At 37.5% G+C, this 72,089-nt stretch overlaps 1 protein-coding gene, 1 non-coding gene and 1 pseudogene across 2 annotated transcripts; 1 reads left to right on the top strand and 2 right to left on the bottom strand.

The window, feature by feature from the left end:
* The first annotated feature begins 10,913 nt into the window (after window positions 1-10,913).
* LOC127093308 (probable L-type lectin-domain containing receptor kinase S.5) lies at window positions 10,914-13,177 on the top strand. The gene has a single exon (XM_051032217.1). The coding sequence runs from the start codon at window positions 10,914-10,916 to the stop codon at window positions 12,927-12,929; it is 2,016 nt and encodes a 671-aa protein (XP_050888174.1). The 3' UTR covers window positions 12,930-13,177.
* A 36,038-nt stretch (window positions 13,178-49,215) lies between these two features.
* On the bottom strand, window positions 49,216-49,322 carry LOC127099246 (small nucleolar RNA R71). The gene has a single exon (XR_007793773.1). It is a non-coding gene; the product is annotated as a small nucleolar RNA R71 (small nucleolar RNA).
* Window positions 49,323-59,530: 10,208 nt separating this feature from the next.
* On the bottom strand, window positions 59,531-69,912 carry LOC127092470 (GPCR-type G protein COLD1-like; annotated as a pseudogene).
* Window positions 69,913-72,089: the final 2,177 nt, after the last annotated feature.

The following is a 72,089-nucleotide window of genomic DNA, read 5'->3' as shown; positions in this document are numbered from 1 at the left end:
CTACAAAGTTTGGTGACAGGTGAATACTATTTAGGATGTTAAATGGATTTTGGTGAATGTATTTTGAAATCAATTTGAATGTTCATTGAAACTACTATGGAATAATAGTTTTGACCAGTTGAATGTTCAAAGATACTACCTTAGTTATGTATTTTCGTCTGGATTAATTGTTTACTTAAATAAGTAGGAAAACCATGGATAAAACATGGATCTGTGCCGATCGAATGACCAAAGAGTACGAGAGTGGGGTTTTGGAATTCGTTAAGTATGCTGTTCAACACGCTGAAAACCCCAGACGAATGCATTGTCCTTGCTTGCGTTGTTGTTATATTGGTAAGGTTGACGCACATGGATTGAAATCGCATTTGCTGAGGCATGGAATTGATCAAAGTTATCAGTGTTGGATATTTCATGGTGAGAAAATTAACGAGAATGTTGAATCGAGTGGAAAAAGTAGTACGACCTATGCTTCATACGACAAAGACACAGAAACATACGATTGTGATCGAGTTGAAGAGATTGTAGAAGCACTGGAAGAAGATCTTCATGATTGTCCTGAAATGTTTGAGAGGATGGTAAGCGATGCTGAGAAACCGTTGTACAAAGGTTGCACTAAATTCTCAAGACTTTCTGCGGTATTAAAGTTGTACAACTTAAAGGCGGGTAATGGATGGTCGGATAAAAGTTTCACAGAGTTGTTGGCCCTTATGAGAGAAATGCTACCGGATGATAATGTTCTTCCTAATCGAACCTATGAGGCAAAAAAAATGTTGTGCTCTATTGGCATGAGCTATGATAAGATACATGCTTGTCCTAACGATTGCATTTTGTTTCGTAACGAATATGCAATGTTAACTGAGTGCCCTAAATGCGGTTTGTCTCGATATAAGAAAAGATTATCTCCCGCAAAAGTCTTATGGTATTTTCCGATAATTCCGAGATTTAGGCGCATGTTTCGTAGTGAAACCGATGCAAGACATCTTACTTGGCATGCAGATGAAAGAATTATTGATGGAATGTATCGGCATCCGGCTGATTCACCACAGTGGTCGAAGATTGATAATGATTATCCTGAGTTTGGATCAGAAGCAAGAAACCTTCGATTGGCATTATCTACTGATGGAATGAACCCACATGGTCTTCAAAGTATCTCACATACCACATGGCCTGTGATTCTTATGATTTATAACCTACCTTCGTCGCTATGTATGAAGCGTAAGTACATGATGTTATCTATGTTAATCTCTGGGCCTAAACAACCAGGGAATGACATAGACGTATACTTGACACCTCTGATCGAAGATTTAAAGATTTTGTGGGAGAACGGTGTGAAGGTTTATGATGGATATAGGAAAGAAAGTTTCAATTTGAGGGCGATGTTGTTTGGCACAATTAATGATTTTCCAGCATACGGGAATCTATCTGGGTATAGCATTAAAGGTCAACGTGCGTGTCCTGTTTGTGAAGACGGAACCGATACGATTCGATTGGAACTTTGCCAGAAGAATGTGTTTCTCGGTCATCGTAGATTCTTACATTCTAAACATCACTACCGTGGGTGGAGAAAAGCATTCAACGGAGACACCGAACATCGTAGAGCTCCACCCGCATTGTCAGGTGAACAAGTTTTTGAAAAGGTGAAAGATGTGCGTACTGAGTTTGGCAAGCCTTTTGCACATAAGATTGTGAAAGGTGGGTGGAAGAAAAGGTCGATATTTTTTGAATTGCCATATTGGAAGTCTTTGTACGTGAGACATTTTCTCGATGTTATGCATATTGAAAAAAACGTATTTGAAAGTGTTATCGGTATATTACTCAATATAAAAGGCAAGTCTAAGGATGGCCTTAAAGCAAGGGAGGACATGTTAAAAATGGGAATGAGAACTGAATTAGCACCCGTGAAGAAAGGAAGACGAACATATCTACCACCTGCTGCTTTTACTTTATCTAGAAAGGAGAAAAAAATTTGTGTAAGTCTCTGAGTGAAGTTAAGGTTCCAGAAGGATACTCATCTGATATCAGAAGACTTGTTTCTATGAAAGACCTCAAGTTGAAGAATTTGAAGACACATGATTGCCATGTTATAATGGAACATTTTCTACCGATAGGTATACGTTCTATTTTGCCAGAAAAAGTAAGAAGTGCCATAACTAAATTGTGTTTTTTCTTTAGGTCAATTTGTAGTAAGGTGATCGATCCCGAGATCTTACTAACACTACAAAAAGAGATTGTAATTACCTTGTGTGAGCTTGAAATGTATTTTCCTCCGTCTTTTTTTGACATAATGGTTCATTTAGTTGTTCATCTTGTGAAAGAGACACAGTTGTGTGGACCAGCTTATATGAGATGGATGTACCCTGCTGAACGGTATATGAAAATATTAAAAGGGTACGTGAAATCCCGAAGTCGACCAGAGGGTTGTATTGTTGAACGATACATTGTTGAAGAAGCTGTTGAGTTTTGTACTGAATATTTGTCTAACGTTCAATCGATTGGACTCCCCAGAGCTCAGATTTTCGACAAAATGGAAGGTAAAAAATTAATTGGGAATAAAATTGTGACAATATCAAGGGATGAACGGGATCAAGTTCATTTGTATGTTCTGCACAATAATAATGAGGTTGAGCCATATGTTGAAATGCACAAGGATGTACTCCGAAGGTTAAATCCGAACAGAAATGAAAATTGGATAGTTATAGAGCACAATCAAAGTTTCATACAATGGTTGAAGGATCATATTTATTTGAAGCGCTCTTCAGATCCTTCTTCGGTAACAGAAAGGTTGAGATGTTTGGCATATGGTCCAAGTTTGCATGTGTTTTCTCATAGCGCATATTCAATTAATGGATACACATTTTATACCAAAGAACAAGATGATAAGAGTACTATGCAAAATAGTGGTGTCACCGTGCTAGCTGAAGCAATGCATATATCAAGTATGAAGGACTTAAACCCCAAATATGCAAATTTGTCATATTTTGGAGTTATTGAGCACATTTGGGTGTTTGATTACGAGAAGTTTCAGATTCCCATCTTTGGTTGCAAGTGGGTGAATAGTAGTGGCATACGAATGGATAAGTCTGGATTTTTGCAAGTTGATCTTACTAGGGTGGGGTACAAAGATGAACCTTTTATTCTAGCATCTCAAGCTAAACAAGTGTTCTATGTGAATGACCCGAAGAGTACAAAATGGTCTATAGTGCTTTTCTCTAACAAAGTGACTGATGATAGCGGTGTCGATCAATGTGATATTGATGTTGAGAATGAGTCACGCATTAGACGGAATGAGTTGAATAGAAATGATGAAGTTGAGGATCTTATACCGGATGAGTCATATATAAGAAACGATCATAATGAGGGAATTTGGATCAATTCATCCGTACGCATTGCTAAGAAACAAGTGATTAATATTCCAACAAAGAAAAGAAAGAGATGTTAGTGACTTAGGTAAATTATCCATGGTTTCTTTATTTTTTGTTTTCATTTGTTTTGATTATAAGTTATATGTGGTAATGCATGATTTCATTATATTTTTGTATTCAATTGCTTTGATTATAAGTTATATCTGATAATGCATGATTTCTTTATTTTTTTTGTTTTCAATTGTTTTGATTATAAGTTATATTTGATATTTGATGGTTTCCTTGGTTTATTACAGGTTAGACATGGCTGATGACCAACATGAGGAAGTTAGTAAAGTATCCGCGGAAGAAGAAATCCGAAGAGGCATCACAGTAATGCGAAGGGTGGTCCAAGGAAGATCTCGAGGCATCATACTAGATGTCTCTTGGAACAACCAGGGACAACTTATAGAACCTAATGGGCATACCTTAACTAGTTTCATCGGTGCACTAGTAAGGAATGAAATTCCCATTACATGTGATGATTGGAGAAATAAAGAGTTGAAAGAGTCCAAAGAAAAAATTTGGAGTGAGATAAAGGTACAATCATTTGGCCCTTAATTATACGGTATCAATTATGTTTTTTCAATTACCGATACTAACTATCAATCTGTATGTTTTTCTTAGCGATGTTTTAACATCGAAGAAGAAAGAAGAGGGTTTTGTATGAAATTGGCCGGAAAGCTTCTTAGAGGATTTCGGACATTTTTATCATCCAAGTTCCTTAAGGATGCGGATGGTAATTTTGTGGATGCGGAGCTTCCTAGAAAATATGAAAGTTTGATATCGGCTGAAGAATGGGAAGCTTTCAAATCCAAGAGACAAGACCCGACTTTTCAAAGAATAAGTGCTACAAATCGGGAAAGAGCATCAAGTCCCGCATATCCGTACCGAAAAGGACGTGTCGGATATGGACGCTTAGAACAATCCATGGTAAGTATTTATAAATTGCGAAAACAAATTTGTTCATCATATATTAGTTTTATCTGATCAAATTGTATGACTTAATGTGTAGCTGCAGAAGGAGGAAAGTTCAGAAACATCTCTTCCTGCACATGTTTTGTGGAAGGAAGCCCGTGTGGGCAAATCTGGAGTTCCTCAAGAAGACGTTTTAAACGTATACCAGAAATGTGTAAGTATAACATTTTTTCATTAATTGAATAACATTTTTATACACAAATATTTGACAAGTATATGGTATTCATCTGATTTTTTAGGAGGAGCTATCTCAGTCTCTATCTCCCGATGATACTAAGAGCATACTTAGTCGGGCATTAGATGTCCCTGAGTATTCTGGTCGGGTGAGGGGTAAGGGATTTGGAGTCACTCCGACCTCCCTCAGTGTTAAAAAAGGAAAGGCTCCTAGTAATCGGGAGCTTCATGCAAGATTGGAAGCCATGCAAGCTGAGCTTGATGCATTGAGGAGAGAAAGAGAGGCTAGCGCCTCAACGGTATACAGAGATGCTTCGGACAAAAACAGTATCAACTGTACCTTTCAACCGAACATTCCAGAGGTAATTACATATAATTGTCTTAAATTGAACTATTTGCTTAAATTATGTATTTGACATATATACACATTAACGATTTCTTGTTATTATTGGTTTTAGGGCATTTCCCATTGTCAGCTGTATTTGTCGTCACCACACTATCGGATGGTTGGCAAGGGAAAAGTGCATAACGTTAGCGGAGTATTACTCCACACTAGAGAGCTCCCTGCTGGATGTTTGAAGGTATCAGTTGATATTGCAGTTGACCCGAATGCATTATTACCATATCCTAGCGATGATTCGGATGCAACAACGGTGCACGAAGCAGTAGGTTCGTTTGTTGCATGGCCGACAAACCTCATATGCGTAGGATATGAGGTATGCTTAAAACTTATGTTAACTTTAATGTGTATATTCAAAGTTTAAAATTTATGCTTAAAATTTTACTTACATATTTTCCTTGATTATGTTAAATAGACTCCCACAAAATCCAAATCAAGAAAAGAGGTAATATACAATTATATGACATATATTCATGGAAGTTGTTACATTCTTAATTTGATCTAACTATTTATATGACATGTAGGTTCAAGAAAATGAGGTTAGCAATGCCTCCGCACAACAAATAAAGGAGGTTAGGAACGCCTCCGCACGGGTAAAAAGTTCTGGTGCTAAGAAGACCGTAGCTAGGAAAAAACCTACCACCAAGTATAGGTCGTGCCTCAGGACATTTATAGAGATGACCGATATACCGACCGGAGGTGTTCGGACTATACATATGGAGGAAGGGATTTTCGGCTTTGATCACGACCAAATGATTGGTAATGAAGACTTCATGCAAGTTTTTGGTCATGAAGAAATCGGCGTCAACGTTGTCAATACATATATTAGGTAAATCCGGTCTACTTTGTCTTATTAATTAAACAACTTATGTTAATGATGTTTACTTTATGTTAATCCGGTTTACTTTATGTTTCAAAAGAGGTGTTAATGATGTTTTTATATTAGGTTTTTGTATGACAAAATGATGCGCCCCAATGATTTGGACGAGTCATTCGGATTCTTAGCACCCGCGAGCATCAACTTAGGTTTAATTTTAAATAGACCGGATACCGTGACGGAGTACGTTCTTCGGATCCTCAATGACAATAAAGATGCGGAGAAGTTGTTTTTTATACCGTTTAATACCGGGTTAGCATTTCATTCTAAATTCATCTATTATAATTATTTTCCAAGTTACCATCTAACATTTGCCTAATCATTACAGTGGACATTGGTTGTTGCTCGCAATCAATCCTATCCGAGAAATTGTGTATTATCTTGACTCGTTAGGAAATGATTGGACAACATACCCGGATATGAAGTTCCTAATTGACACGTAAGTGAGAATGTTCAAAATTTTTCTTAGTTTATGCGAATTGTTCTAATTGCTTCATTTTTATTTTATTAGCATCCTACAAGCTTTTCGGGCCCAACGAGATATCCAAACCTCAAGGAGGGGCGCCAACCGCATTACATGGATTAAAGTGGCGGTATATTTTTAATTACCACATTTTTTATTATATTAGTGATGACACTTGATAAAACTTAGGATTTATAATCCATATTTTTTTTTCATGTAGTGTCCTCAACAACGTAATCAAATAGATTGCGGGTATTTCGTGTTGAGGTTTATGCGGGATACTCTTGCTTTGGGCCGATTAGTGATTCCCACCGATGTATGTATTTCTAACTTATGAGTTATTTTTATATTTACACATATCTCATATAATTAAATAGTTGGAATTAATTCAAAATATGTTATATTATTATGTAGTACTTTGAGGAATTCAAGTGTGCATTTTATACAAAGGATCAAGTGGACGAAATCAAAGAGGAGTGGTGTCAATTCATGATAGAGCTCAAAGTTTTTTCATAAATTTGTGTAATTAATGTGTACATTTGTAGTATATGTAATGACTTGTAAATGTGTACATAAATTTGTATATATTTTGATACATTTAAGGCAAATTAAAATGTGTTTGAATTGGTATATATATATATATATATTTGTTAGCCAAAAATTGGTAGAAAAAAGGCCAAAATGGCATGTATAAAATGTGATAACTGTCTGTCAAAATCTGGTTGAAAACAGGTAGAAATTCTGGTTTATAAACCTGGAAAAAATGTGGTTTAAAACAAAAGCTTCAAAAATTTTCGTATACATTAGACAGCGCTTTTGTAAAAAGCGCTGTCTAAGGGGGGGATTAGAAAGCGCTTCAGGCAAAAGCGCTGTCTAAGGGGGGGGCTTAGACAGCGCTTTCTGAAAAGCGCTGTCTAAGCCCCCCCCCTTTAGACAGCGCTTTTGCCTAAAGCGCTGTCTAAGGTATACCTAAAAAAATTAAAATAGGGGGGGCTTAGACAGCGCTTTTTGTAAAGCGCTGTCTAAGCCCCCCCCTTTAGACAGCGCTTTTGCCAAAAGCGCTGTCTAAGGTATACCTAAAAAAATTAAAATAGGAGGGTCTTAGAAAGCGCTTTTGGCCAAAGCGCTGTCTAAGGGGGGGGGGGGGCTTAGACAACGCTTTTAAGATTTAAACAAGCGCTGTCTAAACCTTTAGCAGCGGAGGCTTAGACAGCGCTTTAAAGCGCTGTCTAAGGCTAAAAAAAGCGCTGTCTAAGGTCTTGTTTGGCGTAGTGAACCCCTGATGAAACCCCGTAGTAAACCCCCTAGAAAACTCTGGCGAAACCCCTTGATAAGATTTTGATTAAGCCCCTTGATAAAACTCCGGTAGAACCCCTTGATCAATTTATGGTAGAACTCTTTTGACACAATTCTTGGATAAAACCCTTTGATATAGTCCTTTAATATAATCACTTGTACTGGTGAGAAAATCTTGATATAATCCCGGTGAAATTCTTTTGACAAAACGCCTGGTGAAACCCCTTGCTAAAAATGCTTTATAGAACCCCGTGATAACCTTGATGGACCCCTATGATGAATTCCCTTGATACAAACCCACTAATAAAATCCCTTGATATGATCCCTGGTGTATTTGATGGAACGTATCTCGCGTGTAGAATAGATTAGTGAGCTGGGGATGTGAGGGGTGAAAACCTTCTCACTAGTTCACAAGGATCATTTATGTTGATCTACTACTGGATAAATTCCTTTGAAGACTTGTTATGAATGAGCTTGTTGGGGAAGTCCTTTATTGAATAGGTGCTTATGGGAGTGTTACTTACTGGGGAAGGCCAATACGTATCCTTGCTTGGGGAAATGTATTGGTATAGTTGGGGACTAGTCCTCTAAGAATGGTCCCAAATCTTATGCTATGTATTATGTATGCATGTTCATGTGTGGGTATATTTTGAATTGATGTATGTTTTATGCACGATGCAGGTTTTTAGGCTGACGCCTCTTTTTATGATATGTGTATACAATGTCTGACTTTGTGGGAGCCAGTGTTTTCGTGACATTTTGACTCCCTGACCCCTTAAGATTTTGATATGTCCATGGAATAGGCTATGGTGCTCTTGATACCCGAGAATATGTGATGTGCTTTTTTTTGGTGAAGGGAAGAAACCTTTGTATTGGTTAGATCGTGAATGTTGGTTTATGGGCCCTGTGTTTTGCTTGAGAGGCGATGTCAGAAGAATATGATCCCTTTGACATTTTCGAAATCAAAGTAAAATATGTTTTCTCTTGAAAACCCTTTTTATTATGCCCAATGTTTCAACGCATTATTAATAAATAATTTATATTTTCTAATCAAGCAGAAAAATTGAAAAGCAAAGAGAGAGATTCGAAAAATAAATTTTATTGATTGAGATTTGGCCCGTAAATGGGCGATACTACATAAATAAGTAATTCCCGCAGGGATCTTTATGGATGGGTAAAAAAAATTAAGCACTAGATCACCTTCTTTGAAATGTAGAGGATGAACATTCTTGTCGAATTCTTTCTTGAGCCTTCGTTGATATAGTTGCCCATGACATAACGCGGCCATGTGTTTCTCTTCTATGAGGTTTAATTGATCGAACCTAGTTTGTACCCATTTTGCCTTGTCTAATTTAATATCCATTAAGACTTTTAAAGAGGGGATCTCGACTTCGATAGGGAGTACGACTTCGGTACCGTATTCTAGACAAAAGGGAGTTGCTCCTGTTGAAGTGCGAACAAAAGTTCTATAGTCGTGTAATGCAAAAGGGAGCATCTCATGCCAATCTTTATAGGTTTTTACCATCTTCTGGGTGATCTTTTTGATATTCTTGTTGTCCGTTTCTACTGCACCGTTCATCTTTGGTCGATAAGGTGACGCATTATGGTGTTCAATTTTGAAACTCTCGCATAAGTCATCCATCACTTTGTTATTTAGATTCAACCCACTATCTGTGATGATTTTCTTAGGAACCCCGTATCGACAAATGATCTCCTTGTTAATGAATCTTGTGATCACTTGTCTTGTCACATTGGTGTAGGAAGAAACTTCTACCCACTTGGTGAAGTAATCGATAGCAACCAGAATGAATCCGTGCCCGTTCGCAACTTTTGGCTCAATCATCCTGATTATGTCTATACCCCACATGGAGAACGACCATGGAGCAGTCTGAACATTTAAGGGAGTAGGCGACACATGTACCTTATCCACGTAAATCTGACACTTGTGGAAATTCTTAACGTATTTAAAACAATCGGTTTCCATAGTCAACCAGTAATATCCCGCCCGAAGAATTTTCTTAGCCATGGAATGCCCATTGGCGTGAGCGTCAAAGGATCCTTCGTGGATTTGGCTGTTGGGACTACCGTTTGACCAACCTTATTTATGGTTGTACCTTCCAAAGCTAATTACAATCTACTACTAGGAAACTAATGAATACATGGTGTCGGTGTTGTCCCATCGTTTCTTCATCAAAGGATATCTATATGGATGGAAGATAGCATAGTTGAGAATGTGGAGGAATACCAAAGCTACTACTACATGGCAGAAGTAAACCATGTTATTAGGAGGACCTTCGACAAGAACCTGACGAACATAGCACCATGTCCACCAAAGGACGAGGGTTTCAGGAGAAGTCTGGGGAGAATAAACCTCTAAAGAGTGGAGAAAATTTTTTCATTAAGCTTTGTTTGGGAGTTTAGACAAGAGGGAAAAAAGGGCTTCGAAAAGTGTTTTTAAAAAAAATATTATACATAAATCTTTAACGTGTTTTGAAAAAAAAAAGATTTTGTATAAAATGATAAAATAATGTTTATCATTAACATATTTTTAATTTTTGAAATACTATAACAACACAAATTATATTTAAACAATTTGTTTAAACTCTCAAAAATCCTCCTTCACTATAATTTTTTAATTCCCCACATTAAAGGGATTTTGATTTTTAAATAAAAGTAAATCCTCCAAAATCCTCACTCCTTAAACCATTCTATTATTTTCACTCAAACTTTCTTTTTTTTCAAAACTCTCCTCTTCCTTTCCCTCCAAACTCCCAAATAAAGCATAAAAATTTCCTCTATTGTTCTCCTATATATTCTTAGCCAGTTCAACAATGTCAAGATTCTCCCGCCAAAAGGTCTCAAATATTTTATGCTTATTGTTGGAGATACTTAAATTTTAGAAGTGTGATAGACATGTTTGTAAACTCAGAAGACCGGCCCTACTTCTTTATGTGCTAACTCTTATGTTTCATAAAATTGAACTTTTGCAACTTGCCTTAGTGGAACATCAAGCTCATCATCACATCCCTCATTAGCTTATGTTAATTAAATTGGTGATCGTAGCAAAAATTAGAAAGAGTCTTGGTTGACATTTATATGAAATGCCTTATCACATGCACATCAAAATATATTCCAAATAAAATTAACACTAATTTAATGACATAGGAAATTTCCAAGAAATAGTCAGAAATATGTAAATACAAGGAATTCAAACATTTTAAACAAATATATAAATCATTCCATTTCATCACTTGTTTATGATATAAATCTTATTGAAACCAGAATTATAGGCTTCAACTGATCTCTTATTTCTGACAAATCACCATGAACTTCATGTCTTTGCTACTCAAATATCAATTATTAACAATCATTTTCACTATCATAACCTTAACAAAAGTTACTTGCTTATATTTCAATTTCCCAACTTTCCAACCAAGTGATGAATCCAAATTGATACTAACCAAAAACTCAAAAATATATTTAGATGCCATTCAAATAACCCCAGATATCCGTGGTGAAATAAAGAATTATTCTGGACGTGCTTTTTACAATAAGCCATACACACTTTGGAACAAGAAAAACAACAAAATAGCTTCTTTCAACACCACTTTTGTTCTCAACATAAGTCCTCAAACATCCCCCGGTGGAGAAGGCATAGCCTTTATCTTAACAGCAGATACAGCTCTCCCTGAAAACAGTCAAGGAGAATGGTTTGGTATTGTAAATGCTTCTACAAATGGAACTTCTCGAGCTGGAATTCTCGCTGTAGAGTTCGATACACGACAAAGTTCAACACAAGACAGTCCTCACAACCATGTTGGAATCAACATAAATAGCATTTCATCGTTGAAAGAAGCATCGCTATCGAACACTAAGGTCAATCTTTCATCTGGTATAAATGTAACAATGAGAATTCAATATTCAAATGATATAATATCTGTTTTTGGTTCTATGAGTGAAAACTCATTAGATTCTATGGAGACACTTTTGGTTTCTCCGCCTCTTAATCTATCTTCCTATCTTAAACAAGAGGTTTACGTCGGTTTTTCTGCTTCAACGAGCAATTACACACAGCTAAATTGTGTGAAAGCGTGGGAATTCAATGGTTTAGATATTGGCAATAATAAAAAAATTCTCGTGTTGATTTGGATCATAGTTCCGGTTGTGATAATCATCGGCGGATTAGTTTTTTTCCTTGTTTATTTTCGAAGGAATAAAAACATGGAGATTTCAGAAGATACATATCCAAGGATAGAGGATCAAATTCAACGCTCATCTATGGCTCCAAAGAAATATGAATTAAAGGAACTAATAAAAGCAACAGCTGCATTCAGCCATCAGAACAAGCTTGGACAAGGTGGATTCGGAACTGTTTATAAGGGTATTCTTGGAAACAACAAAGAGATAGCTGTGAAGAGAGTCTCGAAGAATTCGCATCAAGGAAAGCAAGAACTTATAGCAGAAGTAACAACAATTGGAAGCCTTCACCACAAGAACTTAGTGAAACTCATTGGTTGGTGCTATGAGAAAAAAGAGCATCTTATTGTTTACGAGTTCATGCCAAATGGAAGCTTAGACAAATACCTATTCAACCAATCCAGCGATGAATTTGAATCGTGTTATTCAAAAGTACTAGATTGGAATACAAGAAATAGTGTGATCCGTGGCGTGGCGCAAGCATTGGATTATCTTCACAACAATTGTGAAAAAAGAGTACTTCATAGAGACATTAAAGCAAGCAACATTATGTTGGACTTAGATTATAATGCGAAATTGGGCGATTTTGGATTGGCGCGGACAATTCAAAAGAGAAATGAAACTCATCATTCAACAAAAGAAATTGCGGGAACCCCGGGTTATATGGCACCGGAGACTTTTCTAACGGGTAGAGCGACGGTGGAAACTGATGTGTATGCATTTGGTGTTCTTGTTTTGGAAGTTGTGTGTGGAAAAAGACCAGGAAATATGTATGCAGAAGATGATTATAAGAATAGTATTGTTTATTGGGTTTGGGAACATTATGGAAATGGGAGAATCATTAGAGTTGTTGATAAAAGGATAAGTGGTTGTGAAAAGGATGAGATTGAGAAGGTGAAATTGGAGGAAGAAGTTGAAATTGTGCTTATTCTTGGGTTGGCTTGTTGTCATCCAAACCCAAATGAAAGGCCATCAATACAAGCTGTTTTGATGGTTCTAAATGGAGAAGCTTCTCCTCCAACTGTTCCAATGGAAAGGCCTTCTTTTGTTTGGCCGGCGATGCCTTCGTCATTCAAAGAAGGTGAAGATAGTTCTCTTATCAATGGAACTCTCACTCCATTCACTCAACTAAGTGGCAGATAATACTAACACATAGACACTGGACGCACGACTCATACACATAAACACCCGTTTATAGGTCGATACCATCTCGGTGTGTGTTGAACAAGTGATGGTTTACGGTTTATTATATTATTCAGCTGGTTTTACTTAGACAAAATGTATAATTTTCTCTATCAGTGTATATATTATGTCCTATAGGTTGATGTATATTTGCAAAAGGCTTTTTAGTATGTAAACTTTGGCATATATGAATTAGTATGTTGCTTGAGTAAGTGACCGATCTCTATTTTGTAAAATATATGTTTCTTTTGGATAGTTCTTTGCATGATCTCTTTTATTATGGAACATTTGCCGCAACATGACCCTAATTAATTAATTTGCCGGAATAGGAAAATGACTTGTTCAATTCTTTGAAAAGAACAAGTAAAGGATTGAATGGAACTATAAGAAATCCATTTTATAATTATCATTACATTCTAAGGGTAATATTTTAAAAAATAAATATAATTAAAGGAAAATGTCTATAATATAAAGTCAACGTTACATTAAAAAAAAACTTTTAAGCACAATTATCAAAATTTTGATTGAGTTTAACTCAATTCTATAAAGAAGGTATATATCTATAATTTTTTTTCATAAAATCGGTTTGTAAAAGTGAAGAATATCTCTCACTTACAAATATATTTTAACATTGTATATTAAACATTTGACTATCAACACAACTTTTTATATTTAATTTTAGATTTTTAAATATAACTCGAATGATCTTACGATGAATAACGCTACTTATTATGCTATATTATCGACACATTTATAAATTTAGAAAGGACTAATACAACATAGAGTAAATATCAACATTTTCGTCGTCCAACCGATCTATTTTATTAGAGTATACTTACCTTCTTAAAATTCAAGTTCCTTTTTCTTCTTATCTTAATAATTTTTGTCTATTCTTAGATGTAACTAGTCCTAAGCCAACATAAAGTAGTTATGCATCTCTTATCATACAACACTTTTATGAGGTGTTATTTTGATCCTATAGTGAAAACTATTGTTATAAGTAAATTCTATGAGTGAGAAAAAATACATCTCGATTCCTATTTTGCTCTGAACACATTCTAAAACTATTGTTACAAGTAAACTCTATGAGCGAGAAAAAATACATTTCGATTTCTATTTTGCTCTAAACACATTCTATTCGCAAGTGTTTTTAAAGATTAGTTTGTTCACTTAAATTAATCATTCGTTTGCAAATGATTGGCTAAACTCGTCCTAAATTGGATTCAAAATGTATTCTTTAAAATATCTCAAAACTTTAAAGTACATTTAGGGTTTATATCTGACATTATACTTGACAGAGTTACATGAAGCTTCATAATCTTTTTGACAAATTATTAAGTCAATTTCTCTATGGAATATGTGATATTTATCCGAATGAAATGTGCAGGCTTCATGAGCTTATCCATAATGATGATAATACTTTTTTTTAGCATATTTTACTTTAGCTTTAAGATATTTAACTTTTAATCATTTATATTTTGCAGCTTTTTAATAAGATTTTATGAAGAATTATGGAAAAAATCGTTTCGTTACAAAATCATCTCAACCAGATTTTTTTTTGCAGTGTTTCATTTACAGTGACAAGAATGGAGAAGACTTGGACACAAGTAGGGGGTGTTCATGGGTGTGGGTTAATCCAAATTGAACTTTCTCACTAATTACCTGAACCTGTTCATTTACGGGTATACCCAATCCAACCCGTGACAACCCGAATAGTTTTGGATCAGGTGTTGATTTTGAGTTTCTTAGCCGTTCACCCGTTAACCCAATCCTTTGATGTGGAATTAGTTATTTCTTTATTTTTAATTAATTTTACGTTAAATGAAAAAAAATTGTATACAACTACAAATCACTATTTTCCCTAACTTTTCATTCAACACCATTATTTTATGTAATTTTAAAACTAAGTGTTGCTTATTAAAGTTTATATCATTTTCATTATATTGATATTATGAAAATGACATGTGTTCTTTCTAAAAATATTAAAAGGTTGACTTTCTTGTTATTAGTCAGGGAGAGTCTTAAATGATTGGTTAATGTGTATGTGATTGGTATATGGGAGGGTTTATGGCCACCATTGTTGGCGGTCCAAGGTTGCTGTATCTTTTCTCCTTTCTATGTTATTCATCATGAAGATGCATCCCCTTTATTGTTTGTTCTCAAGGCCTATTTATATGCATGTCTTACTCCCCCCTTGGATATTGAAGGGGCATGATTTTAATGGGTTTAGTAGCCACTAGTGATATGTAACCGTTTATGACCATTAGTGATATGTAGTCGATTATGGTCATTAGTGATATGTAACCGATTATGACCATTAGTGACATATAACCGATTATGGACATTAGTGATATGTAACCGATTATTAATCCTTTTGTAACTGTTTTCGACCCTTGATTGTTTCATAAATGTTACAACAGATATACCTTGGCCTATTTCTTTAGAGCCCGGTCAATTGAATTTGGGATGAGTATGGACCTCGTTATCCGGACATGTAATAATTCTCAATCCTCATAGGATCCCGATGTGTGATACCGACTTTTTCCAAGTTCCCGTAAAATTTGGGATGTACATAAGCCCCAAAAGCACGAGGCATGTAAGATGTGATTCATGTAAGGTGCGAGGCCTATAAGGGCGAATTGTTTTTAATTTATCCCGGATCATGTAAACCTTTCCTTAAATTAGTGGATTCGATGATGGAAAATTTTCTAAGGGATTCATATGGAGTCAGGAAAATGACTTCAGTTTTAATGAAGAAGCCTGAGAGTCCTTGTGTATTCTCAACCTCTGGTCGTTTGCAGAACTCGATAAGTTCTAGACCTAGAGGAGTCGGTAGAGTCCCAGTGGGCCTCAACCAATTAGGCATCGTAGAACTCAATAAGTTCTAGGTATGGAGAAGTCGGAGAGCCCGACTGGGATCTCGACCAGTGGGCATCGTAGAACTCGGTAAGTTCTAGGTATAGAGAAGTCGAAGAGCCCCGGTGGGATCTCAACTAGTGGACTTCATAAAACTCGGTAAGTTCTAGGTATGGAGAAGTTTGAGAGCCCTAGTGGGATCTCGACCAATGAGCGTCGTTGAACTCAGTAAGTTCTAGACATAGAAACGTCAAAGAGCCCCAGTGGAATCTCGACCAGTTGATGTCCCCTTTTATCTAAACCAAGGTTTTATCAGAATTGTGATTGCCATGTGTGTAACAACACCCTATTTTCTGATTAGATGTTTTAGTATAATTTATTTGTTAGAATTATCTATTTTTAATGATTATTTTATTATTGGATGTTTGTGGGGTGTGTATAATTGAATTAAAGGTATATAGGGGTAATAGAAGTGAGTAGAATAATTTAGAGTTGTTTTAGTAATTGAAAATAATGTTTAACTAATTTTATTATATTAATAGTTAAAATATGAGTTTATTTAATTAATTGATTAAATAAATTTAAGAATAATAAAATAATAAGAAAATAAGGAGTTTGTAGAGATTTTGAGGGTATAATGGTAATTATAAGGTTAAGTTGAGGGTACTATAGGGAAATCCTAATGGGAGAAATTGGTTTACTATAAAAAGTGAGAATTGGGAAAAATGGTCAGAATTCATTTACATAGTAACTTGGAGATAAGAGAAGGAAGGCTAGGGCAAGAGGCTAAAGGTGATCAAGAGGAAGAGAGTGAAAGTTTCACTTTAGATTTTCGCAAGGAATTCAGGTAAGGATGGGAAAATAATTTCAATAATAACGGGTGTGATGGAAGGGTAAAACGGATGAACCATTAACCTCCTTAGGATTGGGTCTTCTAAATCTCAATTCGGATTTTTGTGTTGTAATTGTTGTTGTATGATGGACTTGGTGTGAAATTTGTGTACCTTATGTATGCATATATTCTGTTATGATATTGTTGATGATATTATGTCATTGATTGATTTTTGAAGGTTATGACCTTAATTGTGTTAATGACGATTTAGAGATGATGAACATGGTGATATTGTTACAATGTGTTATTGATCCATGAACCCCTGAAATAATAGATGAGTTTAGGTTGTGATAGCAGTAGGAGTTGGAATTAATATGATATATTTTCGTAAACTAAGTTATTGTTTGATCACACTGAATTACACTGTATTTTTGACTCGGATTTCACATGTTTATTAGGACTTTATTATCATTTCGTTTGTATTATGCTCTCTTTTATGTTGTTTTTCAGATATTTACCTCTTTCGGGACCCTTTGAAAAGAAACAAAGCAAAAAGACCTAAAATTAGGGTTTTTCGGCGAATATTGTACACATGGCGTTGCACATGGCGGCCGCTATAGGAGAAGCCATGACTCATCAACCCTCAACCAGGAGGTAACCGCCACGTTCCCATGATCTTTCCAATTTACACACATGGCGGGCGCCATGAAGGGATGGCGGGCGCCCCCTTTGGAAATCATGTTCCCACTAAGGAGAAGTTGGAGGGCACCATGGTCTTTGCAAGCTGCTGAAATCCTCTATAAATAGTTCGTTCCATTTCATTTTCAAATCATCCAACTTAGTTTACAACACTAAGCCTATATTTATCATTTGCAAAAGCGGTAATCCGTCACATCGGGGGGTTAACGCACCTTAGTGAGATTGAGTTGGGTCACTTCGAGTTGTTGTCATCTTTAGCTTCAGAGTCAGAGGTTTATTTTTCTTGTACCAGATTTAAAGTCCTTCGTTTGGAGCAAGTTCTTATTTATCGCTTTTATTTATTTATTTACTTGTCTCTCTTTATTTATTTTCCGTCTCGCTTTATATTATTTACTTTCTGCCTACGCTTTACTTTATTTACTTTCTGCCTACGTGTAGCGGGGTATTCGTTACCATTAGAGATATTGACTAAATCCAAGGTAAATCATACAAGTCGAGTCGCCACCGCACTTCTATTTATCCAAAGGAATGGTTAGAAAGCCAACAAAAACCTAAAAGTTTTAACAAAAACTAGTAAAAGAGAAACAGAGATCTGGGTAAGGGGGTTGGTTATGCAATGGGAAGGTGTTAGGCACCCAAAACATCCTAGGTACTCATAGGGAGCCCTTTTCACACTTGTTGTAAAGGTTGTTGTTTTTGTGAAAAATTTGTTTGTGCAAACATGATTGAAGAGATGAGAAAAGAATATACAAGTTTATTTACATTTTGTGTTTGAATGGATAAACCCATTGCCTACGTACCATCTTAAAAAAGCGTAGGCAGAAAGTGGTAATCCGTCACATCGGGGGGTTAACGCACCTTAGTGAGATTGAGTTGGGTCACTTCGAGTTGTTGTCATCTTTAGCTTCAGAGTCAGAGGTTTATTTTTCTTGTACCAGATTTAAAGTCCTTCGTTTGGAGCAGGTTCTTATTTATCGCTTTTATTTATTTATTTACTTGTCTCTCTTTATTTATTTTCCGTCTCGCTTTATATTATTTACTTTCTGCCTACGCTTTACTTTATTTACTTTCTGCCTACGTGTAGCGGGGTATTCGTTACCATTAGAGATATTGACTAAATCCAAGGTAAATCATACAAGTCGAGTCGCCACCGCACTTCTATTTATCCAAAGGAATGGTTAGAAAGCGAACAAAAACCTAAAAGTTTTAACAAAAACTAGTAAAAGAGAAACAGAGATCTGGGTAAGGGGGTTGGTTATGCAATGGGAAGGTGTTAGGCACCCAAAACATCCTAGGTACTCATAGGGAGCCCTTTTCACACTTGTTGTAAAGGTTGTTGTTTTTGTGAAAAATTTGTTTGTGCAAACATGATTGAAGAGATGAGAAAAGAATATACAAGTTTATTTACATTTTGTGTTTGGATGGATAAACCCATTGCCTACGTACCATCTTAAAAAAGATTAGGATCAAAACCTCGTAGTTCGGGGTAAAAATATCCAAATGAGTTGGTGAATTGATTGATCCAAAAGCCTTAAGGTCTTTTGTTATCAAAGGGAGAAAACTCAACCTAAAACCACAAATCCACCATGTGGGGATAGCTTCAACATGCTAGTGAGGGGTTAACCCTATAATAAGCATGGAAGACTCATTGTCCATCACTAAGGATATAGGTGAGTATTACATCTACCACAAAGATAACTCAAACCTAATAGCTAAAGGTTATGAAAAAGTTTTGATTAGAAAGTGGCCATTGAAACCACAAAAAGACATTTAAATGGGTTATATTTACCAATTAGAAGTATATACAAAATGGTCAAAGTTGACTTAAAGATTCAATTCAAAATAAGTATTATGAAAAACAAGTTTGAAAATCAAAAGCATAAGGCTTAGGTTTCTAATGTTTGAAAACAAGTGTTAAGTATTTGCACAAAAGTTTTGGCTTGGGTTAGAGTGGAGAGAAGAAGAAGAAGGGCTAAAGTCCTAAGCATGCAAGAGGTGAGGGATAAAGAAACAAAACCACAATGGAGTTCCTCTCTTGAGATCATATGGATGATCCAAGTAGCTCCCATCCTTTGGAATAAGAAATCACATAAAGCATAAACTCAAGCAATCATCAATCAAATGAACTCTTGGAAAGACTCCTCAATGCATCTTGGATCTCTCCCTCTTAGAAGCTCATGGTAATGGTTCCCCAAATAAGTTCAAGTTAGAACTCCTAGCACAAGAAAACACACATCAAAAGGTTCTATAATACAATCAAAGAATGGACAAGAGGGAGTTTAGAATATGGTCCTTTCAATGTTCATCTTCAAGCTCAAGCATTCTAAAGGCTTAATGCCTAGTTGCTCTTTGACTTTTTATAGCACTCTAAAGGCCCAATGCCTAGTTGCTCTTTGACTCCAAATTTGCATAGGGAAGGTCCTAAAGTCTAAGTCCATTTGTCCATTTTTGCATTTGGTCCATAACAATCAAAACAAAACACAAGCACAATAGTATATACACAATTATGTGCTCAAGTGAGCAAAAGGCAAATGGCATTAACATAAACATGTGCTCAAGTGAGCAAAGGGAAAAGCAAATGGATAATATGTGCAAGAATAGTAAATTGCATAAAAGTAAAGAGCAAAAAGTAAATGTTAATTATTAATGGTTAGTGTTAGTAGTTAGTGTGCCATAAGGCAAATTTAGCGCTATGTTAAGCAATCATAATTGGACTTATGTAGAAGTCACAACTATCTGAGGCCGGTCAATAATAATGTAGGCAACAACACAAGTTAGAAGTCTTGATTAGTGAACCAAGTTCCAACAACTTGCCATGACAAAAAGAAAAAAAAAGAATTGATCTTGTATTGGTTTAAGCCTTTTGCATGATTTACAAAACAACCTATCCTTAATGCAAAGCCATTCACTTGATCAATTGATCAAGATGAATTAGATTTGAATCAAGGAAGATTAAGTCTCCCTAATCAATGTTAACTTATCAACCTTCAACTCATTTATCAAAGAGAAAGAAGAAGAAGAAGAAGAAGAAGAAGGATATGAAGAATGGATAAGGAAATGGAAAGATAAAAAATGCATAAGATGAAATAAGATGTACCAATCCATAGGTATTGACCAAATGACATTGAAAGTCAAAGTCAAACAAATAAGAAATCAAAAATGGGATGAAGATTGGAGATCAAACAACAAGCAAAATATTTTTGGCATTTTTTTTAAAATTTAAATAAACTTGAATTAAAAATAAAAGAAAGGTCAAACTTCAAAATCACTTCAAATCAACCTTGAGAGGTCCAAGTGATTTATCCCAAGTTCAACAAGGTCAAACTAAGTTTGACAAAAAAATTCAGCATTTTTAAAAGTCAGAAACTATTTTTAATCAATTAAAAATGAATAAAAATAACCTAATTGAACTAAAATCTCAAATAAATCTCAAATCAATTATAAAATTGATGAGAATATTTTTCATAGATTCATCATCATCCAAATAGGTTAGGAAAATATTTTTGTATTTTTTGAATATCAAAAACTATTTAAAATGAATTAAAAATAACCAGAAAAGAAAAAATTCACAAAAAATATCAAATGATGAAATAAAAAATATTAAAAATCAGAATTAGAAACTAGAAATTATTTGGAGAAGAATGCAATTGGTCCCATATTTTTTGGATTTAAAATGAAGAAGATATTGATTTTTGAAAATAATGGAAATAAAAGAAATTAAATCAGAAAATAGAAAATAAGAAAAAACAAGGAGCGTTGGATTGGATCTCATTAATTGACGTGGCTAATCTTGAGGTTCAGAAGCGCGCGCTCATGGTAAGTCCAAGTCAATGAGAAACATCCAACATTAAAATGAGTCATAACAATGGAAGGCCATGATTAGATCTGGAAAATGAATCCAACGATCCAGATTCAAACTGGCAATGGGACGGCCACCGGAGCCACCTTCTTCTCCGGTGAGCTTGTGTTTTCCGGCCAAAATTGCAGGCAACTAAAACTTAACCAAAATACACGATCTATACACCGTTGGAAAGCTAGGATGATGTACATCATCCCTGTATCACTCAATTCCACTCTAGATCTCTATATTGAGAGAAATCGGAGATGGAAATTCTGTGATGTTCATGAGAACTTGATGGATTTCAAAAATTAAATGCACAATAATGATGCCTCCATTGAGAGGACTTCAGCCAACACAAAATCCAAGCAAATAGGTCAATAGATGATGAGTTTCGAAGAAAAAACCAGTTGAAGAACAACCTTGGATTCTGGAGATTTGAGCTTGATTCCTTGCTTCCTTTATCAAAACAGAAGATCAATGAGCTGAAGGATGAAGGTTTAGAAGCTTTAGATCCAAAGATTCAACCAGATGTAGTTGAATTTTAGATCTGAAAAATTTGAAGAAAAGTGAAATAGCTTCTTTGGTGAGAGGTTGGGTTTTTATTTCTGCAGCAATTTAGGTTGATTCCAGGATGAATTTTGAATGGAATAGAGCTTCTATTTATAGAGGAAATGGCAAGGAGAGGGTGATTCAATTCGTGTGCATGAATTTGGACATTCATTGCATGGGCTTGCATGATCATGCACAACGCCCAAAACCAAAGCCAAATGCAATCTGAAATCAGACCAAAGTGAAATAGACGTGTAATCTGAATGGTAATTGCTTGTGCATGGAATATTGAGGTGTTATGCATAATTGAACCAAAAGCTTCTCCTCTTCGAAAATACCATTTGCCAAATCCAAACATGAGCATGTGAGTAATGGTTGGAAAGGTTTTGATGTAAGGAACAATTGTTATGTTGGGCAAAAATCCATTTGAAGTGTGGAAATTGGTGAAATTTGAGTTTAAAGTGCAAGGTGCAAAACATGAAAAGGCAAAGTTTCTAAATTTGGCCAATGTTCAAGCCCTTCTGTTTTGATGATGCAAGCCCCAAATGAAAACACCTCCAACATCAAAGTTGTAGATCTTTTCAAGAAAATAAAAATGGACTTAAATTTTGCATCATTTGGATTTTTGGTGAACGAGTTATGGGCACTTGAAGTTGGATTTGTTTGCCTTTCAATGCATTTGGCCCAAAATGACCTATAATGTCTTGCATTATCACATGTATTTCCTTTAAGAGTTTGAAATTTTGTTCAACATAACATTTTAAGTATACATATTAATCTTTCCAATGCATTTAATCCCACCTCAAAATCATAAAAAATGAATGAGTTATGTCCTTGGGAAGTTGACCCAAAATTAGGGTTTCAGTCAAAATGACCTATAATGTCTTGGAATGGGATATGACCTTCCAAGCTTCAAATCAATTTTTTATGAACATGAAAGTTGTTCATATTGTCCTTAAGAACATTTTTTCTTTTGGAATCATCTCCATTTTACCAACACATAAAAAGATAGGTCTCAGTGCATTTCAAAATAGTCAGATGAATTGGGTGATCAACTTCTCAAGTCCATGAGTCATATCTTGATGAATTGATGATTGAGGACATTCAAATAAGTTCAAATATGCATGAAATGATGAATTAAAGAACTTCCCTTGATTGAATTTGACCATGGGCTGAGGTTGCTTCATGAGTAAGGCATTGTGGTGTACAGATGAATTAGGGTTCCTTTGGGGGACAAACCTCAAACCCTTTGACTTGCTTTGATCAAAATGATGAATTGAGATACTAGAGAGGCATATTTGATGGAGGAGAGCTTTGGGAACCATTACCATGCTTGCTTTCATCTTCTCTTGGCCATATCTCTGCACAAAAGATCTCCTAGATGCTTTGGACCTTGTGATTGCTCAAGCTACAAACAAAAGATGTTAGTGACATATTTTTGTGCTTTTGGTTAATAAACAAAAATGAGAAAAGCAATAATATATAATTCAAGCATGCTTGGTGATCTCAAACCACTCACAAGAGGTCCCACCCAAAGGCAAAGGGAACCAAGATGCTAATGATCCTCGAGGCAATGCAAATGCAATGTTATGATGCCATGAGGGATCTTAGGGACAAAATTGGGGTCTTACAGATGCCCCTATTTAAGGTCATTCTAGCCGGAGAAGTGAAGGTTAAAATCTTCATCTCGACTGGGTAGAATGGGCTTAACTAATAATAGAGAGACGAATTTTGGTCCCTAAGATACCTCATGATGCAGATGTATGCATGCAAATGGCAAAACTCTGTGGGGATATGTGTCAACAAAGAAAGAAAAAGATCAGGAACAATTGAAAATCCACTGGAGTAACACACTCATAAATGGAACAGAGACTCTACCGGGGGGTAAAAGGATAGAAATGCGTGAGCAGGTCACGACTTAAAACTTGCCGAGAGACACGGAGAGAATCCATGAAATAAATCAATGGAAGGACTCGAGTTGACTCGAAGATGCATGTATTGGGGAATATACCAATACAGCAAAATTATCCGCAACGGATACTTCGGATAAAAAATCCGGACTCAGGTGGAGGTGTCCACTAAGGACCCAGCTGAGGAAAATAAATGAGGTACTACCGGTTACCGGGTAATAAGCTCAAAAAGAGATCATGTGATTCCACCGGTATAAGGGTGAGGGAAAAACATGCTCCGGGAGAATGAATATCTAAGACCGGTATAAGTGTGAGAGATATCAATCAACCAAATCATCTGAGGAAGACCTAAAAAGGTATATCTCCACTCAGGAAAATCTGACTCCACAGGGGACAAAAGTCATAATAGGGAGCAGAAGGAGGGAACACCAGGGATGTCGGTTACTGGGCATATAATAGGTGACCAACCAAAACGTGAATTGGGGAATATTCCCAAAACACTCATCATCCAAAAGAGGGAAAAAAGCAAACTCGATTATGAGATGGACATTCGATTCCCAAAACAGGGATACAAATCTTACTCGACTGGGGAAGAACAAAAGGCTTCGACCAAAGAGTGCATGAGATATATTATCTATTACCGTCAGAACGTAGATAATATACTCGCATTGGAAGATTATCCACAACCGGTTACTGGGTTAATAAAGGATAAATCGACCGACAAAGAAAGGCATCGGGATACCGAAACTAGGTATATAATGATGACCATTCAAGGGGAGCAACAAACATTACCGGCAACCGGTATATGAAAGATGACTTGCTGGGGATAAACTGCCTAGTCAGAGCAATTATCCCAGAAAATGAGGGAATATCAACACCAAGTATTGGATAATGATAACCGTCAAGGAGGGGATTACATCTACCGGATACTGGGTAGAAAACCACGGAAGAGTAACCGTCATCAATTAGGATGAACAAAAGGTTAACTCTGCAAAGGGGAGAAAATAGGGTTTACAACTACCGGTATAAGGGTAGAAAACCACAGACTCCGTCGAGGATAAGATGAATGATTACTAATTACTGAGAAATTATTCATTTATACCACAGGGAAGCAATAGGAAACAGATCACAAGAAGCCAATTTAGGATCAAACTAAAGAGGCCAACTGAATCAAGATTCGTCCTAGTGAGGATATAACTCAATAGGGAATCCCATCCCAGAATATGTGTTGGGAGGAAGCAAAAACAACCGTCGTCCACGAGGATATAACTCGGTGCAGAATATGGAAAGAAAGATAAACACTTTCTGCTTAAGGGGCTGACTCTACATGGGGAGATCAGACACCGACATTTGCTTGGGAAATGTATTACCAACTAGCAGGGGATAACAAACAAAGATATATGGCAAAGAATGTAATCATGAATATCTGAATGTTTGAAAATTATATGCACACATGCGTGGTTTATGTATGATGAATGCTGACAAACAGACATTTTTTAACACAAACAACTCCATAGAAAAAGTACACGAACATCCGGTACTACATCTCAAGAGAGAAAGCCAGGTTCACCGGAGAGTATCCAATATGATGAGGGCAAGAGAAACCAGGAAGCAAAGATCCCTGCGGGGGATGAACATCAGTCATTCCAGCTGGGGACAGGAGTTATTGCACAGATAAAAATCTGCCGCATAAGCAACTCCACTGGGGAATCTATCCAAGGGATAAAGGGATTTTGGGGATCAAACACCAAGTACCGTGCTCACTAAGGAGATCACATCTGCTGAGGAGGAAAGGTCGCTACTCTGCTGAAGGGAAGAGTGGTGGATATCTCACCAAGCACTCCACCCAGTAGGAAAACCACAAAAGGCTCCGGAGGAAGAAAATACAGCAAGCCAGGAATATGAACAAATGTCTTACCCTGTTAGGGATCATACCATCCTTGGGAGAGCGCTGAGGATCTCCTAAGTATCCTTTCGTCATTGTGAATGTTCACTTTGTTTAAAAACAAGTTATGAAAAATTTGATTATTCAAAACAATGATATTTTCTCAATTAAAGCATGTAAAATGTTTGTTGAATAGAAACAAATAAGAGTGCAAATAATTGGATAAAAGGCTCAAATTTATTTGATGGAATGGTAGTCTGCAAATGGCAAGACTCCATAGATCTTTACAGGTTTAAAATTGGTGATATATATTGGAAAAGGGCTACATTGAACATAATGACCATTTCTCCGCCAATTCTGAATCTGATGCATTTGAAGCTTCGGTTGATGATGAATGAGCAAGAATCTCTGACGGATGACAGTTGTAGAACAAAGACTTGTCAGGATGCAGTTACTTGCCAAATCCCTAATTTTTGTCTAGATTGCCCCAAGATGAGGTACTCAATCTAGCGGGATACATATATTCATTTTTATGTCTCTAACTTTTTCCTGGACCGCCCTTTCGGGTTTTCAATCCACCGAGACGCTCATTTTTGCCTAAGCCGCCCTTTCGGGTTTTCAACTTAGAGAGCTATTCTGTTTTTATTTTAGGCGAAGTATTTCTTGACTGCATCTGAATTCACAGGACGAGTGAAATCCTCCCCATCCATAGTTGTCAGTATCAAAGCACCGCCTGAAAAGGCTCTCTTAACAACATATGGGCCTTCATAGTTTGGAGTCCACTTGCCCCTGGAATCGGGCGCGAAAGATAAGACTTTCTTGAGTACGAGGTCACCTTCTCGGAACACACGAGGCTTGACCTTCTTATCAAAAGCTTTCTTCATTCTTTGCTGATACAATTGACCATGGCACATGGCAGTCAATCTTTTCTCTCCTATCAAGTTCAATTGGTCATAACGACTCTGAACCCATTTAGCGTCAGTCAACTTGGCTTCCATCAATACTCTCATTGATGGGATCTCCACCTCTACTGCGAGTACAACCTCCATGCCATAAAGAAGAGAGAAAGGGGTTGCCCCTGTTGAAGTGCGGATAGATGTACGATATCCGTGTAAGGCAAATGGCAACATCTCATGCCAATCCTTATACATGACAACCATATTTTGGATAATTTTCTTAATATTCTTATTAGCAGCTTCAACAGTCCCATTCATCTTGGGTCTATAGGGAGAAGAATTATGGTGTGCAATCTTGAACTCACTACACAGCTCTTTCATCATCTTGTTGTTCAAGTTAGATCCATTATCAGTAATGGTCTTATCTGGCACGCCATAACGGCATATGAGTTGATTCTTAATAAACTTCACGACTACCTACCTGGTCACATTTGCATATGATGCCGCTTCAACCCACTTGGTAAAGTAATCAATCGCTACGAGAATAAATTTGTGTCCATTAGACGCTTTCGGTTCTATCATGTCAATCATGTCAATTCCCCACATAGAGAAAGGCCATGGTGATGAGATCACATTCAGAAGTGTCGGAGGAATATGAATTTTATCCGCATAGATCTAACACTTATGACATTTCTTCACATATTTGCAGCAGTCAGACTCCATTGTCAGCCAATAGTAGCCTGCTCTCAACATCTTTCTAGCCATGGCATGTCCATTGGAATGAGTACCAAATGAAACCTCATGGACCTCAGTCATCAACAGGTCTGCTTCGTGTCTATCCACGCATCTGAGTAGGACCAAGTCAAAGTTTCTCTTGTAAAGCACATCACCATTGAGGTAGAAACTGCCTGATAATCTCCTCAGAGTCTTCCTATCTTTCACAGATGCCCCAGGAGGATAAACCTGGTTCTGAAGGAAGCACTTGATGTCATAATACCATGGCTTATCATCTTTCGCTTCTTCTACTGCAAATACATGAGCTGGTTTGTCCAAGCGCATCACGGTGATGTTGGGGACTTCATTCCAAAGTTTAACCACAATCATCGAAGCAAGTGTAGCAAGAGCGTCTGCCATCCGATTCTCATCTCGAGGAATATGATGGTAGTCAACCTCAGTAAAGAACGTTGAAATCCTCCTCGCATAATTCCTATATGGAATGAGACCAGACTGATTCGTTTCCCATTCACCCTTAATTTGATTAACAACGAGGGCCGAATCACCATATACATCAAGATGCTTGATCCTTAGATCAATACATTCCTCCAATCCCATAATACAGGCCTCATACTCAGCCATATTATTCGTGCATTTGAAAGTTAGCCTTGCTGTAAAAGGAAAATGTGTGCCCTGAGGAGTAATAATCACTGCCCCAATACCATTTCCATATTGATTTACAACGCCATCAAATACCATACTCCATCTGGGACCAGGCTCTGGCCTTTCATCGAGTGTAGGCTCATCACAATCTTTCATTTTCAAATACAGGATCTCCTCATCTGGGAAGTCATTTTGAACTGGCTGATAATCCTCAATCGGCTGATGTGCCAAGTGGTCAGCCAAGATACTACCTTTAATAGCCTTTGAGCTCGATACTCAATATCATACTCAGATAACAACATTTGCCAACGGGCAATCCTCCCTGTTAAAGCAGGCTTCTCGAAGATATACTTGATTGGATCCATTCTGGATATCAACCAAGTCGTATGATTCAACATGTACTGGCGTAAGCGCTTAGCAACCCAAGCCAAAGCACAACAGGTCTTCTCAAGCATTGAATATCGAGACTCACAATCGGTGAACTTCTTGCTCAAGTAGTAAATAGCATATTCTTTCTTTCCTGATTCGTCTTGCTGACCAAGGACACAACCCATTGAGTCTTCAAGAACAGTCAGATACATAATCAATGGTCTTCCTTCCACGGGTGGAGACAGGATCGGAGGCTCCGACAGATACTCTTTAATACTGTCGAAAGCTTTCTGGCAATCCTCGGTCCAATCATGGGACTGATCTTTCCGGAGGAGCTTGAATATTGGCGCACATGTGGCAGTCATGTGAGATATGAATCTGGAAATATAATTCAAGCGGCCAAGAAAACCTCAGACTTGCTTCTCAGTTTTGGGCGCAGGCATTTCTTGTATTTCTTTGACCTTTGCAGGATCAACCTCAATACCTCTCTCGCTAACAATAAAGCCTAATAACTTGCCGGAACGGGCTCCAAATGTACACTTGTTGGGATTCAGACGGAGCTTATACTTCCTCAAATGCTGAAAAAGCTTCGACAAGCGCTCTACATGTTCAACTTCCGTTCTTGACTTGGCAATCATATCATCAACATATACCTCGATTTCCTTGTGCATCATATCATGAAACAAGGTGGTCATAGCTCGTTGATACGTGGCTCTGGCGTTCTTCAAACCGAAGGGCATCACTCGATAACAGAATGTTCCCCAAGGTGTGATGAATGTTGTTTTCTCCATATCCTCGGGTGCCATCTTAATCTGATTATATTCGGAAAATCCGTCCATAAATGAGAAGACATTGAATTTAGCTGTATTGTCTACCAACATATCAATATGTGATAGAGGAAAATCATCTTTTGGACTAGCTTTATTCAAGTCCCTATAGTCCACACACATCCGGACTTTTCCATCTTTCTTAGGCACGGGCACAATATTGGCCACCCATTGAAGATATGTAGAAGTCACCAGAAACCCTGCATCAATTTGCTTCTGAACCTCCTCTTTGATTTTCACTGCCATATCAGGATGAGTTCTTCTGAGCTTCTGCTTCACAGGCACGCACTCAGGTTTCAAAGGTAGGAAATGTTGCACAATATCTGTATCTAGACCCGGCATGTCTTCATATGACCAGGCAAAGACGTCGACATATTCTCGTAGCAATTCAATCAACCCTTTCTTAACAGATTCTTCCAGGAGTGCCCTAATCTTTACTTCTTGCACACAATCCTCAGACCCCAAGTTGACTGTTTCCAGGTTCTCAAGATGCGGCTGAATGATTTTCTCTTCATGCTCAAGTAGACGGGTAATCTCGTCAGGAATCTCTTCAACATCATCTTCTTCCGCCTCAAATACAGGGAATTCAAAGTTGGGAGATGGTGTTGGGTCATTATGTTCAATGGGTTTGATCAACCTGCATAATGATTTTGGATATGAAAAGCTTTAGAATTCAAACAAGGCAAATCATTATGCATATGAAAAGATTGGTTTTATTCTATTTTTAGGTTTTATGTGATCACCAATTTCATGCAAAAAGCGAAAAGGGAAAATAATTGGAAAACAAACATTTAACATGAATCTATTGAATGAAAATATCATTGTATTTATGCGCCAACAATGTCATCACTCCTCCTTTTGGCATGGGAGGAGGGTTTTTAAACACAATGAACATTACTTTGACTTATGGATAACTGTTGGAATATCCACAGCGACCCAATTATTGCAGATTCCCCCAGGGATGACGAAGTTGCCATAATCCTCTTCGTCCTCTTCCAAGATGGCAGCAGCCTCCTCGCCTTGACTGGTGTGGATGAACCCTCCACTCTTGAACAGCCCTTGCGTATTGGAAACCCCAGATGAATAACCTATGCCAGCCCGGGACTTGTTGTCTTCTAGCTCAATCATTTTCCCTAATCCAGCAGTTGCACCACGCTCAATGGCCAACTTTGCATCTTTGTAGGAAGCAAATGAAGGAGTTCTCTTCTCAATAGTTTCAGTAATAGATAAAGCTTGGAAAGGAGTTCCAACTTCATCCTCAGCATCTATATATGAGAAAGAAGACAAATGGCTAACCAGGAGAGCCTTTTCTCCCCCTACCACCACCAGCTTCTTATTCTTCACGAATTTCAGTTTCTGGTGTAGAGTGGATGTCACGGCGCCCGCCTCGTGAATCCATGGTCTGCCTAAGAGACAGCTATACGATGGGTGAATGTCCATAACCTGGAAGGTAATCTGGAAATCACTTGGTCCGATTTTGATTGGGAGATCAACTTCCCCAATCACAGTTTTGCGAGACCCATCGAAAGCCTTCACAACTACTCCACTCTGCCTCATGGGAGGCCCTTGATATGACAGTTTCGAAAGAGTGGTTTTTGGCAATACGTTTAATGATGACCCAGTGTCTACCAGCACATTGGACATGGCGTCGTCTTTACAACCCATAGATATATGTAATGCCAAGTTGTGGTCTCTTCCCTCCTCGGGGAGATCAGAGTCACAAAAACTCAAGTTGTTACAAGCAGTGATGTTTGCAACAATGCTATCGAATTGTTCTATCGTGACATCATGATCCACATATGCCACATCCAAAACCTTCTGCAGAGCCTCTCGGTGTGGTTTTGAATTCAAAAGCAAGGATACCACAGATATCTTGGATGGCGTTTGTAGAAGCTGGTCTACAACATTGTACTCGCTTCTCTTGATGAGCTTCAGCATCTCATCGCGGTCTTCTTTCATATTGCCGCTTGGGCCAACAGAGGCAGGAGTGTTCAATATAGAGGAGGGCTTAACAACAAGTCCCGGATTCGGAGTGCTCATAGCATTCCCAATCGGGCATTCAACAGAATCATCATTAGCTTGGGGCTTTGGCGGTGCTGAAAATACACGACCGCTACGTGTCAGACCGCTAACATCAGTAATGTTAACAACAGATGAAGATGGCAAGGAAACCTCTTTCCCATTTTCTACTGCGACAACTTTGTAGCGATAGGGGACCGCTTTCTCAGAAGAGTATGGTACTGGTCCGGCTGGCTTGATGATTAACGCGGGAGAAACCTTCTGCTTGCTACCATCATATTTGATGATAACAGGCTCGGAGATCCGAAATACTGGAGAAATTACGTTGACCTCATCAGCATCTTCGTCAACATTTCTGTTTTGAAGGATCTCCATAACTCCTTCATCCAGCATTTCTTGAACATCTTTGCACACCTGGCGACAACCTCTTTGATTGACAGAACAGACTCAACATTTATCATGGTCATGCTCATAATGACTATACTCACATAGCAAACGATGCATCTCGACCAGAGATTGTCGAATATGACTGACATATTTGACTTCGTACTTGCCAGGGCAGCCCTAGACAATGTTGACAGACTTCCCATGCTCGGGCAATGGGTTCTTCTTCACGTTAGGACCTACGTCCTCGAAACACAGAATGCCACACCTCACAAGGTCTTGAACCTTGGTCTTCAAAGGGTAACAATTCTCCACGTCGTGGCCGGGAGCACCTGAATGGTAAACACAGTGTAATTCGGGCTTATACCACCATTGGGGGTTAGCAGGTATAGCCGGTGGGTCTCGCGGAGTAATCAATTTTCTCTCTATCAAAGAGGGATATAACTCTGCATACGTCATCGGAATAGGATCGAAGGTGACCCTTTTTCTCTCGTAACTCGTGCTGGTTTGATTACTGTTTCGAGGCTGGTAGGCCTGCTGTTGCGGACGGTGTTGTTGATGTTGATATTGCGGATGTGGTTGCTGATTATTGTTATGTTGCTGGTACTGTTGATTATCTCTGAAGACAGGTGCTATATGAGCCACCTGGTGCTGGTTACCGGCGGGACGCACGGTCTTTCTCCTCACAGGGGGTTTTCTTGGTTTCACATGGGAAGTCACAGCATGTGCCTCTCCATCTTTCTTCTTCACAAACGACCCATAACGTTTGGCAGAAGAGCCTTCTTCTCTGGTCATACGTCCTTCTCTAATCCCTTCTTCTAGACGCATCCCCATATTCACCGTCTCGGTGAAGTCAGAAGGAGCGCTAGCAATCATCTGCTCATAATAAAAAGAACTTAAGGTCTTCAAAAAGATCTTAGTCATCTCTTTCTCTTCTAGCGGAGGCACGATTTGTGCTGCTAACTCTCGCCACCTCTGGGCGTATTCTTTAAAGGTTTCCTTGTCCTTCTGGGACATGGCTCTCAATTGATCCCTATCGGGAGCCATATCCACATTGTACTTGTATTGCTTGACGAAGGCCTCGCCAATATCGTTGAAGGATTGGATGTTCACACTGTCTAAACCCATATACCAACGCAAAGCAACACCGGACAAACTTTCCTGAAAGTAGTGGATGAGCAATTGGTCATTGTCGGACTGAGTTGACATTTTCCTGGCATACATGACCAGGTGGCTGAGAGGGCAAGTATTCCCCTTGTATTTTTCAAAGTCAGGGACCTTGAATTTCACGGGGATCTTCACATTAGGAACCAAGCAGAGTTCGGCAGCAGACTTGCCGAAAAGATCCTTTCCTCTGAGAGTTTTCAATTCCTTGCGAAGCTCAAGAAATTGATCATTCATAGCATCCATCTTCTCATAGACATCTGGGCCCTCAGACGGCTCAGAATGGTAGATGGTATCGTCTACTCTGGGTATAGTATGTGTAGCACCTCAAATTTGCACCTATCATTGTACATACATTTTCATATTAGGTCATAGCATATCATGGTCCATTGCATAGCATTTGCATTGTTCACAGTTGCCTCAAGAGCAAGCAATCAAGAATTAGGTCAAACTAATCTCCTGATCAGTCAACCAAGCAAGCAAAGGAATTTCTCATTAAATCAAGGCCTTAGGGTTTGTCCAACAAGTTCACATGGCTTGGAGGTCTATTTGGAGTATTTTGGTCAAGGGTTGAGGGCTCAGAGGTCAGCAGTTCATACACAGATAGTCAAAAACCCTAAAAAAGTCAACTGTCAGTCAAAGCAGTGGATGGTGGCCATTCTTGTGGAATTTGGGCACCATGATCAATAATCAAGAGTCCATACAACTTGGAACATCATTTGAAGTCAAGTTCTCAAGGAATTAGGGTTTGGGAGTCACCAGTCAATGCACAATCAGACAGAAATCCTAAAAGTCAACTGTTGGTCAACTGTCCATTTAATCAGTGATTGGATGATTGGAAGTGGTTTGTGAGAGTTCATTCATGTCCAAATAGTCATCATACATCATGCCAAACACCATCATGGAAGAATTTGAAGCCAGATCAAAATTTCCCAAAATAGAAACTGGGCCTGAAACTGAAACCTGCCATAAATGGAAAGTTTTGATCCTCAAACTTACATCATGATACAAGCCTCAAATGAATTTTTGCCCAACATGAAAGTTGAAGATCTTGTTCTCCCGTTTCCAAAAAGTCCTAGAACTCTCAATTCCCATGTGTGGTTGGCAAGTTATGATCGAATCGATTTCAGAAAATCTTGAACTTCAAAGGGCCATATCTCTCAAACCGTTTGGCCAATTTTGGTGGGGTTTTTTCCTACAAGTCACATTTGATCCCCTCTTTCCAAAAATATAAATTTCATGAGCCCAAACTTCACCAATCAAAATGGCATATTTTGACCTCTTTCATTTAAATGCAAGTTTGACCATGAGTTGACTTTTTGATATAAACTTTTTTTCAACATTTGGCCAATTGGGAAAGCTCAGAAATGTCATTTTAAGTGTGTTTGCAAAGTCAAAATGTGCAGTACGTAAGGCCATTGCTTGGTTGCTTGAATTGTAAGAAAGGTACAATTTCACCCATGCTCTCCATGCCTACATTTGAACCATGCCTTGGTACCTTCAAACAGAAATTGGCAAGTCATTTTTCTGTCATTTGAAGCCTCATCTGCAGCCTAAAATTAACAGCAAGACAAGAAGCCATTCCTTGCTTGCTTAAATTTTGGAAAGGACAAATGCTACCATACTTCCAACCATAACTTGTACTGTCCATGGCAGATTTTTATCCACCATTTTGCTGTCAAGGACAATAGCATTAACAGTAGCAGCATACCACAATCACCTTCACTTTTTCTCCAACCATGCTCTTATCTTGCTTGGCACACTTTTCTGTCAAAACCTGGCCAAACCACAAAGGAGAGAGGACAACAAAATTTCAAAACCAACACATTTTCTGTCAAAAATAAACAAGAGCAGCATTCACACACAGAATTTCACTCTCTCTCAAAATCATCATTACTTGCATTTCACAAGGGCTGTCAAAAAACAGAAAAAACCAGAAGAACTTCTAAACAGCAGCCTTGTCCATCATTACAAAACTTGTCCAACCTAACCAAAACAACACACTACAGAACTTCACTCATTTTTCATTAAGACATCATCTTGGCATTTTTACACAAAAGCTGTCAAAAAGAACAGGCAGTACAAGACAGCATGGGTTATGTTGGTTTTCCTGTCATGTGAAATACGACTAGGGGCAAAAACCAGTAGAAATGGAAGGACGCGAAACAAAACCACATCTGGGCCTTTTGCAAGTTCAGTCCAAAAAAAAAACACAAAAGATCAAGCTTGGCCTTGCCAAAATTAACTTCACAACCATGGACCTCACTTGCATTTACCAAAAGAAACCTGTCAAAACAGAAAAGAACCAAACTTGAGCCTTGCATTTGTGTGTCCAAACCCTGCAGCAACCTAGCAACCTTCATTTGCCACACTGTCAAATCCTGCAGCATCAAAAAGCCAACATCCAACAGCAAGAAAAACTTGGTTGTGCTCTCATTCACAAAACACTTCACTTTTGGCCATTTTCAAATTTCTGTCCAAAACACCAATGAACCTAGCCTAGCCTTGCATTGATGCTTCACCATCCATTCCTCATTTTGTAAACCAGAATTGCAGCCATACCATACAGAGAAAAACACTGCACACATCAGTTCATTCTCTCAAAAAACACATTTTGCATTTTTCCAAACCAGTCAAGAAATTCTCATAGGACCAAACCTTGCCTTTGCCTTACCACCAAAAAAGCAACTTCCAATAGCCATTGCCTTTAAACCAACCTTTTATTCATCTTCAAAAGACAATCTCTTCTTGCACTCCTTCAAGACCTATTCAAAAAAACACCAAATGACATAACCTAAGCCTTGCCAAAACCAAAAGGAGATGTCCAATAGCATGGCATAGCTTGAGAACAGCATATTAGACACTTTATTTTCCTGCATCAAAACCAGGAGAAAGAACCACACTGCAGCAAAAAGCAAAGGGCCTAACTAATCCTCAAACCTGCACCACACCCATAGATGGCTTGGCATTTTCCAATTCTTTCTGTCAAAACCCCCGAGGCACCAAACCTGGTTTTGGCTTAACACCATGTCCTCCTCACTTTTTGGTATGGCATTAGCAGCAGTGTCTAAAACTGCATAACAGTACTCTCCCAACCTTGACCCTGCTCTTTTGCATTTGACCTTCCCTGTCCAAAACACAGTGGCTTCAAACATGACAGCCACACAGCAAACCATTGACCACTTATCCTAAAACTACCTCACCCTGCTTGGCATCTCACTCACTCTGTCCAAACTCTGCAGCAAGAAAACCCTTGCTCTCCCACCACAAAACAGCCACAAACCATACACCCTTGGCCATTCTTCCAAAACCTGTAAAAACTGAACAAAGTAACAAACCCTGCCTTGCTTTGATAACAGTATTTCTTCATTCTTGCTGTCAAAACCAAAACCTTGCCTTGCCAACCATAGCAGTTTGGTCCATCTCAACATTTCATTCAAAAAGCCACCAAATAGCCAAAACATGACAGCTTTTGTTCTAAGCACTTGTTGATCAAAAGAGCATTGCAAACACATCTCAAATATCACATAGCAAGTGTCCAAAGCCTCAAAACCTGCAGAAAACATCAAGAACTCAAAATCACTTTTCAACTTGTCACATTGTATCAAATTTGCATTTTCAAAGCCACTTTCACTTTCAGGCCATTCCAAGCTTAGCAAATTAGTTTGTCATGATCCATAGGGTATATTGAAGCTGTCTCAAACCTCCATTGCTCACTGTTTGAAAATCAAAAACATCACCTTTCTCAAAATCAAGCAAAAACCAGTTCAGTGGCCATCTTCATTTCCAGCTTGATTCAAGTTCAAGTTAAATGTCAAACAGCTTGCCTTGGACCCTTTGAAGCTATTTGGATACCTGTCAAGCATTGGAAGCATCTCCAGCATCACATTCAACATTGCCCTGTTCAGTTTGGTAAATTTTCGAGCTCCATTATTTTCCAAATTAATACATGTTTAGTATAGGTCTTTCAATGCTGAGTATCATGTTGCTTTCCTTTTTGAAAATGATTATCTATCCATGAAGATATATGGTTTTGAAGTTTGATGTTAGAATAGGTTTCTGCTCGATTCTTGACTTTTGTGTGGTTTTAATGAAAATCAATGGTAGATTCTTGTTTGCCATGGCTTGCTGATCATTTCCATGTATTCAATTTCGATTTTTGGATGAGATTGTGAAATCACGATTTTTGGATATGAACCCTAATCCCAATTTGCCCAGAATTGCCCCCATTTTCGTGTGCATGGCCATTTCTCCCTCCAGCCAATCAAAACATTCCATTTACTGCCCAAAACGACTGTGTTTTGTTAAGTGGATTCAAATATTACAAAAATGCCATTCTTGCTTCATTTATTTCACATTTTTATTACCAATCTTCCAAAATTCATAACTTGCTCATTTTTGATCCAAATTCAATGGGATTTTTTTGTGTTGTGTTCATCATGATCTCTACTTTTTTATCATTATTTTTCCAGAATTTTTGGATGAGTGGTTTTTAAATGGTGCTAGGGTTTGTGACATGTGACCAAATTTTGTACACTTTGCCAAATCAATTGTGAAATGATGAGAATGTATCCAATGGTTCCCAAATTTTTTGTGCTTAAACTAGACACATTCATGGTGATTTTGGTATAAAGTTTGTGAATTTATCATTTGTGGTTTGTGAGATATGATTTTTTGATTTAGGGTGTGACAATTTGTGTCACACCATTGATGTCCAACTTCATGATTTTCATTACCATGTTTCTTGACCTCCAAATGGATTGAAATTTTGCATGAGCCTACTTTTGTATGTCTAGTTGACTTGTGAATTTTCTTGGATTTAATTGAACTATTTTCCTTTTGTTTGAGATTTTTCTTCCCTGCCTAGTCAAATGTTGACTTTGTGTGACACATGTTCCCATTTCATTTGTGAAATTCTCATACTTTACTAGATGGACATGAAATTTTGCATGAGATAACTAGACATCCTCATCTTTGCCATGGTTTTGATCCCATTCATTTATCATACACCATCTCTGACTTATGATTTTTCTAAGTTGATGCATGTTTGGTTGACTTCTTTGAGCATGTTCAAAATGGCCTTGACTTTCTGATTTTCATTGACTGCCTTCCACTTGTCCAAATGGGATGAAATTTGACATGCTTACCATGCTATGTGTTAGGTTTGATCATGATTTATTTGGTGATTTTTGAAAATGTCTTAGTTTGCTTTTGATGCAAGTCTTGCTGTTGACTTCTATGAGCTTCTGCTTGCCATGTTTTGACCTGAATGGTTCATGAAATGATGATGATGATTGATATGAGTGTGAACCAAATTGGTTTTGTTTCCTAATTGTTTGAACATGATTTTGGATGCTTAACCCTTGCTGTTTTGACTTTCTCATTCATCTTTGACCCTAGGCTTGTCCTAGTGGTCCTGTTACTCACCCTTGAGCTTGTGTTTTTCAGGTTGACCATCAAATGGCCATTAAGACCAATTCTCTTTGATTGAGCTCAATCAAATATCATTGACTAACTTGTGTGTTTTGTAGGTGGCTTGGCTCACATGCCCTAAGCCTTGTGCCTTGCACATCCATGTGCCTCTAATGGACTGTTGTTTGTCTGTTTCTGTTTGTTTTGTTTGAAGTTGCATACTAACATCTGCTTGACTGTTTCAGGTGCTTTAGTTGCTTAGTTCCTTGTGAACTTTTTGCTTTGCTTGTATAAGCAATTTGCATTGAGGTATGTCTCTTTTACTTCATGTAGTCTGGAAGACCTGGCCTGTTACTTGGCCAGGCAACTGTCTGAAGTCCTCCTTAAGAGGCAATGTTTGTGATTGTTTACTTTTGTCCTTGCATAGAGTCAAAGCCCTCCTAAGTGAAGAGGCAATTGGTGGAAGGTAGGGACATGCAGTCTATCCCCCACTATTCAGTGTGTCATCTGCTTTGCTCACACCACTGTGTTGATGCATTGCAGATACAAACCCAAGATCTTGTGCAATTGCACAGTTGAGTCAGTTTTAAATGTGTAGAAGGGTTCCCACTTTCTGAACCCACACGTTCTTGTCTTGAGCTCTCCCAGGCCAGGGATAAGAGCTGTGAAGTCTCATCTTCACTTCATCCTTTCATCTGCTTCACCTTAGCCCCTCAATGGCAAGGTTAAGAGCAACATTCACCCAGTTCCAGAGGTTTGTTTGTCGAGGTTGATATGACCCCTTGACTAAAATCTAACCCTTGTTTGAGCCACTTGTTTGTGTATAGCGTGTGCTATCTGCGCTTGTAGGATTGTTTGACTTGCTTCCTGTGCAAGTTAAGTGTGTGTGGCTTGCTCCCTGTGTGAGCCATACTTAGGATAGGTTGACCCTTGTGCCGTTTAGCTAGAAACCTTAACTTAGGGATGGTCTTGCATGATAACATCTAGGCTCGAGTCGTAGTCTCCCTAGTTGTGTCTCCCTCTGTTATCTGGTTAGGCTAGTCCTTTATCCCTGCGTAGGGGAACTACATCGCCCTGATCTTCACACCAGATGAAGTATGTAGGCAGGAGATTGAGCTGATCTCTCCGGGCGCCCTTCTTTCTTTTTTGGGTGTGTTGTCTGACAGTTGCTAGGCTCGAGTGCCTGACTCCTTAGCAATTTGTTGTCTGTCTGTTTGAGTGTGTGTTTGACAGTTATAGGCTCGAGTCCCCGACTCCCTATTAACTTGTTGTGTTGTTGTGTGCTCGGAAGCTGATGTAAGTCCATCGAGTGGCAGTTAGGTTCCAGTGTGCGTGTGTTTGGTTCGGATGCTGATGTAAGTCCAGTGATTGGCATTCAGGCTCCATGTTTGCCTTCCTGAGTGCGTTTTGGTTCGGATGCTGACATAAGTCCAGAGATTGGCAGTCGGGCTCCACGTTTGCCTGTGTCTGCTTGTTTGTTTGTGTGCGTGTCAGCCGAGCTACGAATGCTCTGATTCTTCTTCGTCCAAGAAGATACGTATGCATAGGATGCGATACCCTAGCGAGCATGTGTCGTTTCCCTAGTCCGAACTACTTCGACTCTGATGTCTATGCCTGATAGACTAAGTAGGCCCAGGATACGATATCCTGCCGAGTCAGTTTCAGTCAGTCTCTTGCGTTTCTTTCAGCCAGTGTGTGTGAGTATTTGAGCAGTGTTTAGCAACCAATATTCCTTCCTTTTGTGCGTGGATCCCGTAGAGTACTACGGATGCGTAGGGGTGCTAATACCTTCCCTTCGCATAACCGACTCCCGAACCCATTCTCTTTGGTCGCGAGACCATGTTCTTTCCTAGGTTTACTCTGAGCGTTTCCTTTCCCTCTTTTGGGATAAATAACGCACGGTGGCGGCTCTGTTGTTCTTGTTTCCCCGCCGGTTTTTCGCGTGATGCGACAGTATGCACGACAGGAGGAGGAAGAGCAAGGACTGGGCTAGATGTTGGCATAGAAGCAAAGGTGGGAGCAGGACCCTCGGCCATGAAATTGAAAGGCATCCCCCACGGGAATCCGGTTGGCATGGCCGTTGGAGCAAAGTGTGCACTGGCTGCAGGCACAGTCAAGGAGACAATCTCAGAGATGACTGTCCTCTGGGGAGGAGTTGAAGGTGTCGGAGAAGACTGGCTCTAGGCAGCCATAAATGATTCCATCAAGGCACTTAATCTAGCCACTTCCTCTTTCAGCTCGCGGTTCTCTTGTTCCAGATGATCCATCAGTCTTGAAATGTTGGCTCTGGTGTAATACCGGTGAGTCATCTTATCTTCAAAATAAATGAAGAACACAGAGTTAGACCACAAGACAAGAAGCCGGGAACAAAACCTGCTTATGCACATGATGCATGCAATGTTCGTGCATATGATTTGTTTTTTACTTCAAAGGAACTTTAGGGTTCTATTTGCAAATTTTGGAAATATTAAACACTCTGATATGGAAACATAATATCTGGGAAATATTTTATACCAAAGAAGTACAGCACTGGTAACCAAACATAATACAAGAGAGAAGGGAAATAAACATCTTATGGATCCCTAGAAACAATCATCTAAAGTTCGGGACACAGGAAGATAGGATGCACGAAGTCTCTTCACCTCCCTATCGTAGGCTGCCTCCATATCCGCCTTATCTTTGGCGAGTCGGCCGTACTTCCTCTTCCAAAATTTGGAAGACTGAGGAAGTATAGAAGTCCATGCATCATTAGGATCATCAATAACCTGATGTTCGAGAAACTCTATCAAAGCATCCTTCTCCTTGATCTGCTGAAGTAACTCCTCTCTTTCACGGATCCAAGCACGTGATCGGTCTTCATCTCTCAACTCCTCTACTCCTTGGTCAGGGAGGGTTGAAGGCCCAGCCATAACCAAAGGTGTAGGTCTTGGATACTCGTAAGGCATGAGATACTCAAACGCTCTCTTCCTAACCCAAGCAGTGTAAGGCTCTAAAGCAACACAATTCTTTGGACCCAACTCTTTCCTTCCTTTCCTATGGATCTTGCGCCAAGCGCGGACCATTCTGTCCTTCAAGCCTTGGGGATCTTTACCCTCCTGAAAGAACACACCTTCTAACAGAATGTTATTGGGTTTATCCTTTAGGGGGAACCCAAGTTGACGACGTGCCAAAACAGGGTTGTGGTTAATCCCACCACATGTACCAAGAAGAGGTACATTGGATAATTCACCACAAGAGTCGATAATCTGCACACCATCATACACACGGTTGTACCAAGAGATATCATCATTAGTCAGACACATGAGTCTCGTTGACCACCGTAGACATCCCTTGTTCTCCTTGAAGGCGATCGTCTGTGGTAAGTGAGAAATAAACCACTTATACAATAGAGGCAAACAGCATACAATGGCACCACCACCCTTTGCATTCCTCATATGCAAAGAGAAATAGGTGTCACCCAACAGAGTCGGAACGGGATTAAGAGTAAAGAAAATCCTAATAGCGTTCACATCCACAAACTTGTCGATGTTGGGGAACAATACCAAGCCATAGATGAGAAGTACAAATAGGGCCTCAAAGGCATCCTCACTCATGGCCTCCCCATACATAGTAGCTTGAGCAATGAGGAACTCAGAAGGGAGACCTTGAATTCCACCTTTGGTAGTCATATGAGCACTAACCAGAGATTCATCTATGTGCAACATGTCAGCTATCTCTTGAGAAGTAGGAATACTCTCCAAGCCACTGAACGACAACTGGTCTAGAATAGGTATACCCACAAGGTAGGCATACTCCTCAAGTGTAGGCAAAAGCTGAAAGTCTGGAAATGTGAAGCAATGGTACAAGGGATCATAAAACTGCACCAATACACTCATCAACCCTTCATCCACCTGAGTAGTCAGAAGAGGAAGAAGCTTCCCAAAACGAGTTTGAAACCTAAGGGATCTAGTACATAGGATGTCAGATTCCTTAACTCTTTCAAATCTGGTTGTCTGAAACTGTACTTCTTTGTATTCCTTCTTTGTCTTTCCATGTCTGAAAATTTTGCAAATAAACCCCTTAAGTTCCTTGAAAATTTTCCTCATTATTGATGATATGGATGCAAATGGGTGCATGAATGCATGAATGCAACAATCACACTCAAGGATCAAGCAAAGCACACCAAACAAAGGTCATGGGATGGATCATATCATCCTTAATATCAATCATCCATTTTGGTGGATTATGGTTTACACCTTGTCAACACCCAAGTTCCATTGATATTAAGGATACATGAACGGATCAACCATGAATCAAGGGTTTGTTGCGAGTCACGAGCATGGAGTTTCAATTAAGAACCACCCAAAGGGAGTGTTCTAGGGTTTAAACCTGCCAAACATGTTCTACAAGAGGTTCCCATACTCATCATCCCATCTTTCGGATATTATCGGAGAAACGACTACTCGTGTTCCAAAAATATTCTCAAGAGAGACTCTTATGAGTGTAGTATCGCGTAACAATCGTATCAAATCTTACATTTGAACGACTTTCGCACTATATCCTAAGAATAGGCCAAGATGGGCTTGGTAAACTAAGGTCCTTGGCTTCTAAGGTCTATATTGGAAAGAGTAATGTCTAACCACAACTTACTTGTGTGACATTATTGATCCCAACATGACCTCCACCACGTGAATGGACTTGCAAGTCAACTTGCTAAGGAATAACTCCACACAAGTCAACAAGACTACGCCATTCTCCTATCCTAAGTGCACTCGAGTCCGGGTATAGAATATGTCACAAAATATGTCACAAAACAATACAATACAATACAACAAGTATGAAAAGTAGGCAAAACCCACTAGGCAAAGATTCCCCATTAGAGTCGCCACTTTTCTGTAGCGGGGTATTCGTTACCATTAGAGATATTGACTAAATCCAAGGTAAATCATACAAGTCGAGTCGCCACCGCACTTCTATTTATCCAAAGGAATGGTTAGAAAGCGAACAAAAACCTAAAAGTTTTAACAAAAACTAGTAAAAGAGAAACGGGGATCTGGGTAAGGGGGTTGGTTATGCAATGGGAATGTGTTAGGCACCCAAAACATCCTAGGTACTCCTAGGGAGCCCTTTTCACACTTGTTGTAAATGTTGTTGTTTTTGTGAAAAATTTGTTTGTGCAAACATGATTGAAGAGATGAGAAAGAATATACAAGTTTATTTATATTTTGTGTTTGGATGGATAAACCCATTGCCTACGTACCATCTTAAAAACGATTAGGATCTAAACCTCGTAGTTCGGGGTAAAAATCTCAAAATGAGTTGGTGAATTGATTGATCCAAAAGCCTTAAGGTATTTTGTTATCAAAGGGAGAAAACTCAACCTAAAACCACAAATCCATCATGTGAGGATAGCTTCAACATGCTAGTGAGGGGTTAACCCTATAATAAGCATGGAAGACTCATTGTCCATCACTAAGGATATAAGTGAGTATTACATCTACCATAAAGATAACTCAAACCTAATAGCTAAAGGTTATGAAAAAGTTTTGATTAGAAAGTGGCCATTGAAACCACAAAAAGACATTTAAATGGGTTATATTTACCAATTACAAGTATATAAAAAATGGTCAAAGTTGACTTAAAGATTCAATTCAAAATAAGTATTATGAAAAACAAGTTTGAAAATCAAAAGCATAAGGCTTAGGTTTCTAATGTTTGAAAACAAGTGTTAAGTATTTGCACAAAAGTTTGGCTTGGGTTAGAGTGGAGAGAAGAAGAAGAAAGGCTAAAGTCCTTAGCATGCAAGAGGTGAGGGATAAAGAAACAAAACCACAATGGAGTTCCTCTCTTGAGATCATATGGATGATCCAAGTAGCTCCCATCCTTTGGAATAAGCAATCACATAAAGCATAAACTCAAGCAATCATCAATCAAATGAACTCTTGGAAAGACTCATCAATGCATCTTGGATTTCTCCCTCTTAGAAGCTCATGTTAATGGTTCCCCAAATAAGTTCAAGTTAGAACTCCTAGCACAAGAAAACACACATCAAAAGGTTCTATAATACAATGAAATAATGGACAAGAGGGAGTTTAGAATATGGTCCTTTCAATGTTCATCTTCAAGCTTAAGCATTCTAAAGGCTTAATGCCTAGTTGCTCTTTGACTTTTTATAGCACTCTAAAGGCCCAATGCCTAGTTGCTCTTTGACTCCAAATTTGCATAGGGAAGGTCCTAAAGTCTAAGTCCATTTGTCCATTTTTGCATTTGGTCCATAACAATCAAAACAAAACACAAGCACAATAGTATATACACAATTATGTGCTCAAGTGAGCAAAAGGCAAATGGCATTAACATAAACATGTGCTCAAGTGAGCAAAGGGAAAGCAAATGGATAATATGTGCAAGAATAGTAAATTGCATAAAAGTAAAGAGCAAAAAGTAAATGTTAATTATTAATGGTTAGTGTTAGTAGTTAGTGTGCCATAAGGAAAATTTAGCGCTATGTTAAGCAATCGTAATTGGACTTATGTAGAAGTCACAACTATCTGAGGCTAGTCAATAATAACGTAGGCAACAACACAAGTTAGAAGTCTTGATTAGTGAACCAAGTTCCAACAACTTGCCATGCCAAAAAGAAAAAAAAGAGAATTGATCTTGTATTGGTTTAAGCCTTTTGTATGATTTAGAAAACAACCTATCCTTAATGCAAAGCCATTCACTTGATCAATTGATCAAGATGAATTAGATTTGAATCAAGGAAGATTAAGTCTCCCTAATCAATGCTAACTTATCAACCTTCAACTCATTGATCAAAGAGAAAGAAGAAGAAGAAGGAGATGAAGAATGGATAAGGAAATGGAAAGATAAAAAATGCATAAGATGAAATAAGATATACCAATCCATATGTATTGACCAAATGACATTGAAAGTCAAAGTCAAACAAATAAGAAATCAGAAATGGGATGAAGATTGGAGATCAAACAACAAGCAAAATATTTTTGGCATTTTTTTTAATATTAAAATAAACTTGAATTAAAAATAAAAGAAAGGTCAAACTTCAAAATCACTTCAAATCAACCTTGAGAGGTCCAAGTGATTTATCCCAAGTTCAACAAGGTCAAACTAAGTTTGACAAAAAATTTCAGCATTTTTAAAAGTCAGAAACTGTTTTTAATCAATTAAAAATGAATAAAAATAACCTAATTGAACTAAAATCTCAAATAAATCTCAAATCAATTATAAAATTGATGAGAATATTCTTCATAGATTCATCATCATCCAAATAGGTTAGGAAAATATTTTTGTATTTTTTTAATATCAAAAACTATTTAAAATGAATTAAAAACAACCAGAAAGGAGAAAATTCACAAAAAATATCAAATGATGAAATAAAAAATATTAAAAATCAGAATTAGAAACTAGAAATTATTTGGAGAAGAATGCAATTGGTCCCATATTTTTTGGATTTAAAATGAAGAAGATATTGATTTTTGAAAATAATGGAATTAAAAGAAATTAAATCAGAAAATAGAAAATAAGAAAAAACAAGGAGCGTTGGATTGGATCTCATTAATTGACGTGGCCAATCCTGAGGTTCAAAAGCGCGTGCTCATGGTAAGTCCAAGTCAATGAGAAACATCCAACATTAAAATGAGTCATAACAATGGAAGGCCACGATTAGATCTGGAAAATGAATCCAACGATCCAGATTCAAACTGGCAATGGGACGGCCACCGGAGCCACCTTCTTCTCCGGTGAGCTTGTGTTTTCCGGCCAAAATTGCAGGCAACCAAAACTTAACCAAAATACACGATCTATAAACCGTTGGAAAGCTGGGATGATGTACATCATCCCTGTATCACTCAATTCCACTCTAGATCTCTATATTGAGAGAAATCAGAGATGGAAATTCTGTGATGTTCATGAGAACTTGATGGATTTCAAAAATTAAATGCACAGTAATGATGCCTCCATTGAGAGGACTTCAGCCAACACAAAATCCAAGCAAATAGGTCAATAGATGATGAGTTTCGAAGAAAAAACCAGTTGAAGAACAACCTTGGATTCTGGAGATTTGAGCTTGATTCCTTGCTTCCTTTATCAAAACAGAAGATCAATGAGTTGAAGGATGAAGGTTTAGAAGCTTTAGATCCAAAGATTCAACCAGATGTAGTTGAATTTTGGATCTGAAAAATTTGAAGAAAAGTGAAATAGCTTCTTTGGTTAGAGGTTGGGTTTTGATTTCTGCAGCAATTCAGGTTGATTCCAGGATGAATTTTGAATAGAATAGAGCTTCTATTTATAGAGGAAATGGCAAGGAGAGGGTGATTCAATCCGTGTGCATGAATTTGGACATTCATTGCATGGGCTTGCATGATCATGCACAAGGTCCAAAACCAAAGCCAAATGCAATCTGAAATCATACCAAAGTGAAATGGACGTGTAATCTGAATGGTAATTGCTTGTGCATGGAATATTGAGGTGTTATGCATAATTGAACCAAAAGCTTCTCCTCTTCGAAAATACCATTTGCCAAATCCAAACATGAGCATGTGAGTAATGGTTGGAAAGGTTTTGATGTAAGGAACAATTGTTATGTTGGGAAAAAATCCATTTGAAGTGTGGAAATTGGTGAAATTGGAGTTTAAAGTGCAAGGTTCAAAACATGAAAAGGCAAAGTTTCTAAATTTGGCCAATGTTCAAGCCCTTCTGTTTTGATGATGCAAGCCGCAAATGAAACAACCTCCAACATAAAAGTTATAGATATTTTCAAGAAAATCAAAATGGACTGAAATTTTGCATGATTTGGATTTTTGGTGAAAGCGTTATGGGCACTTGAAGTTGGACTTTTTTGCCTTTCAATGCATTTGGCCCAAAATGACCTATAATGTCTTGCATTATCACATGTATTTACTTTGAGATTTTGAAATTTTGTTCAACATAACATTTGAAGTAGACATCTTAAGATTTCCAATTCATTTGATCCCACCTCAAAATCATAAAAAATGAATGAGCTATGTCCTTGGGAAGTTGACCCAAAATTAGGGTTTCAGTCAAAATGACCTATAATGTCTTGGAATGGGAGATGACCTTCCAAGCTTCAAATTAATTTTTGATGGACATGAAAGTTGTTCATATTGTCCTTAAGAACATTGTTTCTTTTGGAATCATCTCCATTTGACTAACACATAAAAAGTTAGGTCTCAGTGCATTTCAAAATAGTCAGATGAATTGACTGATTAACTTCTCAAGTCCATGACTCATATCTTGATGAATTGATGATTGAGAACATTCAAATAAGTTCAAATATGCATGAAATGATGAATTAAACAACTTCCCTTGATTGTATTTGACCATGGGCTGAGGTTGCTTCATGAGTAAGGCATTGTGGTGTACAGATGAATTAGGGTTCCTTTGGGGGACAAACCTCAAACCCTTTGACTTGCTTTGATCAAAATGATGAATTGAGATACTAGAGAGGCATATTTGATGGAGGAGAGCTTTGGGAACCATTACCATGCTTGCTTTCATCTTCTCTTGGCCATATCTCTACACAAAAGATCTCCTAGATGCTTTGGACCTTGTGATTGCTCAAGCTACAAACAAAAGATGTTAGTGACATATTTTTGTGCTTTTGATTAATAAACAAAAATGAGAAAAGAAATAATATATAATTCAAGCATGCTTGGTGATCTCAAACCACTCACAAGAGGTCCCACCCAAAGGCAAAGGGAACCAAGATGCTAATGATCCTCGAGGCAATGCAAATGCAATGTTATGATGCCATGAGGGATCTTAGGGACAAAATTGGGGTCTTACACTACGCTTTACTTTATTTACTTTCCGTCTACGCTTTACTTTATTTACTTTCTGTCTCGCTTTATTTTATTTACTTTCTGTCTACGCTTTATTTTATTTATTTTACGCGCTTTACTCGTTCTTTACGCCTCACATTCTAAAACAAACTTTTCATCATGATCAATACCGTTGTGTTTGTTTGTGTTACCATGTCTGGCTAAATCTTTTAAAGGTTAGAATGTAAGGATCGTGGTTAAAGAGATGTCTCACATATTGAATATGTAGAAGTACTTTAAAGGCTATTTTGATTTTTAACTTGAGTTTTCTGAATTAGACTTGGTTAGTTTTAACTATTCAAGGAGTGCGAAAGCACCCTGGCTTAGTTAACTAGGAATTTTTATCACTTTAAGGAAGAACTATTTTTGAAACTGTTTTCGGACGCATTGATAGATTTAAAATCAGGAAACTCCTTGGGTAAAACTTTCCAAATCAAAATCACTTTTCAACTAAGTTTACGAGTCTTATTTCTTAAAAATAAGTTTACTACTTTAGCGTTCTGCGCACCTTTTATAAGTGACAATAAAAGGCCTTAATTTAAGGGTAAACTCGGTTCTGAATACGCGAAAGTGACAGTTCCTGTTAAATGGATTCTTTTCAAGAGTATAAAATATTGCCTCATAAGTAGTTCTATTTAGACAATCGAAACATCACTTAACTGATGTGATATACATTCAAACATGTCTTTGTCTGCACTACATTTATTATTCACCGTTATTTTGCAACCCCAATATCTCTTTTGTACCGCCTTAGATAAACACCGTAACGATAGTAATCGATAGATTGACGATTTGGTCTCTGTGGGATCCATATTCTTTTATATTACTTTGACGCGATTCGTGCACTTGCGAATTCACACGATCAAGTTTTTGGCGTCGTTGCCGGGGACCAACTTCGTCAAATTTCGTACCCTATTGTTACACCGTCTAGACTAAGGCATTATTATTCGGTAAATGCGAAGAACCTGTAGTACCGGAAATTTAGTAGATCCTTTAGCGGAACCCGAATGTTACACTCGTACACGCCTCTTACTCATCCGAATTAAGAAAGTTATGACCGAGAATCGCGACCGGAGACATCTTAAGGAATTTGTCCAACCCTCTGACGAGGAACCTAGTTCGAGTATAGTAAACCCCCTTATTCATGCTAACAATTTCGTGGGTCTCGCTACTGAGAACCCAAATCAACATTAAAAAGTTTTTATCCAACTGGCCGACACTTTTAAATCTAATGGCGCTTCACCCAATGCGGTCCGTTTGAGATTATTTCCTTTCTCCCTCAGGGATAGAGTGTGTTCATGGTTAGATTCACTTCCAGCTAACTCAATAACTACTTGGGAAGACCTTAGGAGAGTATTCCTTTCTAGATATTTTCCTCTAGTAAGATTGTTGTTCTTCGAAACCAAATAATTAGATTTACTCAAAACCAAGGAGAATCGCTTTTTGAAGCTTGGGAGAGATATAAAGAGCTACTAAGAGTCTGTCCATACCATGGCCTAGAACAATGGTTGATCGCTCATACCTTCTATAATGGACTCCACTATAACACCAAGATGAGCATCGACGCTGCCGCAGGTGGCACGCTGATGAACAAACCTTATCCTGAAGCTTGTGACCTAATCGAGGATATGGCCCAAAACAATTACCAATGGGGAACTGAACGAGCATCAATAGAGAAAAAGGAGACCAAAGGTGGAATACATGAGATAAGCTCTCTAGACATGATGCAGGCGAAAATGGACGCTTTAGTCCTTAGGATCGAACATATGTCTACAAACACCAACACCGCAGTAGTAGTCCACACAGAGTGCGAACTTTGTGGATCTAAAGGACACGAATCGGCGGAGTGTAACCTTTTGAACGACCTGAACACCGACCAAGTGAATTACGCCCAAGGTAACCCATTTTCAAACACTTACAACCCTGGATGGAAGAATCATCTGAATTTTTCCTATAAAAACTAGAACCCTATCTAAAATCATGCACCTCAGAGACCGCAAGGTTATCAAGCCCAAAAACCAAATCAACCTATGCAAGATGTACCCCAGAAGTCTAACCTTGAGAAGATCATGGAGAGCTTTATATTAGGGCAGACTCAGCAAAATAAAGAATTCCTAAACCAGAACATTCACGTAAGCAAACTTATAACGCAATTAGGAACCAAGGTTGATCAGATAATCACTCACAACAAGATGCTTGAAGCCCAGATCTCACAGGTAGCACAAAACCAAGCCCCACAAACTACACCTGGAGGCCAATTCTTTGGACAACCTCAACCAAACCCTCGAGGGTAAGCTAACGCTATCTTGTTACGAAATGGGACCGCTTACGAAGGGCCTCATAACCCAGCGATGAGCGAGTCCAAAACTTCTAAAGAAAATATACCTACCAACCAAGAAGAGGAACCAGTAGAACCCGAGAAACAAACCAACTAAGAAGGAGAAGCCAAGGATAAAACTTACAAACCACCACCCTCATACAAACCACTAATCCCATATCCGCAAAGACTTAAACAAACCAAAATCAACAACCAATACCAAAAATTTATAAAAGTAATATAGAAGCTTCATGTAGAGATTCCTTTCACCGAAGTTATCACCCAAATTCCGTCTTACGCCAAATTTCTCAAAGACATCTTAACTAACAAGCGTAGGCTTGACGATCTAAAACCCTTGGAATGCAACTTTATTTCCGAGGATAAACTTGCTAAGAAGGAGAAAGACCCTGGAAGTTTTTCTATACCTTGCATTTTAGGGAGTCATGTGATCGACAAAGCTTTCCTAGACTTAGGCGCTAGTGTGAGTTTAATTCCCTTAGTTGTATGTAAAAGGTTAAACTTAGGAGAATTGCAACCAACTAAGATGTCCCTCCAATTAGCCGATAGTTCTGTTAAGTATCCTGTAGGAATTTTAAAAGACATCCCAGTTAGGATCGGTCAACTTTATATCCCAGCAGACTTTGTAGTCATGGATATCAAAGAAGATGAAGATATCCCTATCCTTTTAGGTAGACCATTCTTATCAACAACTGGAGCTATAATAGATGTTAAAAGAGGAAAATTAACCTTCGAAGTAAGGGACGAAAAGATCGAGTTCATTCTTTCAAAATTCCTGATGGCACCAGTTCTAGGAGACGCGTGTTATGCGATTGATATCATAGATGAGTGCATAAGAGAATTTGATCAAGGAGAACCTAAGATTGAACCATTTTCAAACCCGAATGAAAAGGATGGCGAGCTAGAGGAAATGGAACCTCACGAATGTTTGGGACTTACTCCAGACCTTTCACCAAATTCTCAAAAACCAGCCCAAGAACTTAAGGAACTACCCAAGAACCTAAGATATGAGTTTTTGGATAAAGAAATGAACCGTCCAGTAATAGTTAGTGCCACCTTAAACCAAGACGAGACAAATTGCCTCTTGAATGTTTTAAGAAGATATCCCTCTGCCTTAGGGTACAACATCTCTGATTTAAAAGGTATTAGCCCATCCGTGCACATGATCTTGCTAGAGGAAGATTCAAAACCTTCCAGGGAACATCAAAGACGAATCAACCCTATAATGAGTGAGGTGATGAAGAAGGAAGTCTTTAAACTGCTAGAGGCTGGTATAATCTATCAGATTTCTGATAGTAAATGGGTAAGTCCTGTACATGTGGTACCCAAAAAGGGAGGCATCACAGTCGTGCAGAACGAGAAGGGCGAGCATGTAGCTAAACGCATAGAAGGCGGATGGCGTATGTGCGTAGATTATAGGAAGCTAAATAAGGCAACTAGGAAAGACCATTTCCCCCTTCCATTCATAGATCAAATGCTTGAGCGTCTTGCCAGACACTCTTACTTTTGTTATCTAGATGGATATTCTGGATTTTTCCAAATACCCATACACCCCGAGGATCAAGAGAAAACAACCTTTACCTGTCCTTACGAAACGTTTGCTTACAGACGAGTGCCGTTTGGACTCTATAATGCGCCAGCTACTTTCCAACATTGTATGATGTCAATCTTCGCAGATTATCTCAACGGAATTATGGAAGTATTTATGGACGATTTCTCGGTGTGTGGGTTAGACTTTGAAGATTGCCTCTTTAACCTTGAGAAAATCCTAGAGAGATGCGTAGAAGTTAACCTTGTGTTAAACTGGGAGAAGTGTCACTTTATGGTTAAAGAAGGCATAGTGTTAGGACATATAATATCTGAAAGAGGCATTGAGGTCGATAAAGCAAAGATAGAAGTTGTAGAAAACCTTAACCCTCCTAAGACAGTTAGAGAAGTCCGTAGTTTCCTTGGACACACCGGTTTCTACCAACGCTTCATAAAAGACTTCTCTAAAATAACAAAACCCCTGACCGGCCTTTTGATGAAAGACATTGAATTCATTTTTGATGAAAAATGTATGGAAGCCTTTAACCGTTTAAAACAAGCATTAATTCAGCACCCATTCTACAAACCCCGGATTGGACTAAACCCTTCAGAATAATGTGTGATGCTAGCGATTTTGCTATAGGAGTTATTTTAGGGAAAAGAAAAGATAAGAAACTACACGTAATATATTACGCTAGTAGAACCCTAGATGCCACTCAATTAAATTATACACAACAGAGAAGGAACTCCTAGATGTAGTTTTCGCAATCGATAAATTTAGGTCTTATTTTGTAGGATCTAAGATTATAGTCTATACAGACCATGCAGCTATCCGTTACCTTCTAAGAAAAAAGGATGCAAAACCTAGATTACTCAGGTGGATCCTTTTGCTACAAGAATTCGACTTAGATATTAGAGATAAAAAAGGAACAGAAAACGTAGTTGTTGACCATCTTTCCAGACTAGAGCATTTGAAGCCAAGTCATTTACCTATAAATGATGACTTCACCTATGATAGATTGATAGCTAAGTTAGATACCGTTCCCCTTGAACCTTATAGAGACAACCTTGGGACAGTTTCAGAAATTAGCAGAGTACCATGGTACGCTGATTTTGTAAACTATCTAGCCGTTGATATCATACCACCTGACCTCAACTATCAACAGAAGAAGAAGTTCTTTAAAGATATAAGACACTTCTATTAAGACGAACCACTCCTTTTCAAAAGAGGAACGAATAACATCTTTCGACGTTGCGTCCCAGAAGAAGAAGTCAGAAATATCATAGAGGATTGTCACTCTTCACCCTTTGGTGGACATTCAAGCACATCCAAGACATACGCTAAGATCCTTCAAGCTAGTCTTTATTGGCCAACATTGTGGAGAGATGTCCATACTTATATTGTCCAATGTGACCGGTGCCAGCACGCTGGAAGCATCTCAAGACGTGACGAAATGCCTTTGAGGAACATCCAAGAAGTAGAACTATTTGACGTTTGGCGTATTGATTTCATGGGACCTTTTCCATCTTCGTTGGGAAACAAGTACATTTTGGTAGACGTTGACTATGTGTCCAAGTGGATAGAAGCTATAGCCGCACCCACCAACGATACAAGAGTAGTCATCAAGATGTTCAAGAATAATATCTTTCCCAAATTTGGAGTTCCACGACTTGTCATAAGTGATGGTGGATCACATTTTATATCCAGGATATTTGATAAACTCTTAAGGAAATATGGAGTAAAACACAGAGTAGCAACACCATATCATCCCCGGACTAATGGTCAAGTGGAAGTATCTAACATAGAGATTAAGCAGATCTTGGAGAAAACTGTATCGATATCCAGGAAAGATTGGTCTAAAAAGCTAACAGAAGCACGGTGGGCTTACAGAACTGCTTACAAAACCCCTATTGGAACTACACCATACCAGTTGGTCTACGGGAAGTCATGCCACTTACCTTTTGAACTCAAGCACAAGGCATATTGGGCCATCAAGACCCTGAATTTGGATTACCTAGCATCTGGAAAGAAGCGAATCCTTGATATTCACAAATTGGAGGAACTCTGCCAGAACGCTTACGAGAATTTCGTTATATACAAAGAAAGAACCAAAGCTTGACATGACAAAAGGATTGTGAAAAAGGAATTTAATATAGGCGACTATGTTCTCCTCTTCAATTCGAGATTACGACTTTTCCAGGTAAGCTGCGTTCGAGATGGACAGGCCCCTTTGAGGTTTCCAGAATCTTAAAATTATGAGCAGTTGAAATCTGGAACAATTCCTGTAATCCGTTTGTGGTAAATGGACAAAGACTAAAGCAGTACCAAGGAGGTGACATCCCCACAGAATGTCATGACCAAACTCTGATCGACCCTCCAGTTCCTACCTCTAATATATAAAGTTCGAATCGTCAAGCTAACGACGTTAAACAAGCGCTGCATGGGAGGCAACCCATGATTTCTTTTCCTTTACTTTTACTATTTCAATTTATATTTTTAGTTGTTTTATATGTATATCTATATGGAGACTAACAATAATAATATTTGCGATTTCAGGTGTCCTCTGTTTCTAACCTAACTTTTCAGGATGGAGAATATCGACACTATGCCAGTAATCTTTAGTGACCCAGTTCAAGAGCAGCGCTACGCCAGGCTTTCCCAACGCCCAATGCTGCCCACCAGATATCCCGACTCGAGCTGTATGGAGGCATTAGGCATTGAGCCTAGTGTCAGGCATTTGTGCAATCAATTGCAATGGGATGAATATACTGATGTTATGCATGTGACTTATAGGAATCTGACTTTGGAGTTCCTGAGCTCGCTGACCTACGAGCCTTATGTTGGTCACGCCAGTGATGGTGGATACATTAATTTTAGGTTGTTTGGGGGAAGAATACACCTTCAACCACAAGCGTTTCGGTGACTTACTTGGATTTCAGACTGCATATGATGCTTCATCTAAGCTCTACATGAGCTATTTTCTGAGCCGAGACGTCGATAAGTTTTAGAGTGACATTACGTGTGGAGGTAGTCCTGACCCTTCCACCCAAATCTCCAACAAAATTCACAACCCTGCTTTCAGATACTTTCAGATGATCATTGCCCACACCTTCTTGGGGAAGAGTGACCTTGACACGCATGTGAGTGCTGAAGAGATCTTCTTTATGTACTGTAGCACTCAGTTACACCCAGTAGATTGTAGAACTTTCCTAATCGAGAGTATATATCTTAATGCTCGCTCCGCTGTGAGCCCTATACACGTTGGAAGCACAATGACTCATATAGCCTCAGCCCTGGGACTTGATAGAAGACTATCTCACCTGACGTCTTACTGCAGCTACACCTTGATGGATATTGACTTCTGTTTGGACCGTGGCCTCATGAGGAGATCTTCTTTCCAACCGGATCAATACAGGCTCTTAATCGAGGGTGAGACTATTCACTACTTCACTTTATCGGACCCTCGGGTAACTTGTGTTATTGATCAGGCCAACTGGGCCTACGCCATAAAAGGGCAAGGAGAGACAGTAGACGAGCCAAAAATCGCACCTATCAGAATCAAAGTACGAACCAACAATCCAAATCTCCAGAGTCCGAGCATGCAGTCTGAACTGGTTAAGCTTCACATGGAGATAGCCCAGCTTCGCCAGGAGCTTGCTGACGTTGCTTTGCAGGTCGAAGTATCAGTTTCCTCACATGACACGAAAACTGATATACTGAATGATGAGATCGCCGACCTCCGACGCCAGATCACAAAGCTTCGAGGATACGAAGTCGAGGAGACTCCACTATACCCTGAGCATTGATGTCATCACGAACCGAGAAATACCGTTTGAATTTCCATATTTTCCCGTTATTTATTATTCATGCTTATGTTTTGTTTCCTTTGACATTATGCTTGCTTTATCTTTCCTAAGATCTTTGGACTCGTGAATTATTATTAACTCTCCATATATATATATATATATATTATTATGTTTTTATGTCCATTTTATTTTATTTTGTTTTATTTTACTTTACTATTTTATTTTGTTTTATTTTATTTTATTTTGTTTTGTTTTATTTTGTTTTATTTTGTTTTATCAAGCTTAAATAAAAAAAAGCATTCATAGAAACCTATGTGCACCCCCCCCCCCCCCCCCCCCCCTTCTTACAAAAATGATGACAAAAGAGTTGAGACCCAAGTAGCAATGACCAAATCCGACCCAACCAAAACCGAAGACATGGCGGGCGCCATGAAGTCTGCAACTTTAACGGGATAGAACCCATATTTTCACCATTTTCACCTTCTTCAACCTCTCCAAACCCATTTTCTCCTTCTCTCAACTCCACCAAAGTTCACGAAAAATCACAACTTTCTCATTTTGACTCCAAGCCATTACCATTTCCAAACTTCACTTCTCCATTTCTCCACCAAAAACCCACTTAAACTCCATTTTTCATTTCCTTTCTATAAATACCCATTTTTCTCTACAATCACCATTAATGGTCGGAATGGAGTTCAACAACATCATTCTTCGTGGAGGAAAACCCGGTGAGCGACAAAGCAAGATTTTGCAAAAATTGCAATCTTGGGAGATCCTCGCTACCAGGTATGTCGACGAAGATTGTTTGTACACTTTAGGAACATACCATAGTGTTTTCCACATGCTTGATACCTTAGGATTACACGATATTTTTGCTAGTAAAGCACCCATCTATGATAGGCTGACTAGGGAATTTTTGAGTTCCCTAATTTACACTATTTACCCTGGCACTGCTAGCACGGTAGGTATCGTCTGTTTTAGAATGTTTAATATGGAATACGAATACACTATCGATGCTTTAGCGGGTTTGCTAGGAATGCCTTACGGTGAGGGTGTTATCTGTGAGACGCCCTTAGATGCTGAATGGGCACTCAAAGCATTTACTTTTTGGAATAGATTATCTAATGTGGTTGTGACTTCATTTGAAAGAATTTTAGCTTCTAATATTCATAACCCGGCCATACGTATTTTTCGATACCTTTTGGCATGTACTATATTTGGTCGGGAGAACTCTAACAAAGTAAATGCCCGAGAGTTGCTATTTTTACAGGATTGTCTCACTAATCGCAGGATCAATCATATTCCTTTTATGTTGGCCCATATGTATGCCATTCTTAAAAAGGGAGGAACCATTTCTTTTGGTGGTTTGATTACCTCCATTGCTAGAGCGTTAAATCTCAAAGCTGAGTTAGCCACCTTGGAACCACTCCCTCGCCGCACCATTAACTTAAAGTTTTTGAAAGATATGAAATTATGCAAGGTGCGGCGAGCAGGTGGTTTTCACCTCATGATACATGGTGCAGTTGTACCCAGTGTTGTTTTACCTTGCTCTCAACGTACAGATGTGCGACATGCAAGGAACTGGATGTATGATCTTGATGATCCACCCTTTACCGGTCCTTTGCCACCTAACGTTCCTATGGACGATGAGCAAGGGAGCGACAATGAGTATGACCGACGCGACCAGTCACCTGCTCATGATATTCCTACTGCATCACCTGCACACACTGCACCTTCTTCCTCTAACCATTTTGCAGGTACCACTCCTGGTTTTTACATCACCGAGGAGATGTGGCGCGAGCACCTGGCTCGTGAGGAAAGGCGTGACACCCTCCTGAATACCATAAACCAACAACTGACAGATAATATGAGTTGTATGGTAGCTTCCCAGCAGCGTGGTGAGCAAGCACATCGGACTATCACTGAGTCTTTACTTGCGATCACTAATGAGCAGCATCGCTAGTGACAGGCTAATGAGCGTCACTTCGCTCTTATCGAGGCCATCCAAGGATCTCTCTTAGGTCGCTCTCAGCAGCTGCAGGAAGGACTTAGTACTCGTAGGAGACGTCGTCGACCCAGGCATCCTGATCAGGGTGGTGACGGTGACGGTACCGGTGATCACCCATAGTCCTCTCACTCTCTCTTCCAGGTTACTCCTATCCTATCTCATATCGAAACATTGAGGACAATATTAGGTTTAAGTGTGGGAGGACATTTTTATCGCTTTTTATCGCTTTCCTTTATTTTTATCACTTTTTATCACTTTCCTTTATTTTTAGTATGTTTTGTTTGTTTTAGTTGTTTGTTTTTCCTTTCAATAAAATAACGTGCGTCTGACGAGTCATCTGTGTAGTGTATCTGTATTTCTCCCATTTCTTTAACCTTACCAAAACAAATTTTGAGCAAAGAAAATAGTGCATCTTGAATATTCAGGCTTTAAGACAGGTTTATGACGGGATGTAAAAGACTTGGGAAAACTTTTTCTAAAAATCGGTATTGTCTTAACACCGTAGGTTTCATGATTATAAGAGTCGATCCTGATACCCCATATATTGTGGCCTCAATTTTTGTTCCAAATAAGTCCTTAAGTAGTTTATCCTTGCAGTCAGCTCCGACTTAAGCATGCTCTACGTAGGGGACCGATGAAAATAAGTGAATGATCACAAAAATTCCTGCTCTGCTCTCAAGTCATATGAAAATCCGGGTTAGGTGACTCTCACACGGTCATTTAACCTAGCAAAATAAAGACATATGCGAAACATGCAGAAGAAAAATAAATATATATATATATATATATATATATATATATATATATATATATATATATAAGCCTATTTGTTGGTTGGTTCAGAGGTATCCGGTGCTGAACTTGGTAGGGTGGATTACGATCCAATCCCCTACAACTGCAAATTGGGTTAAATAAAGGGGTTACACCAACTTATGTACCAGAGCTCCATGCTTAGAAAAATAAAAAATAATAAGCCTATTTGTTGGTTGGTTCAGAGGTATCTGGTGCTGAACTTGGTAGGGTGGATTACGATCCAATCCCCCACAACTGCAAATTGGATTAAATAAAGGGGTTACACCAACTTATGTACCAGAGCCCCATGCTTAAGATCATAATCACTAACCGGTAACTTTACTATGAGTTTGTACGGATAACAGGCTTAATGTGATTGCACCTGAATGAAAAGGACTTTAAGAAAACGAAAAGAAGGCCTAGGTATGGTGGGGTAATGTGGATTGATTTGTATAGGAACGAAGCCTATGACCGCAATTGCGGGAAGTGTCACTACAATATCCTTAGTTCGATTCGTTAGTACCTATCAATACATTCCTTGAATGAACTCATAAGTTTTTTGTTGCCTTGAATTAACTATAGATTGATATTGTTTTTCTTGCATAAACTATAAAGAGTTTTGCTTGAGGAGAAGCAAAGGTTTAAGCGTGGGAGAATTTGATCACACTGAATTACACCGTGTTTTTGACTCGGATTTCACATATTTATTAGGACTTTATTATCATTTTATTTGTATTATGCTCTCTTTTATGTTATTTTCATATATTTACCACTTTCGGGACCCTTTGAGAAGAAACGAAGCAAAAAGACCTAAAATTAGGGTTTTTCGGCGAATATTGTACACATGGTTGCCGCTATAGGAGAAGGCATGACTCATCAGCCCTCAACCAGGAGGTAACCGCCACATTCCCATGATCTTTCCCATTTACACACATGGCAGGCGCCATGAAGGGATGGCGGGCGCCATGAGGGGATGGCGGGCGCCACCTTTGGAAATCACGTTCCCACTAAGGAGAAGTTGGAGGGCACCATGGTCTTTGCAAGCTGCTGAAATCATCTATAAATAGTTCATTTCATTTCATTTTCAAATCATCCAACTTAGTTTACAACAATAAGCCTATATTTATCATTTGTAAAAGCGGTAATCCGTCACATCGGGGGGTTATCGCACCTTAGTGAGATTGAGTTGGGTCACTTCGAGTTGCTGTCGTCTTTAGCTTTAGAGTCGGAGGTTTAGTTTTCTTGTACCAGATTTAAAGCCCTCAATTTGGAGCAGGTTCTTATTTATCGCTTTTATTTATATATTTACTTGTCTCGCTTTATTTATTTTCTGTCTCGCTTTATTTTATTTACTTTCTGCCTACGCATTACTTTATTTACTTTCTGCCTACGCTTTACTTTATTTACTTTCCTTCTATGCTTTACTTTATTTACTTTCCGTCTCGCTTTATTTTATTTACTTTCCGTCTCGCTTTATTTTATTTACTTTCTGTCTACGCTTTATTTTATTTATTTTACGCGCTTTACTCGTTCTTTACGCCTCACATTCTAAAACAAACTTTTCATCATGATCAATACCGTTGTGTTTGTTTGTGTTACCATGTCTGGCTAAATCTTTTAAAGGTTAGAATGTAAGGATTGTGGTTAAAGAGATGTCTCACATATTGAATCTGTAGAAGTACTTTAAAGGTGGTTTTGATTTTTAACTTGAGTTTTCTGAAACAAACTTGGTTAGTTTTAACTATTCAAGGAGTGTGAAAGCACCCTAGCGTAGTTAACTAGGAATTTTTATTGCTTTAAGGAAAAACAATTTTTGAAACTGTTTTCGGACGCGTTGATAGATTTAAAATCAGGAAACTCCTTGGGTAAAACTTTCCAAATCAAAATCACTTTTCAACTAAGTTTACGAGTCTTATTTCTTAAAAATAAGTTTACTACTTTAGTGTTCTGCGCACCTTTTATAAGTGACAATAAAAGGCCTTAATTTAAGGGTAAACTCGGTTCTGAATACGCGAAAGCGACAGTTCCTGTTAAATGGATTCTTTTCAAGAGTAGAAAATATTGCCTCATAAGTAGTTCTATTTAGACAATCGAAACATCACTTAAATGACGTGATATACATTCAAACTTATCTTTATCTGCACTGCATTTATTATTTACCGTTATTTTGCAACCCCAATATCTCTTTTGTACCGCCTTAGATAAACACCGTAACGATAGTAATCGATAGATTGACGATTTGGTCTCTATGGGATCAATATTCTTTTATATTACTTTGACGCGATTCATGTACTTGCGAATTCACAGGATCATTGTTACATAAGGTAGTGTTTTGGATGATTAAAAATTGAGTTTTTGACAAAAAATAGCAGTATGCGTCGACCTATGAAGGTCATGCGTCGACCTATGAAGGTCATGCGTCGACCTGTAACGGTCATGAGTCGACACATACATTCAGCACATCAAACAAAATGCTACATGCTTTAAAAATGAGGTTCATGCACCGACCTGTACATGTTATGCATCGACTCATACGAGTCATGCATCTACACCTAATGGGAGAATGTTCATTTTGCATTGTTCGACGATTTTGGCCATAACGTTTGATCTGTATGTCAAAATGATGTGTCATTTGAAGCGTTAGAAATCCATCACTCAGATCTTTAATGTGGTTGTGATTGGTGAAATGTTTGGATATTATTCAAATGCCTATTGTGTTGATAAATATGTTGGTTTATATGTTTGGTAGATGAACCATTGCAGTTATTGTGATAATGTTGATGTGATTATAAGACGAATTGTTATACTTATAATGAATACATGTTGAGTTGAGATATGTAGTTTAGATGTGAAACTCCTGTTGCTATTGTAGATGAAATTATTTTGTTGATGTGTTACCGTTTGTGTTGTTGGGTTGTTGTGATGATGCATGCATTCCTTCATGCATCATGAGTTGTCGTTATTGTGAAAGATGCGATTACACGTTTCGATGTTGGTGAACGGTAAGAATCCACGCGCTGATATCTCAACCAACATTCCGATGAATATCAATTAAATATATTCAGATAATAAGGTTGCATTTATTCCAATATAAAAAAATTATAGGAATATACTAATCATCCTTGTCGCGGGGTCAACTAAACTGGCCTATTTGAAAATAACAGTCTGCAATGACTTGATTATTTTATACACGTAATAAATGGAACATGCATAACCTAGTAGATTTTGCATATGCACAAACTTCTTTTTCTCGTCGAAACTCATAGATCTCTAAGAACAATTTCCTTAAAAGCTCTTCGAAAACCAGCACCTCTGCTTTCGCGATTTTGATATCTTGCTTTTTTTTATCCTTTTGAACAGATCAAACAAATGTACCAACTATAAGTTTGATAAATGACCTAGAAGTTAACTTATCCCCATATCCTTAGTTGATTTCCATCTCCGGTTGACCAAGAATATTTTTTTTAAGAATTCACGCACTGATATCACAACCAACATTCCGATGAATAACAATGAAATATTCTAACATAATAAGGTTGCATTTATTCCAATATCAAAAACTTATAGGAATATACTAATCATCCTTGTCACGGGGTTAACTGAACTGGCTTGTTTTAAAATAACACTTTGTAATGACTTGATTATTTTATACACACAATAAACGGAACACGCATAACTTAGTTGATTTTGCATATGTGGTAACTTCTTTTGCTTGAAAAAGCTCATAAATATCCAAGAACAATTATTCTAAAACCAATACCTCTACTTCCATGACTTTGATATCTTTCTCTTTTTTATCCTTTTACACATATCGAACAAATGTATCGACAATATGTTTGATAAATGACCTGGCAATTAACTTATCCTCAGATCCTTGGTTGTTTTCCATCTCCGATTGACCAAGAATAATTTTCTTTTTCTTTGATATAGCAGTCACAATTGATTGCATTAATTGTCTTTCCAAGGCCTTAATCTCAGTTTCATCAATCTCTCTGATGAAAAGTGATAACTAACTTTACGACAAGTTTACAACACCAAAACCCAATAGAACAGACATGACAATAACACGAATGACTCCAATTCTACTAATGAGTTAAGGAATAGTAAATAAGCCTTTATCAAGAGATGATATTGGAAAGTGAATTCCCATTCTCCAAAAAGCATAAAGAAAGCAAACAAAAGCATAAGAGCTCCAAGAGCATCCCTTTCAGTCTGAAACCACTATTTTAAGCATCAAGTAACAATGATAATAAACCAGAAGAAACACCAATAATAGAATCAAACAGATTCCAATTCAACTAACTAAACACAAATCCAAAGTCTCCAACTTAGAAACTTAGAATGCAAGCTAACAACCCTTAACACCATCACTGACTATTTCATTTCCAAAGCTAACCAAAATTCAAACACCTCACAGTTGAGATTAATAGAACTTTAACATATTATTCACATCTAACAAACTTTTACTTGAAAGTTTAATAGAAAGTTAACTTCCCTAACTACAAACAAACCCTTCTCAACTCTACCCGAATCAGTTACGCATTCACCCTATATAATCCTCACTCAATCTTCAATTCATAAACCACAAGCATTTTAATCATACACAATCACTTTACACAATTCACCATTCATCATCATCCTCAATCATTGAAAAAGACACTGTAATTATTCGGCAACAATTTCCTCACTATTAGAATCCATCACAATCACACATAATCAAAAAATAATCATTGCTCACGGAACTCTGAATATATCTCTCATCCTATCACTCTCACTCTGAATCTAATCCCAATCCCTCTGCATTTTTCCCTCACTCTCAATTGAATCCTTCTCTCTGCATCTCTCACAGTCACGCAACCTAGACGACACTGAGCAACATTAACACAAGGCAAAAGCAAGGAAAAAACACCTATAGACTAAGAGTTCCTGGAGAAGAAGAAGAGAATTTTCGCGAAGAAGAGTTCTAAGTTTGAATTACCTACCTTTGAGGAGTACTCTCTGGTTTTCTGGCATCGCCTTCATCTCCTTTATAGAAACTACCTCTGAGATGAATATGAGTCTCGCAAGTAATTCGATACTCTTTCCTCCTGCTTGAAATTCGCCATTGTGATGTAGAGTTAGGTTGAAGGAGTCAAACCCCTGGGGTTTGAACTAAGTTCCTTTCCTTAGCGCCTTGTATTCATGGATTTAGTTTTTAGGGTTTGTTATGATTTGCCTCGATTCAGAGTAATTAGGAAGAATCAAAGGAAAAGGATTTTTGGTTATGGAAGAGGGGACTGAGATGAGCGTGTTGTTGTGTTGTTTGGAGGTTTTGGACCTCCGTCGCCGCCAGAGGCGATTCCGGAGCGGTGAAGTTTGTTTGCTCAAGCTGAAGTTTTGTTCACATGTTTGAATGAGAAGCACACAATGGGAATAAGTTGAACACGGACCCCTCTCTCTCTTATGTTGGATTCGCTTTGGCTCAGTGGCCATTCAGGCCCAACCAACTACTTATTTCACCTCACTCCATGTGTTACACTCCCTTTCGTTGACATGAGAGGCTTTGGGCCTGCTAATTCTAGCCCATACCAAATCATTCCTACACCCCTTCCCGTTTTCTTCGTATCTTGGCTTTTTTCCATTTTTTTGTTTTCTTTTTCTAATATTGTTGTTAACATCTTTTTAGATATTTTCTTTTAAATCATTCTAATTTCTTTTTTTTTCATGAAAATACCTTAGAAAATAATACACTTAGATTTTGTATTTTTTACCATGTAAAATCCATTTTGAAAAATAATAATACACCATTAGTTTAGATAATTAATCTTTAATTTTTAGGATCATTTTCAATTAACATTTTAGGATAGTTTCCAATTAGATACACATTATATATTTGGTTAACTTTTAATTGTTTAGTTAAACTTTAGGTTAGTATTAGAAAAAAATCATGATTAACATGTTAATCTCTTTTTAGGATTCTAGATCTAACAACAATCTTTGTGCTTTATCCATACTCTGATATTATTCCTGATTGACTAGTTGATCAAAGTTACCTTTGATCAAATGGTCCATTCACTTATCTGAGCCTCTGCCTAGTCAAGTGATCAGAAGCATCTTGATCACTTGTTATGACTAATCCTTGGTACTGAAACTGCATTGGATCTCAACTTAAGTCAAACTCAAGCTCTAGACATCATACAAGATTGTGAAGATTGTGAATATTAAGCATAACAAAAAGATTCTCATATCAACACTTGTCAGTTACGATGTGAAACGCACGCCACGAGTCTTAAGCAACGGAGAAGGATGAGAGGGATTATTCATATCCTTGTTCTGAGTACCTTTGAGTATGGGGCATATGCCCCAGTTATTCAAAGTATTTGCCTCCGTTCGTAAACTGTAGTGCAATTCAAATCAAATAATTGACAAGTCTTCTTCTCCATAGACAACATCGCAACACTTCAACAACCTTCATCAATGATACATTTCCTATTTGGACCAAACAATCGATTCTTTGTACTTCCATACAATATTTGGATTAATCACCTCATAGTTAAACACCCATCTCTGAACCAAGAACCTCATTTCTTGCATGTTTTCCTTGTCAGACCTCTCGTGCTTAGGCATACCCCTTTCTCATGCATGTTTGCCTTGTCAGACCTCTCGTGCTTAGGAAGACTCCTTTTCATTCATGTTTGCCTTGTCAGACCTCTCATGGTTAGGAAAATTCTTTTCCATTCATGTTTGTCTTGTCAAACCTCTCGTGCTTAAGCAAACCCCTTCTCATTCATGTTTGCCTTGTCAGACCTCTCGTGCCTAGGAAAACCCCTTTTCATTCATGTTTGCCTTGTCATACCTCTCGTGCTTAGGCAAACCATTTATCATTCATGTTTGCCTTGTCATACCTTGTGCTTAGGCAAACATCCCTTTTCTGTAGGTCTTAATCCCTATATCTAGGCAAAATCCTACAACCTTGCATTGACCACACCATCTATTGGTTAACGCCACATACTTTTTGGTTCAGACACACCACTCTTTATGGATCCAAACAACATAACCTTTGGTTCAAACAATACTATCACCACACACAAACAACTTCTTTCTCATTTCACAACACTTTTGTCGTTCAAACAACTCTTTTACACTTTAAGCAAGTTTCTTTCTTTTGTTATATTCAATCAACTCTTTCTTTTTTCTATCATCACACAAACCTTTTTCAAGCAAACTCTTCTTTTCATAAAAGAACTTTTATAATTCGTTCCTTAGCAGTTAGACTAAAAGCTTAGAGCATTAGAGCTAGGATCAAATTAGCTCACGTCTACACACATCTAGGATACCATTATAATTATTCCCTAAAAACAACCAATATATCTGTATTTTCTACCATGAACTACAAAGCTCTGATTTTCTCATTACACTATGAGAATATGTAGGCACGAGGGTTTGAACCCTTTCCGAGCACACTAATTAATAAACTTATTTTCCCCTTTTATCATTCACAAGTAACCTTTAGATAATAACATCCATCAGCGCAAAGAACAATTAAAATGGTTCTCATTGAGTACAACGGATGTGAGGGGTACTAATACAATCCCCTTACATAACCAACTTCCTTACTTGTTTCTCTTTCCCTTGGGTTTTATCGATATTTTCCCTTTCTTTCGGGAATAAATAAAGTTTGGTGGAGACTTTATTGTATCTTCGAGCATGCGATGCACTCAGGTATTTTTCGCGGCGCGACACTAGGGTCCATAGTGGTTTTAGTTTGAAGGGTGGTATAAACTACTATCACTATGAGAATAACTTATGACACTTCACATAATAGTATATGTAGTATTCGCATAGCGGTTCAATCCGGTATAAATATTACTCATAATATCCGTATGTATATTAAGACTTGATAACTCTTTATCCATGATCCATGAGATGTGATCATCAGTCTATCCACATAACAATCTTAGTGCTTTAATGTTATCCCACTTTACAATAAAGCTCGACTACGAATACTTTAAGAATAATGTCCTTATGTTTAATGGGATCTCATGATTAAGTCACATTTAACATTTCATTAAACGGACTAGCTATTATAAGGACTTTATTATTTTGGAAAAACAAACATAATAAAGAATTTTTTTTAATCATTAATAAATAATTTGATACAAGTACCAATTCTAATAGAACTATTGGCCTTTAGGAATTACACCAACAATATTTCTGGTGAGAGGCCTGGAATAAAGCAGCTAAGGAAGAAGGATTGAGGTAAACCGACGATGCAGTTAGCAAAGTTCAAAGTCGTTGAGGTATTAGTTGAGGGAGCCACACTGAGAGAGTTTGAACAGAGATTGGCTTGGGTCATCGTAATAACTAGGGGAGAATCGTGTTTCCAATGTTTGTAATAGCTCAAACCATGTGCAGACGAGTCTGTTATGAACTGTCCATTGATACCAGCTCAAGGTGAATCCTTCCATGTAAAAGAAGCGACGGTGAGTCGTTCCTCTTCTGGTGTTCTGTGGTATTCGAAAAATTGATTAATTTTAAAAATCCATCCCATGTGTCATTGAAACAGGGGACCTCGAGTTTCAGGTGAGGTCGTGTAGGTGGTGGTGTGGGTAGGGATATAAATGGATATCCATGGGGACAGATAGTATGATATCAGTGCCCGTCCCGTTGGATAAGTATGATATTTGTATCCGCCTCATATCAGTGTGGGTATTTGCTAAGCGGATAATCCGCAAGTTTGAAGGTATCCGCAAATATTTATAGATATCCATGGATAATATTTTTCTCTAAATTTGTTTTTGAAACAAAATAATTTTATCTTTTTTGAAAGACATAAAGTTTTTATCACATAACATCCATACAATTTTTTCTCAATTTAACCACAAAGTTTCATACATTATTTCTTTTTCTTCACCAAAACATGATAACATCCAAACATAATATCAATACAATTCATTTTTAACAAAAACAAATGAAAAATATTATCATTGTGGTTATGGTGGAAGATTGGACGGCGGGGGAGTAGGAAGGAAGACACTGATTAGATAGAAGAAGAATGAAATTGGTTAGTTGGACGGTGGAATTGTTAAAGTAAGGTCTAGAATATAGAAGAAACTTAAATATGAGGCTAAATAGGATTTGTATGGAATGAGAAAGATTTTCTTTAAAGAAAATTTAAAAAAAAATTAGAAGATGAAAAGACAAAGTATAATAAATTAATTATATATTTAAATAATTTTTATAATTTGTTAACCGATATGGATATCCGCGGGCACGAGTATCATCTAACCCGCATCCATATCCATTAAAAAATAGATATTTAAATATTTATTTATTTTATTTATTGATATCTATTAAACTACGTGTCTCATATCTGTGACGGATTTTATCTTTATTCTATGGATACCCGTGGGTATATTTTTTTTTTTCCATCTCTAGATGTGGGTGGTAAGTATGGCAAGTTGGTTAATGATGAAGTCTGACTTTTTCTATTAAATCGTGAGTCTTTATGCATTTGTGGGTCGATTTGCCACGGTTAACAAGTGTGTGGGAGGATCAATGAGAGCACCAAATTGTTAGACATGTGATTTCCTTGAGTTGTAGGACAAAGGACCTCCTCCTTACAAGGACATTGAGAAAAGGAAATTTTACTTGCTTTATTCAACATTTGGATAGCCTATTTATAACAATTCCTTTCAATCATGAGTGCTCAATCAATCCAAGGGTCATCCTAGATTACAGGGATTGCAAATATTCTAACAAAAGATCCTAATAGAATTTTAACAAATGGATAGATTTCGCTGAACTGTTGTATTTCTAAAATCTTAAGAATTTGTTGATCTTATTTTCCAGTTGTACTTCTGCTAAACATATTCACTGAGATTCTCTCTTCTTATTAGGCGGATCCAGCACCTCTACTTCGGACTTCTCACTGCTTGTAAGTACTATTGTGTTGTTGGTGTTCAGAGTAATTAGAGTGTTAATAGTATATATATTAGTAGATTATTCTCAGCACTTATACATCTTAGATTTTGTATACTTATACTAATAGCTCATATTTTTCAGCTACTTAATTATTTAAAACTCATACAAACCTATACAAATTACTAACATACGATTACTTATGCATATAACATTAATAAATAAATTTACGTTACATGTATAATAAATTAATTAATAAAAAAACTAATCGATAATACATCTAAAATTGATAACAAGTAGAATAAATAAACAAAAATATTTAAGAAAATGATAGAAAGAAGTATGAAACATTGAAAAAGAAAATAATCTGTAAAAAATTATAGAATAAAATTATGTAGAGAAGAAAATATATAAGTAATTTATAGATGTAACTAATATATATATATATATATATATATATATATATATATATATATATATATATATATATATATATATATATATATATATATATATATATATATATATATATATATATATATATATATAAAGATAAAATACAAGAAAAAACAATTCTCATAACAATTTTCTTAAAAACGATCTTATAACAGACGTCTTGCTTCATTAATCATTTATTTATTGCGTTTTGAGAATAGTTTTTTGAAAATGATTTTTGAAAATTGAACCAGTTTGTTTTAGCTTTAAAAAAATAGATTTTTTCTTTCTATTTTTGAAAATGAACTTTACAAAAATATTTTTCAAAATATTACGAATTTTTTTAAATTTATTTTTTATAAATTAAAAGATTGAATTGTTTATTGTATGATATAAATATACATTATTGAAGATCAAAACATAATCAGAATCATAATTAAAAAAAATTGTATCTCAAAAATGATTTTTAGAAAAAACTATTTGAAATAGTTTCAAAATTAAGTGATTTTTTGAAATTTTGATATCAAAACTTTTTTTCGATAAAAAGATAAAATATCTAAAATAACATTTTAAGAATAACTATTCAAACAAAATTTTTATTTAAATCTTTTATGAAAAAAAAATTTATAAATTTTTTTTACACTAAAATATATAATACTATAAAATCATTTTAAAAAAAAACAAAACAATCGGATCCCTTATCATACAATTCAAATACAATATTCCGTTAATCCAACTTAGATAATAAACGTATAAAACATAGAAGAGTGTCTTCAAACACACGACAAACAGACGTTAATCCAGTGTTAAATTACTAAACTAAAAAAATAATCTAAAGATAAAACTTACCGATTTAGAGGAAAGAATTAATGGCAGTTTCTTAGTTCCTTCATGATGTTATGAAGCATTGGGCAGCTTTGCTCAAGGTGAGAGCGACATGTATCATCATAGGATCAAACAAAAAGAGCAACCACAGTAATTTCTCCGAAAGGAAACGATGGTGTCTATCTAAACCATGAACTCTTATGATACGTGTTTCTCTCACCTGGAACAGAGATGACCATTGATATATTAAAATTATTTGTGACTTTTTATTCCTTTCATGTTTCAAGCTTTGCCTTTTCTCTTCTTATAGTATTTTTTTGCTTTGTGATTAGGTTTTTGATTTTGTAGGTATTCAATATTGTTTGTTCACGGGTCGTTTTATAGGTCTTGTGCTTATCTCTCTGTGACCCATCAACTTGTTTCAATTACGACTTTTTTCTTTGTTGTAATATAAAAGTAGTTATGATAAAATATAATTGGACAGATTCATGCTTTGCAAATTGCAATCATTTATTGATCATACTAGTGGGAAAAAAGGGAAGTGACCACTCATCGGTCATCACTTATTTATTTATTTTTTTAAAATATTATAAAATATTTCAACTAAATTTTTTTCTTGTTAGGTATGGTGTCCCCCACAACAACTTCGACAATTGATTCTTGAGAACAATGAATGAATCTATAAACTTCTGTTTGATTTTCAATCTAAAATAGTTATATAGACTATTAATTTAAAAATTTAGAGACCTATTCGCAACTAATAATGGATAATTATTTTTAAAAATTGATTTCTTCCAATAAATATCTGTACATATTGCATCAATAAAAAAATCAAACATTAAATAAAATATTAAGAAGTCACAATAACTGCCGGCAACTTTGAAATTCAAAGTTGATTGTTGTGAAAATAATTTTGATAGGACGGTTATTGTCTTTAGTAACCGACATTATTAAATAGACTAAAAAGACAGCTGTGACGTCTAAGGAAATACTATACATTTTCTTATAATTGTAGCATCTATTTATCTTTTTGTTTTTATTCGAATAGTTGATCAGCAATGTGACATGGGCATTACATATGAAAAACCAGCGTCCGGTTATTAGGAAACTGTCCATGGTTTGGATTATAAAGTTTGTGGACAAACAAATTTAATCCAATAAAAAATTAGAGAATTTCTTATTTCATCTAAAAAAATATTCTATTAAAATTTTCAAATATCTCTTAAATTTCTGAGATACATCTTGGAAACATTTTGTTTTAAGTTAAAACATTAATTAATTTGGAGATTCATCTCCGTAATATTTCAAAATACATTAAATACATCTCCATTTAGGATTTACGGAGACGCATCTCCGTAATATATCAGAACAATACAAGTTAAGTTAGTTTTATGATTATTCAGATGAAAATGACGATTTATAAATATTAAGGACACTATTATGTGATGAACATTAAATCATACAATCGATATGCAAAAAAATGACATATAAATCCAGATGATTAAAATAAGTCATCAGTCAATACACAATGAAGTCGAAACACACAATATAATCTAAATAAGTCAAAATAAAATACAATCGATAATAAATCTAAAGTACAAATACTATCAACTACTGTGTATGTCGCACTAGAGCTCTCCGAGCTCATCGGTCTCATATAACCTCCATCCTCTGACGTTGTCTCCGGTAGATTAATGTCTCTCGTGCCTCCGTCATAATGGCATATAGGACCTGCCTCACCTCAGACCCATCAGGAAAGATACCTTTGTCAATGCCTTCCTGCACAATCTCCAAATTATGACGACATCTAGGCAAGACATCACGAGCATGATCTAATTGTTCCTGCTCCTCCTCTAGTATCTTTTGATGAACTGCCTTAGTGGATCTCCTGGAGCAGCATGCACTATATACAAATGTGACACCCTTAAGAACCACCCGATGTATCCATCGGCATATCTCCATTTGCTCTCAGTTACGGTACTATATGCCTCCTCCGGTGCCAGATGATTAAGATAATCATCAAACATTGCATCCATATCTCTACTTGTCATATCATGGGGAGTAGAGATAACATGGTGTTTAGGAATAGTCTGAGTGTAGTCGAACTACCGCATGACACACTCAGGCATATGAAGAAATGTGAGACGTGAATCGCAAGTCAACCATCCCGAGTACAATACTATGTCGTCAAATGGCCCTGTCTCACAATGATGACATAGTTGTTAAAGTGCATATCCTCAGAAACTAAGTGATTAAGATACACTATAAACAACTCTAACGCCTGGTTGCCTCTGAGCGGGGAAAATGCAGAAGCACGTGGCATATCCTTAGTATAAGTCGATACACACGACCAGCCGGAGATGCGTGTGAGGTGCTGGAGGATCCAAGCTGAAAAGTGTTGGAACACACAAATCATTTGTAAGGGATTTGTAAAAATGTAATGAAAATGACACATAAACACTAAAAGACCAATAAATACAATCGTAACCAAGGTGATGTTGTATGTCGATGTCTTCGTCTTCCACCTACAACCCTCTGATAACTTAGAGTATAAGTTGACCAAATAAGCGCCCGCCAGTTGTAGTCATGGATCTGCTCGAAGTCTCGTAGGTAGACGACATCCACATAAGTGGCAC

Source organism: Lathyrus oleraceus, chromosome 6 (genome assembly GCF_024323335.1).
Source record: "Lathyrus oleraceus cultivar Zhongwan6 chromosome 6, CAAS_Psat_ZW6_1.0, whole genome shotgun sequence".
Classification (NCBI taxonomy): Eukaryota; Viridiplantae; Streptophyta; class Magnoliopsida; order Fabales; family Fabaceae; genus Lathyrus; species Lathyrus oleraceus.
The sequence above is the reverse complement of the archived record's forward strand: the minus strand, read 5'-3'. Positions and strand labels throughout refer to the sequence as shown.

Bases quoted from the DNA above. Each gene is read 5' to 3' on its own strand.
- LOC127093308 (XM_051032217.1), top strand. From the start codon at position 10,914: ATGAACTTCATGTCTTTGCTACTCAAATATCAATTATTAACAATCATT.